General features: G+C 43.0%; 1 protein-coding gene and 1 long non-coding RNA gene across 8 annotated transcripts in view; both read right to left on the bottom strand.

Annotated features, from left to right (window-relative positions):
- Positions 1 to 474, bottom strand: part of LOC307134263 — a 61,485-nt gene extending 61,011 nt beyond the window's left edge. Inside the window, exon 1 of the long non-coding RNA XR_013817536.1 lies at positions 422 to 474. This is a non-coding gene — a long non-coding RNA (uncharacterized lncRNA). The remainder of the gene's footprint in view (positions 1 to 421) is intronic.
- A 19,806-nt stretch (positions 475 to 20,280) lies between these two features.
- On the bottom strand, positions 20,281 to 63,165 carry LOC307134261 (CD209 antigen-like protein C). 7 transcript variants are annotated; one of them, XM_079829853.1, is made up of 8 exons: positions 62,996 to 63,129; positions 60,232 to 60,360; positions 59,816 to 59,905; positions 59,640 to 59,711; positions 23,695 to 23,766; positions 23,304 to 23,455; positions 22,679 to 22,791; positions 20,287 to 21,577 (listed from the first exon to the last, which is right to left on the bottom strand). In XM_079829853.1, the coding sequence occupies exons 1-8, from the start codon at positions 63,042 to 63,044 to the stop codon at positions 21,415 to 21,417; spliced, it is 840 nt and encodes a 279-aa protein (XP_079685979.1). In that variant the 5' UTR covers positions 63,045 to 63,129; the 3' UTR covers positions 20,287 to 21,414. The 7 variants fall into 7 exon arrangements, with proteins under 7 accessions (XP_079685985.1, XP_079685979.1, XP_079685981.1 ...); XM_079829855.1 differs by lacking the exons at positions 20,287 to 21,577; positions 22,679 to 22,791; positions 23,304 to 23,455; positions 23,695 to 23,766 and adding exons at positions 57,460 to 58,407; positions 58,517 to 58,629; positions 58,720 to 58,871; positions 59,460 to 59,531 and having other exon boundaries at positions 60,232 to 60,345; positions 62,996 to 63,165; XM_079829854.1 differs by lacking the exons at positions 20,287 to 21,577; positions 22,679 to 22,791; positions 23,304 to 23,455; positions 23,695 to 23,766 and adding exons at positions 57,460 to 58,407; positions 58,517 to 58,629; positions 58,720 to 58,871; positions 59,460 to 59,531.
- Between the last annotated feature and the right edge of the window lie 8,924 nt (positions 63,166 to 72,089).

The raw sequence follows: 72,089 nt of genomic DNA, 5'->3' as shown, positions 1-72,089 counted from the left end.
GGAAGTTTGTTTGACAATACTTGCCTGATAAAACAGCTTTACTAGTATGATTTTTCATATAAAATGCTACTAAAAATTGCACTGCGAGTTCTGATGCTACTGTCCTACACTGTAAAATCCAACAGTTGTTCTTACTAAGACTTTTTTAGTAAACTTTACTTAATGTCCAATAATTTGTTGAACTTACTTAAAACAATTAAGTAATCTGAACTATTTGCATGCTATGCCTTCGTTACTTAGAAAACTCAAGTAAACATTACTTGACTGGTTTGAGTACCATTTTGCCAAAGCAAAAAAACAAGCAGGCGGGCGGGCAAAGTGTTTTTGAGGTGGTGCAATTTTGAGGTCAAGCAGAAGTACTTACAGTAACTCAGTCCATCCACACTGAACAGAGCAAATATCTAGTATCAGATATACTCACAAATCATCCAGAGAGCGCAGAGACCTCCGAGAGCAAAAACAAGAGAGAAACCCAGAAGAGTCAGAAGAACTTTAGTCCACTTAGGAGAAGTGACCTCTTTCTCTTGCTCTTCAGTGGAGTTACCTGGGGTTAGAAATTTGATTAGATAAATATTTATTTCTGAACCCTTCAATCATTGCAGCATTGTTGTCTGGAATCCTGAAATTGCAGATGACTCCTGAAAAGAGATACATTTTCAGTTAAAATGTATTTTCATCATACTCTTGTCTGAATGTTTGCCAGGGTTTTTTTGTTATTCAAAAAATAAGATAAAATGTAAAAGAAAATGTGGATCTGTACAATAACATACTTAGAAATAAAGACCTAGGCTGCTTTCCAGTTAATTTTTATTATGCCCTTCACTCGCTAACCTATGCCCTCCGTCTCGTTCACTCGGATGTGTGTCATTGCTTACGTTGCATGAGTGTCCACTACTGATGAACCTTTGCTATGGACTGAACTGGAAGGTCCTAATCCCTTGATCACTAGAAATCCACTATGAAGTTTATTTATTTATTTTTTCTTTTATGAAATTGTTTAATGCAGCATTCTATATGCATATAGGTATGTTTGGGTTGTTTTAAATAGAGGGAGCAAGGGAGAATCGAGGGAGCGAGGGTCTGTCCATAAAAACTTCCCTTGTCCAATTCATGAAGTGGAACGCACTTCAAGATGACAGCAGGGATTCCCCAGAGAGGAAGTGCTAAGTGAAGTTTGCAAGTGCATGTCTAAAAGTGGAGTGGAATGCAGCCCAGGGTGATTTTTAAAATGAATTTGAAAAAATTATTTAATAAAGAAAAATGTTGCGTGTGACATGTTTACTGGTACACAGTAAAATCCTCAGTGTAAAACAAACGCTGCTCAGATTTCATATGGTCCCAATTTATAGAGAGTAAAAGTAACACTTCAAGCAGTGTTGCAATTAGTGAAATAAAGTAGATTAACACTAAAGAGCAGGGCCGGATAAATCCATAGATCCCTGGGGCACCAAGTGAATAAGATAATGACTAGACCTTTAAAATATTTTTCATGTTTTGTATATATATATATATATATATATATATATATATATATATATATATATATATATATATATATATATATATATATATATATATATATATATATATATATATATATAATTTTGCTGGAGGAGATACAAATACAAAATACAAAATGAACAGTTAATGATACAATATATACAACGAGAATATAAAATATATGCATATAAAGAATTTCGATTGGGTCAACCGAAGCTATCTTTTCTGCTGTTGGCACTGCGGAAATTAAGAAAATTTACTTACTATTTATTATTGCTATATAGACGTTATCTTGCAATATTAAATTTTTGCCAGTTTCAATATGAGATAAAATTAAACCATTTGTCTGTGATGCATTTTTGCTAGTCGCAATCCAGACGAGAAAGAGATGCACAACACGACATTCCTGCTTTATGAGTGACGATGGCCAGAGAACTAAACTAAAGTTTTGTCTGGTTACACTTTAGGGCTGTGATATAAATCTTAATTTATTTCACTTCAAATGTGGTCACCCTAGGGAACTAAAGACGATTGAACATTAGACAATTGTGGTTAACAAGAAGAATCACTGAAGATAAGAGGAACAAGAACAGAACAAAGGGAAGAGATGAGCAAAAACACGACAACTACAACTGACTTACACCCACAAAGATGATGAAATCAACTGCAAAAAAATAATTAATAAATCAATCTCTCACCAGGGGATGATAAAACAATTCCAAAAACAGCATTACCATATTCACTTATTACAAACCAGTTTGGCTTTATTTCATTTATATGGTATGTCAAGGTAGTTGAAATCCTTTATTTGGGCGCTTGGCTGTTGACTTCAGTTGAACTAATTCTCTTTCTGCAATTGTAGAAAGTGCATGCTATCCCTATTGTCAACGATATTTCATGCTCCTGACTGCACTGACCCTTTTACTATGTGCAATTTTTGGAACTTTTTTTTGTGACCGACAGTTGGATTTTGACACGTAATTTCTCAAATGGGTCTTTAGTAGGGTGGCCATACGTCCGGATTTTGGCCGGACAGTCCGGATTTTAAGCCCCCTGTCCGGCGTCTGGCGCAGCCTCAAGGCGGACATACATTTTTCCTCCTTTTTGGAGTTGCGCTGAAAAGTTGCAAAAAAAAAAGCAGACCTCTTTTAAAGCTACACTGTGTAACTTTTTTAGTCTATTCTTAGCTAAAAACACTTAGTTCTTTCAAAAATATATGTGCTCATTAATGTATATTTACTTCTTTCAAGTAATAAAGTATTCTTGTAAGTTTATAATATGCCATTGAAAATACATAAGGTAATGGGATCTAACGGTGGTCGCCATGTTGCCCCTCCATCTTGAAAGTACATTAGCCAAAGAGGGACATACCCGTAAATTCAAGCTTCGCCTTTGGCGTTTTAACCGGTTTTAACACTGTGCGCGTCAACTTGTTCAGACTTGTCTGGTGCATGCGCAGAGAGTTTTCATCTCAGCAGCTCCAGTAACAGAGTTATACGGAGTTTTCCTGGCTTGTTTATTCCTCAAAAGTCTGTTTTTCCTTGTGTGGTATTTCTGTGCGTTAATAACTCCGTAAGTAATAATAGTTATTGTCATTGTGGATGTGTTTCAGAGTGTGTCATCATGTAATTCAGTTGATGTTACCTCAGAAGTATTTTTGTGTCAACATACAATAGCGTAATGCTCACCTATATTTGAATAGTCATTCAGTTATTAACAATGTTTATTCGTTTATAGAAAATATTTGCTTGTAATGTATGTTGATGGAAATATGTATCAGGTCTGATCGGCATATTAACACTTGTTATACAGAGCTAAACCTGCGCACACACTTTTGTAACCGGACACCGCTTGTTAGCAGCGGCAGCTCCGCTCCTTTTAATGCAGCTGCATTTAGCGCCTATATGTGGTACAATAAGCTCTGGTTTACGGTTACATTATACAAATGTAACTTATAAGTATAGTTATACAGTTCTTAACTTTGTATATTCTGTCATGTCATTATCATGTATATTTACCATCCTAATTTGTTCTCTCACAGAAACCACATTTATGTACATATCCACGCAAACCTGTTTATGCCTTGCAATTGGATGACTGAATAAACATTACTATCATCAAAGTTCACTCTGGATTAGCTGCAGTTCTTTCTAGCCGAATAATTAGGCCAGTTGAGTTCCAACCATCCCACTGCGCACAGAATATCCCACAGGCACCGTGTCGAATGTGGACGAGGTCGAACTGGAAGCCATATTAATCTTGGACTAAATCGGCCACCGTAGGAGTTAAAACGAAATCGGAATTGAACAGAACAGAAACTAAAATTCACTGGATGGTCATATACAAGTTCACCACTAGATGGGGGAAAATATCACACAGTGTAGCTTTAATCCGGAATGGACAAAAGAGCACAAATTTATTTAAAAAAAGCAGTAGAGACGCTTTTCATGGATTTGGCACTGTGCCAGATTATTTGTTTATTTATGTATTTCTTTTATTTCCAGAAGTCTAGAAATGTTATGTTTTCAGGCACTGTGCACTTTGTAAAATAGGTTCATCTCAGTGGTCAGTTTTTGTATTTTGAATAAATACAAATACTGTGAACAAACACTTTTTTGCCTCCTACACATAGGTCTACTTCAAGATATCGTAGATCAAATGGTCTGGTAATGAACAGAGTAGACTGTTTCAGAATCTCAGTATCATGATACCATCGATATGATGGACTAAATTGTATTGTAGTTGCGAGTACACCAGAGTCCTATGCAATTATTCTTGCTTCACTAAATGCTGCAAAGTGTCCTCCTTTTTGGTGTTATGGAAATGGCCACCATAGTGACTTAGAAACAGTATTACAAATATTATTCAGGTTATTAACTGTCTCATTGAAAGAACTCTTCTCATAACCCCTGTTATTTTTTGTGTGAAAATGGTTACAAGTTCCTGAAACTATGGCTCTTTTTCTTAAAACTCACACAAAACCACAAAACCACAAAACACGCACACAAGTTGCAAAACGTCTCTTGCAAAAGCAAACACTACATTCAAAACTATTTTAAAATTGTATTTTTTTGCGCAGGAACTCTACACACAAACATAAAATGATTGGATACACTTGACGCCATACTACACACAGATGTGAAAAATGTAAAACACTACTATCTTGTGTCTTTTGCTTGTTCAGTGTGCAGAGTGTACATGAGTTTGTCACATCACTCACTATGTATGCACAAAGGATGGATTTTACACAGTTATGGAACTGAACTGAATCAATACTGAACTGACTTCAGCTGAATAATGACACTTGTTGACTTGTTTACAGCAGATTTTTTTACGATTGTGAAGCTGCTGTGAAACAATCTCTACTGTATAGCGCTTTAGCATTAACTAGCATAAACCAGCACTATACTAGCACTAACCAGCCTGGACCAGCACTAACCAGCATAAACCAGCTTAGACCAGCATAAACCAGCACTATACCAGCACTAAACAGCATAAACCAGCACTAACCAGCAATATAGCAGCAACATCCAGCATTATACCAGCACTAACCAGCAATATCAGCAAAATCCAGCCTGGATAAGCACTAACCAACACAAACAAGCACTATATAAGCACTAACATAAACCAGCCTGGGCCAGCACTAACCACCATAAACCAACCTGAAACAGCATTATAACAGCATAAACCAGCACTATATCAGCACTAACCACCATAAACCAGCACTAACCAGAATAAACCACCCTGGACCAGCACTAACCAGCATAAACCAGCACTATACCAGCACTAACCAGCATAAACCAGCCTGGACCAGCACACTAACCAATATAAACCAGCACTAACCCGCCTGGACCAGCACTAACCAGCATAAACCAGCACTAACCAGAATTAACCAGCACTATACCAGAACTAACCAGCACTATACCAGCACTAACCAGCATAAACCAGCTTGGACCAGTACACTAACCAGCATAAACCAGCTTGGACCAGCACACTAACCAGCATAAACCAGCACTATACCAGCACTAACCAGCATAAACCAGCCTGGACCAGCACACTAACCAATATAAACCAGCACTAACCCGCCTGGACCAGCACTAACCAGCATAAACCAGCATTAACCAGCATTAACCAGCACTATACCAGAACTAACCAGCACTATACCAGCACTAACCAGCATAAACCAGCTTGGACCAGTACACTAACCAGCATAAACCAGCACAAACCAGCATAAACCAGTACAAACCAGCATAAACCAGCACTAACCAGCATAAGCCAGCCTGGACCAGCACTAACCAGCATAAACCAGCACAAACCAGCATAAACCAGCACTAACCAGCACTGACCAGCACTATACCAGCATAAACCAGCCTCGACCAGCACACTAACCAGCATAAACCAGCACTAACCAGCATAAACCAGCACAAACCAGCATAAACCAGCACTGACCAGCACTAACCAGTATAAACCAGCCTGGACCAGCACTAACCAGTATAAACAAGCCTGGACCAACATGGAATCAATAGCCCCTTTCACACAGCATTACCAGTAAATTACCGTAAAATTAACAGAATGGCTTTACAGGTAAATGCACAAATATGATGTTCACAGAAGCAATGGCGCGATAGCTTTTTACCGGTAAGAGACCATTGACACATCAGCAGCAAAACACCGGTAAATTCTGTAATTTCAGTCATTGGAAATAATCTTTAAACGCTGCACCGTTGTCTTCATCCGCCCGCATGAGGAGAAACGATCTGTTCAATTTTGCCAACATCTTTTTGACGTCTGAGTGACAGGCATAACAGATGATCTAACGGAACGCTTGTTTTCTCTTAAAAACACGTCACGCATTATAGCATCCACCTGCAGAGCAGCAACACTGTAAATAAAGCATCTGCCAAATGTGTAATTGTTGAAAGAACATACTAAAGAAAACTATACACACCATTGCCACAGACAGTGCTAAATCATTCAAATAGAAATGAATGCATACTGATAACATCCCGGCCTTACCTTTGTGTTGAGAGCCGTTTTTACCTGAAGCAATTTTTGAAAATATGAAATCAGAATTTTCATAGATTGGATCCATTTCATGAGCCTGACAAAAGACACGTCCGTTGAGATTTGAGTGCTGCTGGAGTTTGTTCAGAGTTAGGAAGTAAACTTGTAATAAGGATGACATTTTTTCTGAATTGCTAAATCACATTTCTCAAAACCATTACCCACTTTCTGAAATCCTTAAACACAAAACCAAATCTTCAAACTACATTCAGTGAACCTCTGGCCAAATCAAAAGCATTTTATCTTTTTATATTTACAATAAATATATATATATATATATATATATATATATATATATATATATATATATATATATATATATATATATATATATATATATATATATATATATATATATATATATTGTAAACCAGTAAATACATTTTGCAATTACATTAAAAAAAGTATAGTAATCACAACTTACAGTAGTAAGGTGAATAAATTGTATACTGTATGCACTGCAAGTATGTCTATGTGGTGTTTTTAATATGCTTTATGACAAACCATATGCAAATTCATAAGTCAACCCCATCGTTGAGCATTTCTCAAAAACGCTGGTGTTTCTGATGTCACAAACTACCTTTTAACCAATCACGTCAACAAGTGTTGCCCTAATCTCAACAGCAATGGCTCTCCTTCCTTCTCTTCTTTGCTCTCCTCCTCCTCTTCCAACTCTTCTTCTTTGAATTTGTCCTCGTTGTTGTCCCCTACCTCTCCCTCCTACTGCTCTTGCTCTCTATACGTTGATAGCATCCATTGTTCAAAACAGGTAATCTGACCTTTGACCTATACAACAGTAAAGCAGTGATTGGTTAGTGATTAGTTAAGCAATTAGTGTTTGCACATGTGAGGAGTGTGTGTGACCTGGTGAATAAGTGTAGTATTTTGGTTGGTTGTGTTTGGAAAAGGAAAGCAAGTCACTTTCTGTTCGATTTTTGTGTTTTAGTTTTGAAAAAAGTGTTTTCCGTTGACCGATCGCAAAGACCCGCCCCCTTTAGTTACTGTTGCTATGTCCGACAAGCCATGGCGCTCTCACACCACACACGTTCTCACGTAGATGAAAATACATGGCGGAGCAAAGAGGACACTGACAACACGCTCGCTGACAGACAGGACAGAGCGAGTTACTTTTGATATGAAACAAAGTCTCAACTTTGAAATTGTAATTTTTTTAAGAAATTTAAACAATACATACCGTTTTGTGGCTCTTTAATGTGTCGGGATCGCTGTAGCGCCTCAGTTAAAGCTGCTCGTGAACCGATTATCTCTTCCTTCTAGTTCATTGATACGCATGAAATAAACATGAATTAACACTAAAAGAAACACTAACGTGGAAAGACTTCAGTACACACCGTTTTTCCAAGTTCAAGTCCACCGACGTTAAAGGATTAGTTCACTTTTAAATAAACTTTTGCTAATAATTTACTCACCTCCATTTCATCCAAGATGTACATGTCTTTCTTTTTGCAGTCAAAAAGAAATTAAGGTTCAAAGGGCTTTAAACGATACCAAACAATACCAGACAACGAATAAGGATCTTATCTAGCAAAACGATCAGTTTCTGCGAGAAACCTAGCAGTATTTATGCTATTATTTGACCTCTTATCAGACGAACGTGATCATCTCTGAGCTCCGCCATAACTTCCACTAAGTGAGGTCAAAATACGCACGTGGTCATAGATATATCGATCGTAGATGCCTCATTCTACTGATCCGTGCAGGCGCTAATGAGGCATCTACGTATACATCTATGACCACGCTCTTATTTTGACCTCACTTAGCGGAAGTTATGGTGGAGCTCAGAGATCACGTTTGTCTGATAAGAGGTAAAAAAATAGCATAAATACTGCTAGTTCCCCTTCGAGGGAACTCGCACTGCGTCGTCGAGTGACAACACTCTGGGAACGCCCACAGCGTTACGCATCTGAAATATGAATGAAATCAAGCCAATCTGATTGGTGGTGCGTCGTGACGTAGTAGATGACGGCATACCCGGAAGATACAAAAAGGAAGCTGATGCAAACACACACTACCTTTTTTGCTCTTCAGCGAAGCGCTCTATGTGAAATTGTCTGTCTATTTGGTGTTGTTTTGTCTATATATATATCAAAAAAAAGAAAAGAAAAAAAGATGGCTAGTGAGCAACAGTTCACGAGGTGTGTGCACCCGTGTCTGCGATTCCTTTCGGGCACGGACACACACGTTTTGTGTGTGCAATGTCTGGGCGTGCAGCACGCTAGGGCGGCTCTCGAGGGAGCCGCCTGTAGCGAGTGTGATAAGCTGCCGCTCAAGGTATTGCGCTCACGGCTGGTCGTGTTCAATGAGGCCAGCCCAGCCTGCGAGCCCCAGGGTTCTGGGCCCGCTGTTGCTGAGGCACAGCGGCGCCGCAGATCATGGGGCTCGCAGCGGGACCTCGCGACAGGATATGGGACTGCTGAGGCACTTTCCCTATCCTCGTCCGAGGAGTCCAATGTTCTCCCGCCCCGTGTGGAAGCCCGCGATGCGGCTTCTTCCCGCGGGGCGGAGAACCCGATGCTTCAGCTGTCTGGCTCCGAGGAGTCGGATGTGCTGAGCGTCGAGGCGGGTGCGGTGGAGCCTGAGCCATTGCTTCACGCACCCGCTGCAGAGGAGCTAGTGGAGGTTTTGACCCGCGCCGTGGCCAAGTTAAACATCGATTGGCCACAGGAAGAACCGGAAATCCAGCCGCCTAGTAAGCTGAATGAACGGTTCTTCAGGCGCAGGCCTCAACCTCCACGCCGGGGTCTGCCTTTTTTCCCGGACCTACACAATGAGTTGTGTAGGTCCTGGGATAAATCCTATTCGGCCAGACTCACCAGCCCTCCAGTACTCGACTTCGGGAACGTTCTGGGGGCGGCCGAACAGGGTTATGGGACACTGCCGAGGGTGGAGGAAGGTCTCGCGAGCTACCTCTCTCCCGAGGCCGCTTCGTCCCTTAAGGCCCCGGTATTGCCCACCAAGCCAACGCGCGATAAATCAGCGCTGGTAGGTAGGGCATATATGGCGGCTGGGCGGGCTGGTAGTTGCCTGCACACTATGGCGGTGTTGCAGGCCTACCAGGCCGACCTCCTCAAGGAGCTTGACGAGGGCGGGGGCCCGTCTCCGGACGATGTCCTCGAGCTTAGGAAGGCCACCGATTTGTCTCTCCGCATCGCCAAGGAGACAGCCTGTTCCATCAACCGCTCCATGGCGGGCATGGTGTGTGTGGAGAGACATTTGTGGTTAAACCTGTCGGGGATGAAGGAGAGAGAGAAACACTTTCTCCTAGATTCCCCGGTCTCGCCTTCTGGGCTTTTCGGCGGCGCGGTTAACACCGTCGTCGAGAGGTTCCAGGAGGTGAGAAAGCAGGCAGCGGCCTTCCAGCAGTATCTCCCTCGTCGGTCCAGCTCCTCAGGGAAGGCTGTCTCAAAGGGACTCCCGCACACGCGTGCTGTCTTCGTCGCCTCCAACAGGACTTGCGGCTGGACAGCAAACGTGTGCACCCACCGAAAATCGTTCCCGATTTCTCCCTGCCGGTCAGCTGCTTCAGGGGGTCGGGAACGAGGCTCGGTTGACACCCGAGGCCAGCCTCGAGAGGCTGGTTCCCTTAGTAGATTATCTTGGCGCATGGACATGCCTTCCGAGTGTATCTACATGGGTCCTGCAGACTGTAGAGCTGGGTTACAGACTGCAGTTCAGTTCTCCTCCCCCGAAGTTCAACGGGGTGGTCCGGACTGTGGTCGGCCCAGAGCAGGTTCGGGTTATGGAACAAGAAGTACAGGCCCTGTTAGCCAAGGAAGCCATAGAGCGGGTTCCTTTGGCGGACAGGGACTCCGGGTTCTACAGCCGGTACTTCATAGTTCCCAAGAAGGATGGTTGGTTGCGTCCGATAATAGATCTCAGGCTCCTGAATCGGTCTCTGAGGAGATTCAGGTTCAGGATGCTCACAATTCCAGCCATCGTGAGTCAGATCCAGTCCGAGGACTGGTTCGTCACGATAGATCTAAAGGACGCATAATTCCATATTTCCATCCTTCCAACCCACAGGAAGTTCCTGAGGTTCGCTTTCGGGGGCGAAGCGTACCAATATCGGGTTCTTCCCTTCGGCTTGGCACTCTCCCCTCGCACCTTCACCAAGTGTATGGATGCAGCACTGGCTCCGCTGAGACTCCAGGGCATCCGTATACTAAATTACATTGACGACTGGCTCATTTTGGCCAGGTCGCGCGAGGTGGCGGTTAGGCATCGAGATGTCGTTCTGGCCCACATAAGGTGCTTGGGGCTGAGACTCAACACGAAGAAGAGCGTGTTGACGCCCTCCCAGAGGACCACGTTCCTGGGAGTCGTATGGGATTCCACGTCGATGGGGGCACGTATGTCTCCCGCGCGCATGGAATCCATACTGGCGACGGTCTCCAGAGTGAAGCCAGGCCGCAGCCTCACTGTGAAGCAGTTCCAGAGACTGCTGGGGCTCATGGCAGCAGCGTCCAACGTGATACCTTTTGGCCTGCTGCACATGAGACCCCTACAGTGGTGGCTGAGAGCCAAGGGGTTTTCCCCGCGGGGAAATCCGTTTCGTATGATCAGGGTAACGCACAAATGCCTTCGTTCCCTCGTCATATGGCGGAAACCTTGGTTCCTGTCCCAGGGACCAGTGCTGGGAGCATCATGTTGCCGGAGAGCCGTTTCAACAGATGCTTCCCTCACTGGTTGGGGCGCGGTCATGGAAGGCCGCTTTGCGAGAGGTCTGTGGGAGACCCGGCATTCTTCATGGCACATCAACTGCCTGGAGAGGCTGGCGGTCTACAAAGCTCTGAGGAGCTTTTACCCGGACCTCCGCGGCCACCATGTCCTGATACGCTCAGACAACACCTCGGTTGTCGCGTATCTCAATCACCAGGGGGGTTTGAGGTCGCGGCCTCTGTGCAGACTGGCGCATCAAATCCTCCTGTGGTCCCAGGGGAAGTTATCGTCCCTCAGGGCGATGTACATTCCCGGGGACCAAAATCAGGGAGCAGACATCCTGTCGAGGCAGGGGCTGAGGCCCGGGGAGTGGCGACTACACCCAGAGGTGGTGGAGGCCATGTGCGAGAGATTCGGCCCAGTGGAAGTGGACCTGTTCGCGTCTCGAGAGACGTCCCACTGTCCACTGTGGTTCTCTCTCAGGCATCCAGCTCCGTTAGGGCTGGACGCCATGATGCAGACGTGGCCGAGGCTGCGTCTGTACGCATTTCCCCCGATCGCTCTGCTCCCGGGAGTTCTGGAGCGGGTCCGCCGGGAGGGCATCAGCCTGCTCTTAGTAGCACCCCGGTGGCCCACTCGAGTATGGTTCTCGGACATCATAGCTCTGCTAGACGGCTCTCCGTGGCAGGTTCCTCTGAGGAGGGATCTGCTCTTTCAGGCAGGGGGCACAATATTTCACCCTCGGCCAGAGTTTTGGAGCCTCTGGGTCTGGCCCCTGAGGGGGCTCGGTACCTAGAGGCGGGCCTGTCAGCAGAGGTGGTCGAGACCTTACTCAGCTCCAGGGCTCCTTCTACCAGGAGACTGTACAGCCTCAAGTGGAATGTATTTTCCACTTGGTGTAGAGAGCATGAGGTGGATCCAGTTAACTGCCCAGTGGCTTCAGTGCTGGAGTTCCTCCAAGATCGCTTCTCCGCTGGTCTTACCCCGTCCACCCTGAAGGTGTACGTGGCTGCCCTTGGGGCTTTCCACGCACCTCTAGGTGATGGACCTTTGGGGAAGCACCACCTGGTTGTACAGTTCCTCCGTGGGGCTCGGAGGATGAGGCCGGTAGCTCGCTCCAGAGTCCCAACCTGGGACCTGGCGGTGGTTCTGGAAGGGCTGGCTGAGGCCCCCTTCGAGCCACTGGAGCTGGCTGAGCCTAAGAACCTGACCCTGAAGGTGGCCTTTCTCCTCGCCATTAACTCTCTGAGGAGAGTGGGAGATCTCTAGGCCTTGGCGTTCACGCCAACCTGCCTGGAGTTTGCCCCCGGCAGAGTAAGGGCCATCCTTCACCCTAGACCGGGTTACATTCCCAAGGTTCCATCTCAGGGAGCCCGGTCTCTGGTTCTTCAGGCTCCCCCCCCGCCCCCCACCCCCACCCCCACCCCCCCACCTGATGGCGGAAGAGGGGAGACTTCATCTGCTCTGCCCGGTCAGAGCTCTGAGTATTTATTTAGAGAAGTCTTCCCATTGGAGAAGGTCAGACCAATTGTTGGTGTGCTTTGGCTCACCCAAGAAGGGGCTGCCTGCGTCAACTCAGACGATCAGTAACTGGATCGTCCAGGCTATAGCCACGGCTTATAAGGTGCGCAATTTGCCTTCACCCATGGCCGTGAGGGCCCATTCCACCAGGAGCATGGCTTCCTCAGTGGCCCTCCTTTCTGGTGTCTCGCTTCAAGAAGTATGCGAGGCGGCCGGGTGGGCCACCCCGCACACCTTCATAAGATTCTACAGTCTGCACCTTCCGGTGACGCCTGGTGCTCGAGTTCTTGCGTCCTAAGTGTGCCTGGGTCTCCAGCTTCACACTGGGACGTGGGGTGATTTCGGTGTGGCCTAGTGGGTATTAACGTTCCCAGAGTGTTGTCACTCGACGACACAGTGCGAGTTCCCTCGAAGGGGAACGTCTTGGGTTATGACTGTAACCCTTGTTCCCCGAGAAGGGAACGAGACACTGCGTCTCGTCACCACACCTATCACGGCTAGAGCGCTTGCTTCATCGCAAAAGAGCTAGTGTGTGTTTGCATCAGCTTCCTTTTTGTATCTTCCGGGTATGCCGTCATCTACTAATTCACGACGCACCACCAATCAGATTGGCTTGATTTCATTCATACTTCAGATGCGTAACGCAGTGGGCGTTCCCAGAGTGTTGTCACTCGACGACGCAGTGTCTCGTTCCCTTCTCGGGGAACAAGGGTTACAGTCATAACCCGAGGCGGTTTCTCGCAGAAACTGATCGTTGCGCTAGATAAGACCCTTATTCATTGTCCATTGGTATCGTTTGGTATCGTTTAAAGCCCTTTGAAGCTGTACTGAAACTGTAATTTGGACCTTGAACCGTTTGGAGCCCATTGAAGTCCATTATATGGAGAAAAATCCTGGAATATTTTCATCAAAAACCTTAATTTCTTTTTGGACATCTTGGATGACATGGGGTAAATTATCAGCAAAAGTTTATTTAAAAGTGAACTAATCCTTTAACCTACTAACTCTCCTTAGTGCTTTGTCGGACAAAACGGCAGATTCTGCAATGTGATTGGTCAGATCGCCTGTCAATCAAGGGTGAGAAATAGCTAATGGTTTTGGAGATTTGGTGTGTAGTTTAGCATTTTGAGTGAGGGGTTTCAAAAATCGTGTGACATTATTTTGTGTGTAAGCAGTTGGAAAAGACTTGTTCAATTTGAACGAATCTTTAATATGACTCGAGAACAACGGGTTGTCTCAGAGAACGATTCGTTAATTTTGTGTTGACTGCGTATGCGCAACATCCCATATGTTCTGTACAGGAAACAGAAAAGATTATTTCATCTCTCGAGTCGGGTGTGAGTCATTCGTTCATCAAGTCCCAGCCCCATAGGCAAGGCTATGCAGTCACCGGAAACAGAAAAGATTAGTTAATCTCTCGAGTCTTCTCGTTCAAATCATTCGTTCAAGTCCCCATATGCTGAATGCAGAAACAGTTCATCTCTCGAGTCTCGTTCTTTTGTCACGTGATGTGACAGCCGCATTGGACACAGAAATTAGTTAAATCCTTACAAACAAGTGAGTAGTTTTTTTTATGTTAGTTTAGTTCAGTTTTTAGCTACTATAATTGATTTTCAAATGAAGCCTGGACACATTGGGTTGTTCAGAACGGATAGGCATAAATGTTTATTGCACACATCTTCTGATGATTTTATAATAATAAATATATTACAACATGCAGTCAATAATACGACTGTAAATGTATATGTTGCGCAAGACACTGGACAGGGAAGCGGTCACGTGAAAAAAGAACGAACTCGAACGAGAAGACTCGTGAGATGAACTAATCTTTTCTGTTTCCGGTGACTGCATAGCCTTTCCTGTGGGGCTGGGACTTGATGAACGAATGACTCAAACCCGAAGACTTGAGAGATGAACTAATCAATTCTGTTTCCGGAAGCATGTAATGCATATGAGGCTGTCACGGCCCAGATTAGACATGGTCACAGAACTAACGGCTCATACCCAAGACATGAGAGGTGAACAAAACTTCCCAGGGAACAGACGTGTTTAAATGTGAAGTGACAAAAGAAAGAGCGATTTGGATCGTGAGGTGAGCTGAACTAACAGACAGCATACAAAGCCTGAAGACCCAGCTTAAGAAATTAATTATTATTTTCTTTTCTCAAAGTTTGGCCATGGCTGCATTAGCTTATAGCTTATTTTTTATTCCAAAAGTACTAAATGTGTTGAAAAATGTAGCATGTAACATTTGAATTAGATTCTGCTGAAATGAACGAAAGGACTTGAAAGATTTGTTAATTTTGCTGAACGAGATTCAAAGATCCGACATTCACGGTGGCTATACTAAATGAAGCAAGGGTGTAGGGTTACATTCAAACTATTTTAAGACACAAAAAGAAAATTCACAGGGAAAAAAAAAGTTTAAATATGGTGTCGAACTGCCTGAAATTGTTTAAGGATTAATTAAGGTGATGTATGTGACAAATTGGTTGTCAGGTCTCAAACTGGTGCGAGGACTCGAGTGCGGATAAATGAATATTTATTTAACAAAATAAACAAACACAAAACCCACAATGGGGCAAAACACAATCAGAAAACCCACTCAAAACATACCAAATACGGAGAAAACAGGAATCACGGGGAAACAGGAGACGTAGACAATACAACGTACCGACAAAGACTGTGAACACATGGGAACTATATAAAGGGGAAGAAATCAGGAGGGAACAGGTGGGAAAAATCAAACACTAATCAGATAACAAAGGGGAGGGATCAGACAGGGACACGAGAATACAAAACACCACATGTGCTACATGAGACAGGACAGGCATGTGACATTACCCCCTCCTTAAGGAGCGGCTACTAGACGCTCCACTAGGGACAGACCAGGGCGGGACAGACCAGGGAGGAACAGGGGAAACAAAGTTCAGGCGGCCAGGGCGGCCCGCGGAGTTCAGGCGGCATGCGGAGTTCAGGCGGCCAGGGCGGCGTTCAGGCGGCCAGGGCGGCGTTCAGGCGGCCAGGGCGGCGCGGGCAGAGCAGGGTGTCTGGGCGGCGCAGTCAGAGCAGTGCGCCTGGCTGGCGCAGGCAGAGCAGGGCGCCTGGGCGGCGCAGGCAGAGCAGGATGCCTGGGTGGCTTGGACAGAGCAGGACACCTGGGTGGCTTGGGCGGAACACGGACCACCGGAACAGCCTCTCTCCTCCTCCTCCGTTTCGGAACAGGGACCACCGGAACAAGGTCCACCGGAACAGGGACCACGGACCACCGGAACAGGGACCACCGGAACAGGGACCACCGGAACAGGGACCACCGGAACAGGGACCACCGGAACACGATCCACTGGAATAGGGACCACCAGAGCAGGCGTGGAGGGAGCCTTTCGCCTCCTCCTCCGTTTCAGAACAGAGATCACCGGAACTGGGTCCATCGGAACAGGGACCACCGGAACACGATCCACCGGAACTGGGACCACCGGAACACGATCCACCGGAACTGGGACCACCGGAGCGCTCTCCCCAGCAGCCTTCTCCTGCTGGCAAGCAAGAAACTCCACCATAGCCTCAATTCCCAGCTCGGCCTCATGAAAACCCAGTCCACAGGCTCGTCAAGGGCATAGTTTAAAAGATCCTTTCGAGCCGCTTGGCTAAGCTCCAACCCTTCTTCAGCGCTACTGAACCTCAGGGCAAACTCTCTAATAACTGTCCCCTGCTGTCAGAGAGAGGCCAAAACCTCGAATTTGAGCATACGCTCAAAAAGAGGACAGGTGAGAGTTTGCCCTGAGTTCTTCCTCCGCTGAGTCCTCATGTTGGTCGGTACATTCTGTCACGTCTCAAACAAGGAAACTGGTGCGAGGACTCAAGTGCGGATAAATGAATATTTATTTAACAAAATAAAACATAAACACAAAACAAAACCCACAATGGGGCAAAACACATAATCAGAAAACACAAACTCAAAACATACCACATACGGCGAAACCAGGAATCACAGGGAAACAGGAGACGTAGACAATACAACGAACCGACAAATACTATGAACACATGGGAACTATATAAAGGGGAAGAAATCAGGAGGGAACAGGTGGGAAAAATCAAACACTAATCAGATAACAAGGGGGAGGGATCAGACAGGGACACGAGAATACAAAACACCACATGTGCTACACGAGACAGGACAGGCATGTGACATTGGTTTAGGCTATTGAGAATTTGGTTCAGAGAACGGGGTGTGTTAGCAATTCAGAAAAACTGTAATACAGACTGGAAGTAATGAAGTTACAAATTTCGGGAGAAGCACATTCAGAAAATTAAAACTAATTAAACACAAGTGGAGCACCCTCAGATAATTATACCTAATTAAACACATGTGGAGCACGTCAAGCTAATTGCTTTAATCAACGATAAGAGGTGTATATATATAAACAGCATATTTACCTTCTTTCGTTGACCGTTTTTATTTTAGCATGGACGGCTTTTCCGGCAGGTCGCTCCACCCGCCCACGCTGTATAGCCTACATAGCTCAAACAGCTTGAAGCAATTCTACATGCTAAAATCTTTTCCTTACAGATTTCTAAACCATTTCGGCCGCTTCCATCAGCATTCACGGTAAAATAAATCCTGCATTTCTCGGATGTAATTGTGTTTGCCACAATTCACAATTGTGATTCTAAATTCTAATCGTTGTTCTAAATGCATGTTAATAGCGTGTTGTTTTAGAAAAATGATGACAGTCACGAAGTGCTCGGACAGTGTAAAGAGTGCACACCGCAGACTTGCAACAGGGGAAACTAGAACAGAAATAGAAAATGATCTTAATTTGTTACAGGCACACATCAAGCTTTTCTTGCGATCTTGCCGCCTCTGTGTACTACAGACATCATTTTCACACACGAGAAGTGCGTTCATCATAGACACGCACGCGATAATGAACTATAAATATACTTGTGGGTAAAGCTAAATCACTAAAATGATGACCGTACAAAACCGCATATTATGCCAAACAATCAGCCACTTGTTGGAACCAGCTGATAATCACTGCCTTTGATTCAAAACTACTCAACTTGACGTTCACATAAGCTCGGTCACACAGGGCTCGACAGTGCGACTATAGGCTACTCACATTTGCGACAAATAATAGACGTATGCGAACTGTACAATGTATTTTGGAGCACCCATTTCATTGAATGTAGCATCAATACCTTACAGTAGGCTATGTATACCATGCTATTAACGATTATTTTAAGGCATCTTATATTTTGGGGATAGAAAAACATATCACGATACTGCAAACTTAAAAGGCTATTTCATTAAATAAATGTGAAACTCACGTTTCAGATTCTGAGCGTTGTACGGGCTTGCACAACAATGCTTCAGTTCAGAGCAGTTCACAATCAATGAATGGTGCACATTTATGCCAAGCGAATATTTATGAACAAACGACAATGTTTTCTCTGTTGTCATTTAATATTGTATGTTGTATACAGGCATAGCGCTTCACACAGAGAGGCCGGAGAGCTGGCCTGAATGGTCCTTGCCAAGTGTAAGCAATCTCACATATCTGACATTCCATGGGGTTTATTATCCGCGTCGATCCAACGCACACATGGGGCAGTTTGCATACACTGCTGACAACTGCGTTACTGAACAGAAAAAATAAACGGCAAAGAGCAACGGGAATTTAGAACGCATGCAACGTTCACAGCTCGCACTCCATCTTCGGACTGCCCACTCATCAGCGAGTGAGTGAGAGAGAATGTGTTCCGCCTTAAAGGAGCAGTATTCAGCGAGGTAAAGTATCCGCCGCCTAGGCTGCTTTAGGGACCGTCTGCAAATTCACCACACAGTGCAAATCGAATCTCAATAAACCATTCAAATTAATTTTACAGGGCCATGGTAAATGCCTAGCGGGCAAAATTATTTGCCTTTCATGATCCAAAGGTTGTACATTCTTACTGGCCAGACTGACCTACCACAGGTGAAATTAACTGGAGTTAAATTAAAGCTGGCTAAATTGGTGATTTAATTCCATTCTGTTTCTCACACAAACCTCAAAAGACTTGAAATAGCTGTAGCACACATTTAAAAGGTTAATTTTTTTTTTTTTACCATTTCGTTATTTTGGCTTGGAATTTCATTTGTTGAAAATTTGAACTGATTTTAGAATAAAAAAAAAAAAAAAAAAAAGTTTGCGTTTAATAAACGTACATAAAAAAAAAAAAAAAAAAAAAATAATATATATATATATATATATATATATATATATATATATATATATATATATATATATATATATATATAATTTTTTTTTACGAATACAGCGTTTGGAGTGGAGTGCATGCAAAATTATATGTTCCCTGAATCCACGGTCTTTGTTGTTATTGTGAGTTTACACAAATAAAAGTAGACCGTTTATAGTTTATAATTATGTCTTGAACTTATCTATATGGCTAAAAATTCCTATTAAAAAGCCTATTATATAATTTTTTTAATTTCAATTGTTGATTATGAAAAGTGAGCAGCATGAGTAAGACGCGCAATATGTCTGGAGACAAGGAGTGGGGTCCGACATGGTTTTGACCACAGTTTTGTTTTGTAGAAAGTCTTTGTTTAAAGTGAATTTAGTTTTCTATAAATTGTATTTTAATTTTGATCAAGGTTTCATCAACTAATTGCCTGTATATTTAATAAATAAGAAGCAAACCAAGATCGTCAGGAAATAGATTGACGTGTGTACGAACCCACTGGCCATGTTTCCGCGGCCTTTGAGTAGCCTAAGGCTGAAACTATAGCGTATTTCTGTTTTTAATATGTTTCTTGAATATATGTCTTAGTTACAGTAGGCCTATTATAGATAGGCTAGTTATGATATTTGTGGCTGCACCAGGGTCCGTCATTACTAGGTTAAAGTTACGCCACTGAGGCTAATCATGAGAGGTCCATGGCACCTTCTACCTTTGGCTATCTGTTAAGAACTATAGGCTACATCAATAAATTACAACAATTTCGTGCTATGGGAACTGCCACTGATTCAGGCAACGGAAGAACCTATTTTACGCTGAGCTTGCTTCTGCTTTTCAAACATGGAAGTGTGACAAAGGCACATAGGCTATATACATTCTCTAATTTGGATACAGGCATATTTTGTACACATCACTATACAATACATGTCCTTATAAGGAGAAAATATATGTTGTTTTAATGAGAGAATTTTTCGTTTTAACAACAAATACAACAAAAATATGTTGTTTTAACGACATAACATCGTTATTACGAGAAAAATATGTTGTTTTAACGACATCTCGTTATTGCGGGAAAATGTGTTGTTTTAACGACATAAGATCTCGTTATTACGACATAATTAAGTGGAAAAATTATATGTATGTGGCAGCAATGCGTCACAGTAACTTCACACATGCTCTGTTCAGTCCTTATTCCACATGTGAGAAATGTAGAGCCTTGTGGCAGACAGATCAAAATTTAGACTAGAAAAAACAATTTTGATGTAAGAAAATAACTTTTCTACTTCCTTTATTTTTGTTATGGCAATTCCTGCTTTGTAATTAAATTCATCAAAGTTAAATTATGTTTATTGTGTGTCTGTGTAGATATTTTTCAAGCAGTTTTTTTTTTTTTTTTAATAGCATGGTCTTCCATGATTGACGTTGGTTCAGCACACTACGGAAAGCATGAAGTGTCCAACCTGTCCTGATGGCTGTCTCTGTCTCTGTACTCCTCCCCCGCCTGCAACTGGCAGATCTCACCAGCCGGTGGTAGGCTAGTGTAGTTCATCTCGAACAAGCCTTTTGTGTGTATCTATATAGCCCTCATGTTACCATTGTCTCTTGTCTAGCTTTGATGTTGTAACCTGCTGTTGGTGAGTTTGTCATGTTCACGTTTATGCTTAATAAAGAAACTTCACATGGGTTCAAATCAACATGCCTTCAGTGGACCTATGTTACAACTCTCTTGGCAGAACAGACAAAAATGGCAGCGGCTATTTACACTAAGTGAAAACAGTGATATATTCTATTTACACCATGTAAATATAGCAGTTCTTTGCAATATGTGTAAATAGTAATTAGAAGCTCCTTTATTTTAGCAGATACATACCATTTGCACCTCAGTATTGTTGTACATTAACAGGATGCAATAACAACATAGAGTGCAAATTATTATATTTATTAAATGGATGCCGCCTTAATGGGGCAATAAAAGCCCTCCCTACACGGTACCCAATAAACGCTTTTATTATTATTAATAAACATTTTGTTAGGCACTTTATTTTCACTTTTAGAATATTTTCTGAAATATACCTTTCCGATGTGATATGTGATGGGAAAAGGAGAAGAGCAAGCTCTGCAAAAGGCGGATTCGAACCCGGGTCGATCGTGTCAAAACCTAGATTTCATGAGCCTTGAGACAAGAAAAGATCTTGTCCATATATTTTAGTTGTAGGCTACTTAGCAAGCACTTGTTATTTCCAAGAACTTCTCAGAAGTTCAGTTCTGCATTTCACTGGCCATAGTAAGCAAATCCAAAAGTTTCCCTCCAAAATATAGACAAATATCTGGCAAAATTAGCTGACATTAGATTTTGTGCATGTATATGACCTTTCACTAACATTTTATATCACTGATAGCAGTATATTAATATTCCTTTTCACAGATAAACGTTTTCTCTGTTTTACAAGAAGCATCAAACCAAGATTGAAAGTTGCCATTCCCATCTCCCAGACTAGCACAGTTCTCTCCAGACGGATCCTGTACTCTCCAGTTATCAGGTTCACTCGGCCCTCCATTGAACCAGAACCTTTAACACACAAACAAACTATAATTCATTTGGTCTGTGGTTGAACCAAGAAAAAAAAAAGGTTAGTTTTGCAATACCGATACAATTAGGAAAATTAAAAATGATCAAGCAACCGAGTTTACAATTTTTGGACCATTGAGATGAAATGACCCCGCTAGATATTTTACGTTCCCAGAACGTTCTCAGAACATCCCCGCTGGTGTCAAAGACATCACCTGGTAACGTTCCCAGAATATTCTGAGACGGTCACGATGTGGCGTTTTTTTAAGGGTTGGGGCTGTTATTTGGTGGACCTTCAGGGAACATTCAGGACATTCTGGGAATGTTTAAGGGACCATTACTATAGGACATTCCCTCTGCACTACATTCCCATAACGTTTGCAGGACCTTTAGGGGACTAGAATGTTATTTTTTGGTCCTATTTAGGTCCTTCCATAACGTTTACTGAATGTTTTCAGAACATGTTTGTGTGACTCTATGTACACTGGGCTGCTTTGCAAATGAGGGTCAGTAAAACGCAGGATTTGCACAAAAGTTGCTTCTCAAAGTTGGATTCAAAACCAACCCTTTGTGACCAACTTCATATCCAAAACATGCAAGTACTGCACATTATAATGTGTGTGTGTTTGTAAATCGCCTATCTGAATGTGGCTAAAGTTACCATTGTCTCTTACTGTATTCACAGAGACTATATTTTTAGCCCAAAAATGCTGTACAATTCAGAAGCGCACTTTTATTACTTCTTTAAACTAAAACTAATGACATAGCTCTGATCTCTGTGAATACAGTCAGAAGCAATGGTAACTTTAGCCACATTAGCTGCCAGCGTGCTAACAAGCACAGTCACAAAGTCAACATTTGCATACATTCTCAAAATATAATAGCCTACAGGGCGCCATATGGGAATGTTCTGTTAATGTCCCAAATATCCTCTTTATAACATTGCTATGTGACCATAGAATAACCAAAATGGAATGTAACCCTAAAGTCATACGGGAACGTTATCATATGACCAACAGTGGACCATGTGGGGATCCATTGCTATTTGAGAAGACAAAATAAATAAATAGCTTAAAAAAAAGATCACACATGAGTTCTTACTGTACTCCAGTTTCAGTGAGAGTTTGGTTGTTCACCCAAACCCAGTGTCCTTCAGTGTCCAGATCATTGAGACCAATCCAGTGAGTCTCTTTAATTTTAGAGACCAGGAAAGCCTAATGGAGAAAATATACATAGGTGATAGTGTCAAATAATTGTCTGGTATATAGGTAAAGTAAACTTTAAAATAAATAATCTGTGTGATCAAATCTTGACTTTCAGCTGACGTGATTTAAGTTACGTTTTCAGTACACTTGCATAAAGTATCAATTAATGCTGCGTTCCGGGCAGGTTTTTGAGCCTGTAAGTTATGACTTCAAACCACGACTCGCGACTTTCTAGCGTACCAGGCAAAGTCACGCCAAACTGCCTGAGTGGTGCTAGATGTAAACAAAGCATGGCGGACCGTACGGGGCTTATGCTCATTTACAACCATTTCTATTGTCAAAGGTGCTTACTCCTTGCTTATTTGAGGGAAACGGAGGAGAAAAATGGTGCATAAGGAAAGAGAAGCTCTTATACCTTTTATTTTATGTTATTTGTATATTTGGAAATGTATTTGGTATTCATTTATTCTTGCACTCAATGGACTGAAAACATGGCATAATTCCTAATTGATCTGACTCGCCTGTTCTGATTGGCTGGTTATGGTCACCAGATTGGCTCCTTCTGAAACACAGACATCTCGACTGCTCCACCAGTTCAGTTCATCAGAGCTGAAGAAATACAGCTTTCCACGACAAGCTATACAGCCGTCCACAGAGATATTACAAGACTGAGCTGTGAATGAGGATTAATAATAAAAAATATGTAATTAAACTCTTTTTAACTTTTTATTGTTTGGATTAGATGCACATTCAATTCAATTCAATTCACATTTATTTGTATAGCGCTTTTCACAATACACATTGTTTCAAAGCAGCTTTACAGAAAGAGCATTTCATAAATGTACATTGAAAAATTACCATGTGCAAAAATATTCACACTTTGTGTCACACTAAGCACCAACGAACACTCACCATCGTAAAAGGACAGCCGTTCTCTAAGTGTGTTGTATCTGGCTGTAAGATCATTAAACTCTTTCTTCATCGCTGGTGAAAAGAAAATTAAAAAGTGAAACAAGCAGCCATTTAGAAAATTCAGGGAAAAAAAAGTCAGAACAGAAGACTGTGGCATTTTTAAATGAATGAAAATGTCAAATCAAAAGCCAACTCACCAACATGAAGCAGAAGCTGTTTTCTAACTCTGGTGTAGTTGGTTTTAATTTCCTCTAGTTCTCTTATCATGACTTAGCAGATAAAGCAGTTTCTCACACGGTCAGTTCAATGAACACTCAACACTGTTAATGAAACATGTCTGTGCTCTACCGTTTATGAAATATAGTTCCCTTTCGAGGGAACTTCACACTGCGTCCACTAGGGACAGCTTTGGGAACGCCCACAGCGTGATAGCGTCTGATGCACGTATGTCAACTCAGCCAATGGCGAGAGTGAGCGTCACGGGCGGGTGACGTCACGTCCAGGAAAGGATAAATATACATCCGGTCCGATCGCACTTCAGCTTTTCTGCCTCAGCTAAGCGATCTGTGTGAAAACTGTCTCTGTCTATTTATTGTTGTCCGTCAAAAGCACAATAATTATCAGTTTAAAAATGGCGAATGCATCAGTATTCAAACAGTGTACTCCTCCATGTCCCCGTTTCCTTACGGGTGGAGATACACATGATTTGTGTGTGATGTGTTTGGGAGTGGAGCATGCTCTGTCAGCATTAGAGGGGGCTGACTGTCAGCATTGTGAGAAGCTGCCGCTTCGCATGCTCCGCTCCCGCCTGTCACTCTTCGAGAAGGGTGATCAGGATCGCGTTCCCCCTGGTTCTGGACCTGCTGCTGCTGAGGCACAGCGGAGAAGGACATCATGGGGATCGCAGATGGATCTCTCGGCGGGGTTTGAGACGAGCGCGAGCGCTCTTTCTCTGCCTTCACCCGGGAGATCTGTCGCTCAATCTCTGGTGTCGGAAGCCCGCGCTGCGGCTTCTTCCGCCCAGAGTGAGAGCCCGTCGCTTCAACACTCCAGCTCTGAGGAGGTGGATGTGTTGAGCGTCGGACTGGGGGAAGATGATTCGCCATCTCTTTCCCCCGCACACGAAGAGCTGGTGGAGGTGATTACTCGCGCTGTGGCGAAGTTAAATATTGATTGGCCAGCCGAGAAACAAGGCGCTCGTCCGAAAAGCAAATTAGACGAGCGCTTTTTGACGTCAAATGTGTCACCTTCACCACGGGGTCTTCCTTTCTTTCCTGATTTACACAGTGAGCTGTGTAGATCATGGAAGAAACCATATTCATCACGTCTTTTCAGCCCTCAAGTAAAAACATACAGTGATATAAGGGGGCTGAAAGAATATGGTTATGGGGCGATGCCTAAAGTGGATCAGACGCTTGCGAGTTATCTGTCCCCTGCGACGGCATCGTCCCTGAAGGCCCCCACGCTCCCCACTAAACCATTAAAAACAACATCAGGTCTAGTGGGAAAAGCGTACACGGCAGCAGGGCAGGCTGGTGCGTGTTTGCATACAATGAGTATTTTGCAAGCGTACCAGGCTGAACTGCTGGGGGATTTGAATGGCGGTGAAACGGTGAGCCCTGAGGCAGTGCGCAAACTGCGTCGGGCCACAGATTTATCTCTGAGAGCCACCAAGGAGACCGCTAGAGCTATTGGGCGGTCTATGGCAGCCTTGGTGGCGACAGAGAGACATCTGTGGCTCAATTTGTCTGACATTAAAGACAAAGACAGGGCTTTTCTCCTTGATGCGCCAGTTGAACCCGCTGGTCTGTTCGGCGACGCTGTAAATGAAGTCGTCGACAGGTTTCAGGAGAATAAAAAACAAGCGGAGGCTTTTAAAAAATATCTCCCGCGCCGCCACCAACCCTCTGGGGCTGCTGGGCGTGAGCAGCCCCAGCCGTCTAGCTCTTCGTACAGGCAGCAGCAAAAAGAGAGTGTCGCATCTCGTGCTCCACCTCAGAGATACGGTGGGCCAGGTCGGCACTCTCAGCCGAAGCCTTCTAAGCCGAAGACCGACCTGAGGGTCGTGCTTCAGGCGAAGAAGGCTTCAGGCCAAAAGAGGTCCTGATGCCAGCAGCGTCAGTTCTCCGAGGGCGCCCCCCCGCGGGGTGGATTGGTGTTCACCTCAGTATACGGTGCCCACTCCACTTCGTGGAGGACCACTCAGGGGACCGTTCTGCCAACCCCGCCACCCTTGGTGCTTTGGGGCGCAGCGGTTTCCAGCGAGCTCGTGACTCGGCGTCCACAGGACAAGGTGTCACACTCGCAGCCTCCAAGGAGGTTAGAAACGCAGCCAGATCGGTTAGGTGCTGCCAGTACGCTTCAGGCCGCCGAGATGGTTGCAGTGGAAATATCAGAGACCAGCCTCGAGAGGCTGGTTCCCTTAGTAGATTTTCTGGCAGAAGGGAAACGTCTACCAAATATATCGCTATGGGTCCTGCAGACGGTAGAAAAGGGGTACAGAATTCAGTTTGGGTTCCACCCACCTCGTTTCAACGGAGTGCTGGTAACATCAGTACGTCCCGAGCAGGCTCTGATAATGGAACAGGAAGTAGAAACCTTGTTAAAAAAGGAGGCTATAGAACAGGTCCCTGTATAGAACAGAGAGTCGGGTTTTTACAGCCGGTACTTCTTAGTTCCAAAAAAGGATGGAGGGTTGCGCCCCATATTAGATCTTCGTCGCCTGAATTGTACGGTCAGAAAACTAAAATTCAAGATGCTGACGCTAAGTCAGATTGTGACACAAATCAGATCCGAGGATTGGTTTGTCACAATGGATCTGAAGGACGCACACTTCCATGTCTCCATCCTTCCACAACACAGGAAGTTCCTGAGGTTCGCTTTCGGGGGCAAAGCGTACCAGTATCGGGTTCTTCCATTTGGTCTAGCTCTCTCACCCCGCACGTTCACGAAATGCGTAGATGCAGCGCTGGCCCCGCTCAGGCTGCAGGGCATACGCATTCTGAACTATATAGACGACTGGCTGATTCTGGCACAGTCGCAGGAGATGGCGGTTTGGCATCGAGATGTCGTCCTCGCGCATATTCAAAAGTTGGGGTTGAGGCTGAACGCGAAGAAGAGTGTGCTTTCTCCAGTACAGAGGACCACTTTTCTAGGCGTGGTTTGGGATTCCGTAGCAATGCGGGCAGTGCTTTCACCCACGCGCATTGCTGCGATTCTGTCAGCTGTAAAGAGAGTCAAACTAGGCCAGTCATTCACTGTCAAGCAGTTTCAAAAGTTGCTGGGGTTAATGGCAGCGGCGTCCAACATGATTCCTTTTGGCCTGCTGTACATGAGGCCCTTACAGTGGTGGCTCAGGACCAGAGGGTTTTCCCCGAGGGGGAACCCTTTTCGTATGATCAAGATCACGCGGCGGTGTCTCCGCGCCTTGGTCATATGGAAGAAGGCCTGGTTCCTGTCCCAGGGTCCGGTGTTGGGGGCACTATGTCGTCGAGTCACCCTGACGACAGATGCCTCTCTCACGGGCTGGGGAGCGGTAATGGAAGGCCGCTCAGCTCAGGGTCCGTGGGGGGACCATCATCTTTCGTGGCACATCAACTGCCTGGAGATGATGGCAGTCTTCAATGCATTGAAGTTCTTCCTCCCGGACCTGAGGGGCCATCATGTGTTGGTCCGTATGGACAACACATCGGTGGTTGCCTATGTAAATCGTCAGGGGGGTCTGCGTTCGCGCCCACTGTGCAAGCTAGCGCACCAGATCGTCCTGTGGTCTCTGGGGAAGTTACTCTCCTTGAGAGCAATCTTTATCCCGGGGGCCCAGAATATAGGAGCGGACATCCTGTCGAGACAGGGGCTGAGGCCAGGGGAATGGAGACTTCACCCCGAGGTGGTGAAGCTCATTTGGGAGATTTACGGCCAGGCGGAAGTGGATCTGTTTGCATCTCAGAATACGACGCACTGTCCACTCTGGTTCTCTTTGACTCATCCAGCTCCTCTGGGACTGGATGCCATGGTACAGACGTGGCCGAGGCGGCATCTGTACGCATTTCCCCCAGTTGTTCTGCTCCAGGGAGTTCTGGAGAAAGTTCGCCGGGAGGGGATAAGTCTACTGCTAGTAGCTCCTTACTGGCCGAGCCGGATTTGGTTCTCGAACCTTGTAACACTGCTCGATGGCTCACCTTGGAAGATTCCGATAAGGAGGGATCTTCTATCTCAGGCGGAGGGCTCAATATTTCACCCCCGCCCAGAAATGTGGAACCTATGGGTTTGGCCGCTGAGGGGGCCGAGCTCATAGAGTCTGGTCTCTCTACCGAGGTAGTGGAGACCATTCTTAGCTCCAGAGCTCCATCCACGAGGAGACTATATGCCCTGAAGTGGAGGTTGTTCACTTCTTGGTGTCAAGAACGACAGTTAGATCCAGTCAACTGCCCTGTTGGTTCAGTGCTAGATTTTTTACAAGAGCGATTCCCTTCTGGGTTGACCCCTGCTACACTAAAGGTGTATGTTTCATCTATTTCTGCTTACCATGCCCATGTGGATGGTATTACTGTGGGAGGGACCCGTTGGTAACTCGTTTCCTTCGTGGCACTAAGAGGCTGAGGCCTGCGGTGCGCACTAGAGTTCCTACTTGGGATTTGGCTATAGTGTTGGAAGGTTTATCTGCGGCTCCGTTCGAGCCACTTGACATCATCTCAGAAAAGTTACTGACTCTGAAAACCATCTTCCTTCTTGCCATCTCTTCTATTAAGAGAGTAGGAGACCTTCAGGCCTTATCAATATCCCCTTCGTGCTTGGAGTTTGCACCAGGGATGGTTAAAGCTTTCCTTTACCCTAGATTAGGGTATGTTCCGAAGGTGTTAACCAATGTTCCACGGCCTATAGTGCTGCAGGCTCTTTGTCCTCCTCCATTTGTTAATCCAGACCAGGAAAGATTGAACCTTATATGTCCAGTGCGAGCACTGGATGCTTACGTCCACAGAGCTGCCCTGTGGAGGAAAGCGGATCAATTGTTTGTTTGTTTTGGACCTCAGAACAGGGGTCTCCCTGCGTCCAAACATACAATGAGCAAGTGGATAGTCGAGGCTATCTCACTGGCTTATGGGTCTTCTGATCAGCAGTGTCCCTTAGCTGTCAAAGCCCACTCTACTAGGAGTATGGCGGCCTCTAAGGCCTTGGTATCAGGGGTTTCCCTCAAAGAAGTCTGCGATGCGGCTGGTTGGTCCTCGCCTCTTACGTTTGTGAGATACTATGATCTTGACTTGTAATGGGCTCCAGGTTCTTCAGTGCTCCTGTCTTGAATGTGCCACAGTTTCACACGACAGGCATTTGTTATTATGGCGTTTTGATATTTCGTTCCCAAAGCTGTCCCTAGTGGACGCAGTGTGAAGTTCCCTCGAAAGGGAACGTCTCAGGTTATGACTATAACCATAGTTCCCTGAGAAGGGAACGAAACACTGCGTCCCTTTGCCATACTCCCTGCATCCCTGTGATCCCTTGCTTCGGCAGTTTAGCTGAAGTGCGATCGGACCGGATGTATATTTATCCTTTCCTGGACGTGACGTCACCCGCCCGTGACGCTCACTCTCGCCATTGGCTGAGTTGACATACGTGCATCAGACGCTATCACGCTGTGGGCGTTCCCAAAGCTGTCCCTAGTGGACGCAGTGTTTCGTTCCCTTCTCAGGGAACTATGGTTATAGTCATAACCTGAGACGTTTTCTCACCTGTGCTGTTGATCTCTTGAGCTGCCAGTTGCTCTGAAACCATGATGTGCTGCTCATTCAGTGATTCAAAATCAGCAAGCTTATGATTATCTGATTAAGACAAAAGCAGCAGTGGAAAATATGTGTTTTAGAGGAAAGTCACACACATGCACACTTAAGACTGAAATGATATACAAAACCAAGTTTTGTTTGTTAATGGCCGTTTACACCTTCAATATGGAGGTTTGTTTGACAACACTTGCCTGATAAAACAGCTTTACTGAAAAGTGCGATTTTACAAATAAAAAGCTGCTAAATATTGCATTTTGTGATGATGCTACTGTCCCACACTGAGGGCAAGCAGAAGTTCTTACAGTAACTCAGTCCATCCACACTGAACAGAGCAAAGATCTAGTATCAGATATACTCACAAATCATCCAGATAGCGCAGAGACCTCCGAGAGCAAAAACAAGAGAGAAACCCAGAAGAGTCAGAAGAACTTTAGTCCACTTAGAGGAACTGACTTTTCTCTCACTTTCTTGTTCTTCAGTGGAGTTACCTGGGGTTAGAAATTTGATGAGCTAAAGGAAATTATTTCTGAACCCTTGAATCATTGCAGCATTTCTGTCTGGAACCATTCCTGAATTTAAACTGGGTTTATTTCAGTAATGTTTAACAGAACACATTTTCAACACATTGACCCAACCTGACATTTTATTAATTGTACTCTATTCCTGAGAACTCAACCTTTCAGTTCAAATCTACTTTCATCATATGGTTGACTCTTGTCTGAATGTTTACGGTGGGGTTTTATTGTGATCATTGTACCCAAACAATATGAAAAAATATATATATTAATGTATTGAAATGTAAGATTGACGGATAGAATTCACAAATACTGTTTTAAGTTTCATACTGAATGTTTTAAAAAACATACAAAACCACTTCTAGAGAAAACAAGCATCTGTGTAATTAAATATCTGACTCAAAACCAAATACAGTTTTAAGTGAAATAAAGATTTCGTGAAAACTACATCCATATGACAGTTTTCTATCGTGACACATTAGAACAAATATAACACTGTTCTTAAATAGGTTTCAACACTTCTAGCCCACTCACAGGAAGTCCAGTGGTAAACATCACAGTTCACACATCACTGTTATTTTAGGCACTTTTCAAACTCTATTTTTATGCTTTAAAAATAAAAAATAAAAAGCTGCTGATGCTTTTATTCAAATATTATATTACATTTAATACTGTATGTGAACTTTTTTCTGCTTTCTGAACCCATGATGTTATGAGTTATAGGATCAGCATGATCTACTGTCTACTGGAGCTTTTTTATTTATTTAATTGTTTGATTCTCAGGGAACACATGAATGGATAATATGTATACCTTGAATGCAATATAAGCCGCTTTGGACAAAAGCATCTGCTAAATATGTAGGGGAGCGCGGGGCACAACCTAAAGCGGGGTTAGTTGTAACACGCATGTTTTAACCCTTTCCACACATGCCAGGATGACAAAACTTAGTGTATTTACTAGTTGCCATATCAATATTATTTAGAGAAAAACAAAATGCCAAAATTAATAAATCTTTGGAAGATATTACTGAACATTTATTTAACCATAGCAAAAGTAAATTTCTTAAGTTTATTTTTCATTTCTGTTTTTTGTATTTCTTTAAAATAAGACAAATCTGATATTATTATGATATTGTATATCTGTTATTTAACAGTTGATATAGTTCTTTAATGCTGATCTAACAGCAGAAGACACAAGCTGCGGTTTAAAATTGTGCAGATGGGGTGCGTTACTGCGTTACAATGAGCCCCTATTAGAAATATGGCATTATATATACTTTTATTAATTCTTTTGAGAAACCATGAGGTGAATAATGACTGAGAGTCAATGTTAAGAAATTATTAATTAATTATTATGTTTTGAACTATGCTGTTTAGCTGTATTTAGCTATGTGTATTTTATTTTAAAAAGTTAATAATTGTACTTTGTTGACAAAATATTTTAGTTTGTCCCACTCTCCCCTGCTTGTTGAATGAACATACGAAAACCTTACACAGTTACTGCAGTGCTAAATCTTAGAAATAGCCAATATAATACAAATACTGATGACATCCCATCCTTACCTTTGTGTTGAGAGCAGTTTTCATCTGAAAAAACTGTTGAAAATATGAAATCAGGATTTTCATAGATTGGATCCATTTCATGAGACTTGAGTGCTGCTGGAGTTTGTTCAGAATAAGGAAGTCACATAAAATCTCTTCAATACAGACAGGAAATGATGAAGTTATGAGTCTGAAGAACAAAGCTAGCAACTAATATTACATGGTTGATATACACTGATGAGCCAAAATATTATGACCAGTCACAGGTAAAGTGAATATTGTTGATCACCTAACAAGGCCACATCTTAAGGTCTGGGAGGATTAGATGTTGAGCAAACAATCCGTTCTCATGATAAACGTGTTGGATTCAGGAGAAATGGGCAGGAATAATGATCTGAGTGACATTGACAAAGGCCAAATGTTTTGGCAAGACGACTGGGTCAGAGTATCTCTGAAACGGGAAGGCTTGTGTGTTGCTCCCGGTCAGCAGTGATGAGAATTTAATGTCCGAGGAGGGACAAACCACAAACTGGCAACAGGGTGTTGGGCGCCCAAGGCTCATCGATGCACAAGGCAATGAAGGATATCATCTTGATCAATTATGATCAATTATCATCACCAATTGATCATCTGTGGGATGTGGTGGACCAACAAGTTCAATCCACAGTGGCTTCACCTCACAACCTACCCCAGACAGCAACATAGTGTCGGCCCAGATCCTACGCGTTGAATCCACATGTACCAGATGTGGCCCGGATCTGTTTCTGGGACAGGACTTGGAGGATCTGCTACTAACATCTTGGTGACAGATACCACAGGACACCATCAGAGGTCTTGTAGAGTCCATGCCTCGGCTGGTCGGTGCTGTTTTGGCAGCATATGAAAGACCAGTAGCATATTAGGCATATGCAACCCAGTCTCATATAAAAACGTACCCTGACTACGTTGGTCCAAAGTGCAAAACGTAGAGGGGTTACAATAATGGCCCTTGAATTGTATGACTGTTACATTTTTTTGCCTATTCTTTTCCTATTCTTTTGCGTCCAAGTCACGTGACTTTCAAGATTCCGGCCGTGAGAACAAAAAACATGGCGGACATTTCTCTCATTTTTAGTGGAAAAAATCAATATATTGAGCTAGTTTCTGCATTAAAATAAGTTTTGATTACATTTCTAGCGCGAAATATATATTATATTTTCATAATATTCACTCAGTGAATGTGCATAATCACTCGCTTGCTAGTTGTTGCGAAGATTTTTCAGATCTCGGCAGAATAATGTGAAACTGTAACATTTTGGTTGCTATGGACGCTGCTCCGTCTGACGGATCAAAACCCCGCCAACTATATGCGTTGCGTCTGAGGTTTTATTTGCTGATCAACACATTAATTCGTGGCAGCTGGAGAAACTAAAGTGACGAGTTACGATCGGTCCGCTGTGTTTTTTTATTATTTTGAAATCTACCGGGACCTCTGTGCATTTAACTTCCTGTGTGGTGCGATCTCATTGATGGGTGTTGACTATGGTGTTGACGCGTCAAGGCCAAAGGTCAAGGCCCCACAAAGAAGAAGAAGAAAAAGAAGAAGAAGAAGAAGAAGAAGAAGAAGAAGAAGAAGAAGAAGAAGAAGAAGAAGAAGAAGAAGGAAAGAAACGAAGGGAAAAAAGCTGAACAAATGAATCACCTTGACCCCGAAGATGCCATATTCCTGGTTGATGCGTTCCTGGATGAGTGCAAGGTAAATAACATTATCTTAGTGGTGAAAAAAGCATTCTAATTACATGCTAATTACAAGGTCTAAGATCATAATAGACTCTGAGGTATAGCAAGGTGCACAACTGAAAACACTGTGCAACTATACAGTACCTGGTTGAATGTCTTTATTCAAATGCAAGCTATATTGCTGAGCTCAGGTGAGTTCACAGGTTAGAGCCAGTCAGATTTTAATTCAATATTCTGTCAAATCGTTTCACTTTTTTTTTCTTTTTTAATGTAGAAAAGGTTATATAGATCTGTCAGTACAGTACAGGACCACAACCGTTAGACTGAATTTTTTACAATGTAATATTAACATTGGTTTTATAATGAGATTTTATAGTTTATAGGTTTATAGGTGGCGATAACCATGGTGGGTGGTGGTTTATTCTGTTGCTCAATTGTTTATTTAGGTGGATCAGCATGGACACACTAAAGGAGGGTCAAAACAGTCCACAAAGCTGTGTGTTTGGCTTGATGAGGACAAAGATGGTCAACCTCTGCCAAAAAGATGTAGAGCTGGGGAGAAACGAAAGCGAGATTCAGCTACTGGTTGTTTTTTTTTTTTTGTTGATTTTTTTTTTCATCATTAGTTGCATTCATTGAGCAAGTTCTAATTGGATATTCATATTTTTGCAGTTTCTTCAGCTAGCATTAAAAGGGTGTCCTGTGCTCCATCTACCTGCACAACTGAAGACGCTGTGACCATCGAAAATTTTGGTTTTTTTCCCTCAATACTTCTTTCCTCATTTGTTATGTGGTCATTGCCCAGATTTACCATTGCCTTCTTCCCTTTCCATTTTCAGACTCCCTCATTCAAGATGTCCGAGACCTCTTGGGAAGTGGTGCTGAACAACCTCTCCCCTCACACTGGAGGAACAGGCAAACTTCCTCTCTGGAGAATTGGACTGTAATGAGGCCCTTCATGGTGAACAATATGTTGTCATCTGAGAAGCCCAAGGAGGGGCTTTGCCATCATTGTGGACACAAGGCTGCAGTAGTGATGTGTAGGGACTGTTTACCGCGATCACTGTACTGTACAGCCTGTGACCTTTCCACACATGAGGCCCTGACAGAGCATAACAGATATCCATGGTGGATATCTGATTCATAACAGAGCATCCATGGTGGAGGGGTTTTTCAGACACCTGCCGCCATCCACTTTTGTTCAGCAGCATGAGGGAGGGAAATTCTCCTATCATGAAAAAAGTAGTTTTTAAGTCTCAGGTTATATAGACTGTTTTACATTTTACACAAATCCTTGTTTACTCCAACAAACATGCTGGATGAAGTTTTGTTTGATAGAAATAACACCCTCCCTGTTGAGTTTTTGGTTTCATTTACTCTAATATGTAAACTATTTTTGCTTTTTAGATTGCATGTTACCAATCGTTCCTCCCTGCTGTGACTGCTCCACTGGGCAAACAAGCTTTTCCAAGGGAAAGCCAGTTATTTTAATTGGAATGAATGGTAACTTTTTTTTTATTTCTTCATTTTGTGTTTTTTTTTGTGAACAAAAGATAATAATTTTCACTGAAATTTCAGGAAGATACAACCTCTTCCTTCCATCAGTAAACTGCTCCTGTGGAAAAACCTTGCCAGTGACCATAAGTGATCTGGTTGAAAGTGGTTACTGGCCAGCCACTGTCAATTTTGAGACCTTGTACATGGTGGACTTGTTCACCACGTATGAGGATCTAAAAATCACTGCCCCAGGGATGTCGAGACATGCTTTTGTCAGCATGCTCGAGTGTCGTACAAAACTCTTTGGGCGAGTGAGTATACTCATCATTTAATTTATCTTGTTTGGATCACCTTTTAAATAACTGATTCATTGTTAGGACTTGTTCTTACAATCCCCAAAGTTTCAGCACATATTTCTTGACCAAGCCTTTTCTTCGTCATGACCACGGTCTGAAGCCAACCTTCGAAACAGTTACTTATTGTTTTGTTTTTTTCACTTTTGCTCTCAGAGTGGTAAGATATGTGGGGACACAATGCACAGGGCCTTCCTCGAATGGGCCTATGCCAAATTTGAGGTTGACAAGCTGTCTCAGGTCCAGCATTTTCAGTGCCCTGCATGCACACCCTCCATGTTGGCAGTTGCAGTGGATGGGAACCGAAAATTATATCGTTTCAAAAGCCAACCAGGGTGTATAACATTCATGTACAATGAAATGCCAGTGAGCCACACACTTTTATACAGTAAATTTAACCCAAACCTATATATTTCTTCCAAGACCTGATGGGTTTTTTGATGGAGTCTTTTTGGCCAGTGATGCTGAGGTGTCCTCCTTTGTTGATTACATTCATAGAACAACTGGACATGTAAGCTAAATTTATATTTCTTCATGTGTAACACCACAATTTAACATTTTTATGAATGCTTGCCAGTTTTCCCACCCAAAATTTAAACATTATTTGGTTTGCATCAAATGCCATAATACCATGATTTACAGCTTTTTTTGTAAAATGTAACTGTGAATTTGCCCTCATCTGTTTAAGAATCCAGGGAAAGGGAGATGTGGTGCGGGTCAGTGGACTGCAGCACGAGAGTCCGCCAACAAGTCTGCAAACAAACTAGACGAGGAAGGTGTTGAAGTTGCTGTCTGCCGTCATGGGGTTTTGCTGAAGGGACTGAATATGTTCCGTGGAGAAATATTTGCGTACCCATTATATCTCCAGAAACAGCTAGCTTCACAAACCGTCCAGTTTTTTTGCTCTGATGTGGTCTGCAAATATTGGCCATATCTGCAGAGAGTTTTGGACCACTGTCCAGAGTTGGAGGACTTGCTGAATATGCGCCCATTTCTCTCCATCATGCATGCAAAAGCGCATTCATGGATGTGTGAGGTAATAATGACAATTAGATGTATTTCTTACCATTTGTACCACACATTATGATTGTCTGTCTTCTGCCCCACTTGTTGTTTTCCAAATTATAACATTCATGTAAATGTGTTACAGTTAAAATGGGGGGGGGGCGCAATCAAGAAGGAGCTGGAACAACAATCGGGGAGGAGGTTGAACAGGTTAACAGCTTCCTCTCCCGAGCAGCCATATGTTCCAAGTACATGTCAAAAGCCGGTAAGCATTTTTCACTTATAGTTGTGTCCAAATGGAGACCAAGGGGTTTGAACACTGATGCTTGGTCTTTGCATTTTAGAGTTCCATGCAGAGGTGCTCCCCTAGAAAACAACTGTCTTGTCCAGTGCTTCTCAAACCTGTCCTGGGGACCCCCAACAATTGCACATTGTGGACGTCTCCCTCATTAGTAACACCTAATTCAATGTTGCAGTCTCTACTAATGAGCTGATGAGATAATCAGGTGTGTCAGATGAGGGAGACATGCAAAATGTGGAGTGGTGGGGGGTCCCCAGGACAGGTTTGAGAAGCACTGGTCTATTCAGCAACTTTACACTGATCAGGATTCTCTCTATAATAATTTAACTTCTGACACGTTAATTAAGTGGTGATGATTATTTCCAGGTTTATGTGACAATATTAGAGAATGATCAGTGTAGTATCTGACCTTTGGTCCTCACTGTGAACCTAAATTACTGCACCTACATTGTGTGTCAAGTTCGCACAGACATGCTAACAATCCAAGCAAGTGGCTGGAACAAGCGAAAGGCAGTAAACCTTGACCGGACACTGGCCAAAAGATACATCAAGGTACTAACTAGAAAATATGTATAATAACATTTTTGTTTTTAAATTGTGTCTCAGCATTTGTTAACATGGATATTTCTTTCGGACAGACTGTACAAAGGATTGCAGAGGCAACAAAGGACCTGGAGAAACTCACAGCTGAGTTTTCTCTACAGCAAGACACAGTCCAGCAGTGGGTGTCTGATGTTCAGCAGTGGACTTCAGGTACTTTAAAAAAAATGATTTGATATATTTTAAAGAATCATTGGCTCTGCTCTTGTACAGGGGATCTGAAAAGAGGCTGATTGTAAACTGAAATGGGCATTACTTAATTTGTTTGTTGTCATCCAAAGGAGAAACAATCCAAAATGACCTGCAGAGGACCATCGAGGGGCTATATTTGGGCATCAAACAGCGAAAATTTCAGCTGTATCGTCAGTCTGGTGAGAGCAGAAAAGGCCACTAGTAATTCAGATTTGTGAAAAAATACATAGTAAAAACAGCAACGCCATTTATTTGAATGGCAGCATGCTGAAAAAATTTATTCATAATAAGGTTGAGTGCAATATCCAAATATTTCCAATTAGGGATGTCACAGTACCAAAATTCCAGTAGTCATAAAAATTTGACAGTACTCGGTACCAATTTCGGTACCACAGCAAAATGCTATTTTTCAAAAAAGTAATTAAATTCAATGTGTTTATTATTTAAATGATAATCATTATAAGTAAATAATACATAAACATTTAAAGTCTGTATGCTGTTGAAAATTAAACATTGTTTATAAAAAAGATCAAGTGAAAAATAAACAACCATCTAGGCATAATTATTATTATTAGTAGAGACGTAATATTATACATAGAGACGTAACGTTAGTAGGCTACAGTAGTAGCCTAATATATTTAGTCAATTTCTTCATCTTACACCAAACTTTTATTCTGACGGGTTGCCGTGAAGACCTTTGAGTGTCTGTGTTCATGATATGGCAGTTTTCTCAATTAAACGGTAAATGCTCATGAAGTGATAGTTCATGCATTTGTGTCCTCATATAATGACCTGATAGTGACACACGGCAGTCAGCAGAGACTACAAACTAAGACAGCGAGCGAGTGTCGCATGCATGCCCACGCATCTGCGCCCGTCATTCACAAAGAGACGCAGAACATGCAGGACTAATATTTTAACAGTATTCTGCAGTTTAATATTGACATACTCTAGTATTTATTCGGCTACAGTCTGGAACCCTGCGCTTAGGTTAGCACGGAAGCGAATGAACGCAGCTGTGGGTACCAGATATACTCAGGAGGTGATACGTCTCGGTTACGGATGTAACCCTCGTTCCCTGAGGAGGGAACGGAGACGTAACGTTAGTGACTAACGAATGGGGGTTTCGCTTAGAAGCCTATCAACTTCGAGTTTTGAGAAAACGCCCAATGGCGTGCCAATGCCATGGGGCATGCGGAATTTGCATACGTAGCTCCGCCTCACTGCGTGAGTATATAAGGAAGTACGAGGCAATATCGCATTATGTTACCTGCTTGAGGAGCCAAGACTGAACTCCTGCGTTCCAGGCAACACAGCTCGATGTGGCAAGGGGACGTTACGTCTCCGTTCCCTCCTCAGGGAACGAGGGTTACATCCGTAACCGAGACGTTCCCTTTCGTTCAGTCACTACGACGTAACGTTAGTGACTAACGAATGGGGGTCCCAATATAATCCCGCCACTCAGCTGTCTTCCAGTGCCCTGCGTAAGTGTGAGTACCCTGTCGTAAGACTAGTACGGACGAAGGACTCCCACTTAACACAGGATTACCAAGGTACACTGGGAAGCATATCCCAGTGAGGGAATGCCAAAGATGCCTACCCGTGGGGAGGACTTAAGAGACACATATGACCCGGAGAGGGTTGCATATGGAAGATCTCTAGGGTACCAGCCGAAGGTGGATTTTTAACCCTAGGGGTGGCGGGGACACGCCAAGGGAAGAAACCCGCTCACTGCGGAGACTTACGGTGAAATACACATGTGGGGGTCGCCAGAGGGAACCATGCACATGGGGCACCTGGCCGGACATGAGGGTCTGGGCTCGAAAGGGCAGACTGAACTGATGTCGGCGTCGACAGTGCTGGAGGAGCTCAGGGCTCTCGGGGAACTCACCTGAGGAAATATCGCACGTATCCAGTCCGTGGAGTGGAGTGGCGAGCAAGCGAAGACACCTGAACCTGGTCCATCACCGGCCCCTCGGGGGGGCGAGTACATAGTCGGACACTGGCTCCACTCGGAGATTATAGAATCTGGCGAATGTGTTGGGTGTCGCCCAGCCTGCAGCTCTGCAGATGTCTGCTAGCGAGGCGCCATGCGCTAGAGCCCAAGAGGAAGCCACACTCCGGGTGGAGTGTGCCCTCACACCAAGGGGACATGGTCGGCCTTGCTGCTGGTAAGCCAAAGCAATGGTGTCCACTATCCAGTGAGACAGCCTTTGCTTTGAGAGAGCACTTCCCTTCCGCTCTCCACCATAACAGACAAAGAGCTGGTCTGAGGTCCTGAAACACTGCGTCATGTCTACGTAGGCGCGGAGGGCGCGTACTGGACAGAGCAATGCCAAGGCTGGGTCTGCCTCCTCCAAAGGCAGCGCTTGCAGGTTCACCACCTGGTCCTTAAACGGAGTGGTGGGAACCTTGGGCACATATCCAGGCCGGGGTCTCAGGATCACGTGAGAGTTAGCCAGCCCGAATTCCAGGCATACTTCGTCAACCGAAAAAGCCTGCAGGTCCCCGAAGCTCTTAAGAGAGGCCAATGCGGTCAGCAGAGCCGTCTTCATCGACAGGAACTTAATATCAACCGACCGCAAAGGCTCAAAGGGAGGCCTCTACAGAGCACTTAGAACTACTGAGAGGTCCCAAGAGGGTACGAGAGGAGAGCGAGGAGGATTCAGTCTCCTCGCCCCCCTCAGGAACCTGATGATCAGGTCGTGCTGACTTACCTTTTTGTTCTCCAAAAGATTGTGGCGGGCAGATATAGCGGCCACATAAACTTTGAGGGTGGAGGGAGACAGCCCACGCTTCAGCCCGTCTTGGAGAAACTCAAGCACGACCCGATCGGGCATTTCCAGGGGTCTTCTGGCTTTTTGGAAGAGCACCAGGTGACGAAGAGGTTCCACTTCAACGCATAGGCATGCCGAGTGGACTCTGCCCTAGCGGAAGTGATGGTGGCGACCACCGTAGGTGGCAGGCCACTCAAACCTGCCGCGTCCCGTCTAGGAGCCACACGTGGAGGTTCCAGAAGTTGGGACGCGGGTGCCATAGGGTGCCCCGTCTCTGAGTAAGGATTCTCAGAGGAATAGGCCAGGGAGGGGCTGTCGCAAGGAGTAAGAGTTCGGGGAACCAGGTCCGGTCGTGCCAGTACGGGGCGACCAAAAGGACCTGCTCCTTGTCCTCCCTGATCTTGCACAGGTGTTGTGCGAGTCGGCTCACTGGGGGGGAACGCATATTTGCGTAGGCCCCGCGGCCAGCTGTGCGCCAGTGCATCCGTGCCGAGCGTGCCCTCGGTCAGGGAAAAGAACAGGCTGCAGTGGGAAGAGTCGTGGGAGGCAAACAGATCAACCTGTGCGTCGCCGAACTGTTCCCAAATCAGCTGGACCGTCTGGGGATGGAGTCTCCATTCTGCCGGGAGAGGCTGAACCGCGAGAGCTCGTCGGCTGTGTGGTTCAGGACCCCCGGAATATGGACAGCACGAAGGGACCTCAGGCGCTTCTGACTCCATAAAACGAGATGGCGGGCGAGTTGAGACATACGGCGGGAGCGTAGACCGCCCTGGTGGTTGATGTACGCTACTACGGCCGTGTTGTCTGACCGGACAAGCACATGTTGACCCAGCAGCAGCGCTCGGAAGCGGTGCAGGGCGAACCGTACTGCCAGCAACTCGAGGCAATTGACATGCAGGAGGCGCTGGGGTCCTGTCCAGGAGCCCGCGGCTGCTTGTCCATTGCACATGGCACCCAGCCCGTGGCAGGGGCATCCGTCGATACGACAGCATGCCTGGAAACTCGTTCTAAGGGCACACAGGCCCGTAGAAAACTGAGGTTCGACCACGGGGTGAGCGTCTGTCAGCAGGGCCGAGTCACTTGGATCCGGAGCGTGCCAGACTGCCATGCCCATCTCGGGACTCGATCGCGAAGCCAGTGCTGAAGCGGTCTCATATGAAGCAATCCGAGCGGCGTTACCGCGGCTGCAGATGCCATATGCCCCAGGAGCCTCTGAAATAGTTTCAGTGGAACCGCACTCTTGCTCCCGAATTGACGGAGGCAAGTCAGCAGAGACTGCGCGCGCGCGCTCGCTCGTAAGCTGCGCGCACATGGCGACCGAGTCTAACTCCATACCGAGAAAAGAGATCCTCTGCACGGGGCAAAGTTGCTCCTTTCCCAGTTGACCCGAAGGCCCAGACGGGCTAAGTGGTGGAGAACCAGATCTCTGTGTCCGCAAACCTGCTCTCGAGAGTGGCCCAGTATGAGCCAGTCGTCGAGGTAGTTCAGGATGCGGACCCCGTGCTGCCGAAGGGGCGCAAGGGCTGCCTCGGCAATCTTCGTGAAGACGCGAGGGGACAGAGATAGCCCGAATGGGGGAACCGCGTACTGATATGCCCGCCCCTCGAAAACAAACCGTAGGAACGGTCTGTGTCGAGGGAGGATGGAGACATGGAAGTAGGCGTCCTTCAGGTCGATCGCTGCAACCAATCGTGAGGACGAACGCATTCGAAAAGGCGTTTCGCAGTCAACATCTTGAACGGAAGCCGGTGAAGGGATCGGTTCAAGATGCGAAGGTCCAGGATTGGTCGTAACCCACCGGTTTTCTTGGGTACAATGAAGTAGGGGCTGTAGGACCCCGACTTCATTTCGGCCGGAGGGACAGGCTCGATCGCACCCTTCGCCAGTAGGGTGGCAATCTCCGCACGCATGACGGGGGCATGGGCCCCGGTCACGGTATAGCGGACTCCCCTGTAACGGGGAGGAGCCTGCGCGAACTGAATCGCGTAGCCGAGCCTGATGGTCCGGCAACCCAGCGGGACAGCCCCGGAAGCTGAAGCCAGACTTCCAGAGACTGCACCAACGGGGTCATACGGACGACAGATGTACCCTGGGTGGGGCAGCGAGGCAGCGTTACCGGCGCGGACAGGGGAGGCTGTTGGGCGTCCCCGGGTCGGAGCACGGTTAACGGCTGCGCCCTGACAGAGGAGACCAGGGAAGGACTCGCGTTCCACTGGGGTCTGCTCTGCCAGGGGGCTGGCGACAGAGAGGGATGCGAGTGGCGAGACCCGAGGGTGGCGCGCACTGTCATCACCGGTCTCTGTGTCCTCAGAGACAGGAACATGAGTTCTTCCCAAGCGCTGCTAGCCCGGGGGCCAGCAGCGGAAGGATTTTTCCCCCGGCCCTCACCCGGGGGAAGGAGAGGCCCTGCTACCATCCCCTGAGAAGAACTGGAACCCATCTCTGAGTTGTCCACCTCCAGCCTGGCGTTTAACCAGTCTGGGGAGCGGACTGGGCGACATCCTCAACCACCTCCACGGCGCGGCCCAGGTGAAGGCTGCTGCTGGGGCCGGGCGGGAAGAGGGAGGGCGCCCCCAGCGGCGAGCGGACTGAGGCGACTGAGCCGGCGGCTGGTGCAGCAGCTGGCCGCCGGGGCAGTACGTGTTACAGCCTCAGTCTGCTCTGGGGCGGCCGAGAACTGTTGGGCGCAGTTCTCAGCCGCGCCGCCGAAAAGGCCAGCCTGGGATATGGGTGAGTTGAGGAGGCGGGCCCGCTCAACGTCCTCCACATCACCAGGTAAGGCCAGGTGTTCTCCCGGACCACAGCTGTGGACATCGCCCGACCCAGGGAGCGTGTGGCCACCTTCACCGCCCGGGGGCGGGGTCAGTTGCGGCACGCAGCTCAATGAAGAGCCCTGGGTCGGCTCCACCCTTGTGCATGTGCAAAGGGGCGGCGGCCTGCCCGTAGCTCTGCGGGACCACGCCACCGAAGTAGACGAGCCCACAGGCTTTGGGAGGGTGCTTAGGACAGCCACACCACGCCACGTCAAAGCCCTCTGTGGACACCGTAGTGCGCAACAGAGAGTTCAACAGTGGGGGTGAGGGGGCCCCAGTGTACCCTAGGCCGCGGCCCCATCAAGGGCAGAGAAGGCGGAGGAGGCCACCAAACGGTCGCGGGAAGCACGGGGACTTCCGGGACCGCGTGATCTCCTCATGCACCCCGGGAGCGAAAGGCATTGGGGGCGGGGCCCAACAGCTGTCGGGTGCCGCCCCCAAAAACCAATCGCGCAACCACGAGCACCCGCGACTGGGCGGAGTTCCACACCAGCGCGAGACTCGCGGCTGCCCGAGATAACATGGCTGTCAACTTTAGGTCAGACCAGGCAGTGCTGACACACCCGGGGGCGGAGCACAACCTAATCGTCATCCCCAAAAGGACTCCAGCCCACCTTGGGATGCGGCGATCGACATCTCACTGCTATCCGGAGCGTGAACTGAACGAACGGGCGTCAGAGACGGGCCGTAGATTCAATCCAACACTCGCGGGAGCGATGTATAAGAGGGGGGCGTGGCCCGAGGAATGAACGTCGGGGTTCTTAATACCACAGCACCGCCCTCAGGTCACCCTGGCCACCAGCCAAAGTACCATCTCACTCGGGGACGGTAGATTGGGGTGTGGCAGAGGGGACTCTCTCTCCCCAAACACGTTGAGCAGTGAATGCGCCCATAGACAGCAGCGGAAAATCGATCGCACCCGGAAGTGCACGGGCGAGCCGTCTTGAAAAAGACGTGCCACGCGCAAGCTCTTTTTGTGAGAGGAAAGCCTCGCAGTCGATGCCGAAGCGCCCAGGGAAACACACACCAGCTGTCAGGCGGACCACTGCACAGATCAGCATGCAGGAAGTATGCGATCACTGGAACGCGCCGTCACACCAACACCGACTGGAAAGCTGCTCGTCTCGAAGAAGCTGACAGAGTCTCAGAAGGCTGTAGGAGTGAAGAGGTAGGTACTCTTGGCTCCGAAAGCAGAAACATAATGCGATATTGCCTCGTACTTCCTTATATACTCACGCAGTGAGGCGGAGCTACGTATGCAAATTCCGCATGCCCCATGGCATTGGCACGCCATTGGGCGTTTTCTCAAAACTCGAAGTTGATAGGCTTCTAAGCGAAACCCCCATTCGTTAGTCACTAACGTTACGTCGTAGTGACTGAACGAAAGGGAACTACCGGTACTACAGAAATGCTGGTATCGTCACATTTTTTAAATTTCAGTACCGACTTGGTACCGAAGTACCGGTACTTGTGACATCCCTGTTTCCAATATTTCTGCAAAGTGCAGAGATGTCCTGACCTACCAATTTTGTCCTCTATTTTTTTTTTTTTTATGATTTTTTAAAAATAGATTCTGATACAAATGTCCCAAGTTTTTTCACAATTTTTCAAAAGATAATGAAACGTGATGCAAAAATGATCACACAACATCTGTCACAATAATCATAAAACATACATCTTATCTTACAAGTCTTATTTTAAATGGTGCTTTTGTGTAGTCATCGTGTGAATGCACACTCATTTTGTGTTTCTCATTGTAGGTGGGAACAAGCGAAGGCATCAACTGAGAAGAAAGATTGCTGTTGAGAAGAAAGCCTTGGAAGTTGCCATCAATGACCACAATGCTGCTGTGGAGGAAGTTGAAAAACTGCCTCCTACCAATGAACTCCTGGCTGTGGACAACTACTCCTGGCCATGGGAATGTAAGTAATTCCTCTGAAATGCACTGAATACAAATTTTTGATGCACACATCTTGATGTAAATATGGAATCTGATGTAAAAAAAATGTATGTGATCGAACCCCTTCGCGAAACGCTGATGTTCTATCTCATTCTGTCAGGGTTTATTTCTCTATTGTAGTAGTACAAGCATGCAAAATATCTTCTATCCCAATATTTTATAGGAGGTTGTAAGATAACACTTTGATGTAATGTATTGCAGGTCATGGGGATATGGAGCGGAAAAAAAGGTTTTTGACAAGGTAATGCTGCTGGCTAGACTGAAAGAAGAAGAAGTTAAGAAGAGAGTAAATAATGATCAAAATGAGGATTGTTTGAGACATTTTTTATCTTTATGATTTTGGACTGTTTTATGCCAGGATGACCTAACACAGATCATTCAATACCTGCCACAGCAAATAGCCACACAATGCATCTAATGTTATAATTAGATTTTAGTAGACAAAAAAGTGTGTGCAGTGCTTTATTGGATGGCATGGTTTACTAGTATATAACTCTCTCACACTTACACACAATCTCTCACACGCACGCACAAACACATGCACGCAAACCATTCGCACACACACGCGCACGCACACACATTAACAAACACATCCTCAAAAGGTAGGTGAATACATGTCGTGAAATCAACATACGCTAATGGAACCTGAATAATAAAGTTAGCTAGCGCTGTCTAAGCCATCACTCGTAATTATTTATCACTATGAATTTATAGGGATGTGTCCAATGACATATATGTCATTGGCAGGGGTTTATCCAGCATTATATTAGCCACCGCATATAGCGTTAGCTGCAGCTGGCGGCAATGTGCTAACCGAGGTCAGAATGATATAAGTTGAAAACCTTTTTGATTCCAAATTCACATGTTACTGCAGCATAATCAAAACGAGATAGGAGCTACAGTGAGTAAATCATACACACACACAAATATGTAAATCATACACACACACAAAATACAATACCTAGATGAAAACAGAAATCAACTTGGAGCAATATGAAATATGGATTATGGGTTTTTGTTGTATAGAATCTGTAGTAGGGCTGTGCGATATGGACTAAAAGTCATATCGATATTTTTTTCCGTGGCCGGATAATTGCCCGCGGTAAATCGCACTCCCACCACTCATTCATACTACAAATCCCACAATGCACTGCAACAGCTGGCACACAGTCATAAAACAAATAGGCTGCTCAAGGGCAGAAATGTAGTCATTTAAACGCAAAATAAACTACATCGATATTAACAATATCTCGTGCTGTTTCGCGTTTGAAAACAATTATATTATATAATATATTATTTACAATTATTTGTAATGTAACACTTAAATAAGGCAGTTCCTTTGTCTCTTTGGTTATTAAATGTTGATTGTTTTATATTCTAGTTTTAAGATGCCACGAGGATCTACTATAACAATCTGTGTTAGCTGCAAAGCAACTATTGGTGTGGCCACCAAGACCTGCAAATACTGCCAGTCAGTACAGCCACGGAAGCAGAGACTGGCAAAAAAACTTGAAAAATTTGAAGCCAGAAAGGAGACGTGGTTGAAAAAACAAAACAAAAACCAAACCGCCTCTCATGTTCTTGATAAGGCATCTGTCTTGGTATGTGTTTAACGTCTGTAGTTATTATTTACATAATTACAGGCCACAATCTTTAAGACATTTATAATTACTTATATTTCTGTATATATTATATAATGTATATCTTTATTTTCAGGTCGAAAAGTTAAACACGTTGGGATTCAAGGCCATAGTCTTCATTGGCAAGAGGACGAAGAAGCAGAAAGCCTGGTCCGCACAAGTCCTCCGGCCAAAATGGCAGCTGTCGGAGCATTCAGAAAAATACTTCGACAGAATGAAGGCGCTCTATGAACTATTAATTAATGGTAAATGTGCGATTATTTAAAATCTTACCCCACAGTCAACATAAAAATAAATGTGACACAGCAGTTACAGTTGGGAATTTTCTTGTCAGGGCAAACCACAGTGGGCCAAAAATAGCTATTCACCTGTTGCTTCATCAAATTTGGTCTTTGCTTTATCCAATAGGTGTTTCTTTTAGAGCTGCGACAATTAATTGATATTTGAGATTATTAATCAATTATACAATTAATCACCAACAATTTTGATAATTGTATAATAAAAACATTATCTGCTTTCTATATACATTCTCTGCTAGTCTATATACAAATGTACTGGACGTTTTCTTATGGAGCACAGTCACTGCTAGAAAAAAGGAGACATGTTTTTATTACAGGAGGTGTATAATTTTCTCTTTTTGTACCATTTAGATTGTACTAACCAGCAGCCAACCACCAGTCCTCCTCCCATCCAGCCCACCACCAGTCATCCTCCCATCCAGCCCACCACCAGTCCTCCACCCATCCAGCTCACCACTAATCCTCCACCCATCCAGCTCACCACTAATCCTCCACCCATCCAGCTCACCACCAGTCCTCCACCCATCCAGCTCACCACCAGTCATCCACCCATCCAGCCCACCACCAGTCATCCTCCCATCCAGCCCACCACCAGTCCTCCTCCCATCCAGCCCACCACCAGTCATCCTCCCATCCAGCCCACCACCAGTCCTCCACCCATCCATCTCACCACTAATCCTCCACCCATCCAGACCACCACTAATCCTCCACCCATCCAGCTCACCACCAGTCCTCCACCCATCCAGCTCACCACCAGTCCTCCACCCATCCAGCTCACCACCAGTCATCCACCCATCCAGCCCACCACCAGTCATCCACCCATTCAGACCACCACCAGTCCTCCACCCATCCAGCCCACCACCAGTCATCCTCCCATCCATCCCACCACCAGTCATCCACCCATCCAGACCACCACCAGTCATCCACCCATCCAGCCCACCACCAGTCATCCACCCATCCAGACCACCACCAGTCCTTCACCCATCCAGCTCACCACCAGTCCTCCACCCATCCAGCCCACCACCAGTCGCCCACCCATCCAGCCCACCACCAGTCATCCACCCATCCAGACCACCACCAGTCCTACACCCATCCAGCTCACCACCAGTCCTCCACCCATCCAGCTCACCACCAGTCCTCCACCCATCCAGCTCACCACCAGTCATCCACCCATCCATCCCACCACCAGTCATCCACCCATCCAGACCACCACCAGTCATCCACCCATCCAGCCCACCACCAGTCATCCACCCATCCAGACCACCACCAGTCCTCCACCCATCCAGCTCACCACCAGTCCTCCACCCATCCAGCCCACCACCAGTCGCCCACCCATCCAGCCCACCACCAGTCATCCACCCATCCAGACCACCACCAGTCCTCCACCCATCCAGCTCACCACCAGTCCTCCACCCATCAAGCTCACCACCAGTCCTCCACCCATCCAGACCACCACTAATCCTCCACCCATCCAGCTCACCACCAGTCCTCCACCCATCCAGCTCACCACCAGTCCTCCACCCATCCAGCTCACCACCAGTCCTCCACCCATCCAGCTCACCACCAGTCCTCCACCCATCCAGACCACCACTAATCCTCCACCCATCCAGCTCACCAGCAGTCCTCCCATCCTACCCATCACAGAATCACCTCAGCAGAAACGCAGTAAGTTTTGCTGATATTTTCAAATAACATAGAAATCATGATTCAATTGCTAGTCGTGTTTTTTTTTCATATGTTGTTTAATCGTGGTATACATGATAACCATGTTAAACCTTTAATCTGTCTCTCCTTCTTAAACCGAAATAATACTCTAAATGAAGAAATGTATTTAAATTTGAAAGTGACTGATTAGTGTGAGGTGACTTCTGAGGTGTTATACCAGTAACTACTGTAATATGTAGGTCTGGATAACTTGGTGTTTGGTTCCTCATTTTTAGCTGTACAGAATTCCCTCCAGTCTACTGTGTATATTGATAAGCTCAGTATGTGCACAAACACACACATCAAAATACAAGGCTGTAACAATTCACGTCCTATGCTGGTTTCTGTTATGTAATTGATAATGTAGAGCGAGGCGGTTATAGCTATAACAACCGCCTCGCCCTACATTATCCCGCTACATGGCTACCTACCAAAAAAATCAATAATTTGACACAAAATATTGATTTAAAAAGGAGTTTATTGATTTTAAAATGAATGTATTGCTTCCGTTAAAGAACACTGTGTCCATGGCAATGCTCTGTTTTTCTTGGCAACGGTGTGTTATACTTGGCATTATTCTGATTTTACATTAGAATTTAACCAAGGCATGTAATAATAAATGATAATGAACTCAAAATATGGTGTAACTTAGCAAGCTTTAATATTCTGTGGGGAGCGTGGATTTCTGTCATCATAATCAGTTTCTTATTTCTCAATTTGTTTTTGTGTTTATACATTTATAAATTAGGCCCCTGATGATCATACAAACCCGGTAACAGAAGTTCTTATATTAAATGCATATACAATGAAGACAAGATATTTAATGTTCAAACTGAAAAGCTTTATTGTTTGTTTTCAAAGATTCACTCATTTTGAATGTCATGGGGCATGGGTATGCCATGGACACGTAACAAACCCCCATGGCTTTTGAACTTAGTGCTGATAATATGACATCCATGATTTCCAAAAAAACAATTTTAAATGTGGACAGCAATCGTAGCACTTGTAGTAGTGACAAACTGTGTTAACTGACAATTGTTTTCCAAGGTGTTCCTGAGCCCACATAATTATTCTTTACAATAGTGATTCCCACTGACACATAGCATCCCCAGAAGGGTCAGTCATTCACAACCAAGGATGACTTGGTTGTGAATGAATTCTGGGATGCCCCTTTCATGCACAATCATGACACTCACATGTTTCCAATGAACCTGTTCACCTGTGGAATGTTCCAAACTTCCCAGTCTTGATCCTGTCCCAGGTTTTTAGGAGTATGTTGCAGGCCTCAAATTCAAAATATTAGCTAAAAAAAAAGGTTTTCAGTTTGAAGATTAAATGTCTTGTCTTTGTAAAGTATTACATTTAATATAGGTTGAAAATGATTTGCAAATTGTTGTATTATGTTTTTTATTTTCGTGTTAAAGTTGACCCAGCTTCATTGAAATTGGGGTTTGTAAAACCCATTGAATCAGATCGAAAGAATCTTCATACTTATTAAATCATTCTGTGAGATCATGTGCCCTGTGAATTAAAGCGTTATCAGTCTGGAAGACACATCTCCCATCAATATTGAGGTTATAGGATAAAGGTAATATGTGTAGGAGGACCTACATTCTTTGTTTTTCCCCTAATCTTCAAGGCTTTTCCTTCACTTGGTAACCTGTTTAGGTTTTTAACCTGTATAGATCTTGTAGTCTATAACCCTTGGTAGAGCGAAGAAGTGACCATACAGCATATGGTTAAACAATTTCCATTTATTTCAATGAGTGCCCTGCAAAATATTACAATCAATAGCTTTCCAATTGTAATGTGAGATTGTATATTTGTTATTGGAATAAAGGTATTTAGACAAGTATTCATTGTAATAACAGCTCTTCACAGATACATTTCCTTAATCTCAACAGATATGTCTGCAAACAAAAAGAAGCAGAAGAATGCTGCAGCCCCAGATAGGAAGAAACTGAGGGGGGGAAAAAAACCCAAAAGTTATTATTAAGCTTTCCTAGATTTACATTTCACCATTTCAAATCAGACTTCAAACACAGTGATTATTTTGCCTTAGCCAGATATACTTAAGTCATAAATATATCATGTGTTGCCTGTCAAAATCATTTTTTAATACATTGATGAAGATGTGAGGTCAAACTCATTTACTTTTTTTGCTCTTTCAGAATGTAACCATGGGATCCTAGAAGGGGAACCTTACTACCCCGTGAAGAGGGTGATCCGCTGCAAAATGCAGAAGGTTAGCTTTACAATAATTAAAAGTCTTAGATGTACTCAGTGGAATTGCAGCACCCCTTAACCCCCCACCCCCCTGTTTTTTCAGGGGATCCAAATGAAGTTGGTGGAGTGGGAGCCCTGTTCACTCTGGTATGTACAATTTATCATTAGCCTAATTCTTAGTACTTCAAAACTTAAAGTAACAGCCTTGGCTTGTATTTGTGGGCAGCTGTGGCTCAGTGTGTTGAAGTGTCCTTGGGCAAGACACTGAACCCACACTTTCCCCCCAGTGTGTCATTGGGTGTGTGAATACGTGGGAATCCAATCTCCAAAGCCTGTCTGCAAAGTTGTGCAAACAGTGCTGTATGAATGTGTCTGTAAAAGGGTGGTAGTGATGAACATTCTAAAAGTGCTTTGAGTGGTCCCAGAAAGTATAAAGGCACTATATAAGTGCAAGTCCATTTAACATCCATAATGGCTTCATCCACTTAACTGAAGGGGTTGTATTTGGGATAGCCATCTAGATGTGGCTTGACCTTAATTTATTTTGTTTAAAGCTCTTGCTCAAATCGAAATGAATTATAATTTGGTGCATGTGGGTACCATGAGATTAACTGGATGGATTAATTGTTTAGAATCAAAACTAAATAATGATATGTTGCATACTGCCTAAAGTTTAAACATAAACAGTAAGCAGTGTAAGGGAACAGAGATCTACTGCGCAAAGCAACTTTCTGAGATTGAGTTTCATTTTTCAAAATGTGCTATCACTTCAGGCCCGTAAGAGGGCAATTTTTGGCACTGAGCTTTTAGTCAAAGCTTTACTGTGTTTGTCTATTTTATCATTAGTGAGAGTGCAGAAATTGCGTTGCAATGATAAGATCTTCATTCATTCAATCATTAGACTGTCATCTGCTCAATGCTCATCACTGTAACCTTTTATGTGAAAGGAATAGATCTAAATACTTAAAAAAAAACTTCTCACGATTCTTTAATCTTGAGAGCTAGTAAAAATGTATAATAGCTATAGAAGTAAAAGATTTAGAGAGATTTGCACATCTAATGTTGGCTATTTCATATGCAAGAATGTCAGCCAATCACAGGAGTGGACGTTTACACTGAGGTCTCACAGCAGAGCTTTCAAATCAAAGGCTAAAATCAGGCTAGGAAAAATGACTTTTATTTCTAAATTATGACCATTTTTGAACTATAAACATACTAACATTATAAGGGCACCCCAGGAAACATTATATAATAATATAATCATCTATGCCATGGGACCTTTAAGGCAGAAAAACCTGACTGCCATAATTGAGAGACATATGTTGGACATAATCACCAATTTATTCTGAGCAAGGATTTCCTTTTTTTTTGAATTTTGATTAGATATTGACATTGTGATGCTAAAGTAACACACATTGGTTTTTTAGCAAATTGCAAAGGTCTTTTACAGTGGATATCTTCAGAGCAGAGGTATATGATTTCAAATAAATAGCTACACCGTAGGTGATGCATATTCAAACCTTAACCAAAATATTACCATAGGCAGATAATTCACTGTTATCAGGTTACTGTAAGTTTATAAACCTACTGAATGAAGGGGTGGCTTGCTGTTCCTCATTGCCCTTAACCTTGTCTTGTTTGTTTTGAATTTCATTCATGACTGAAGTAAAGACCTAAATTAATAAAAATCTCTTTTTATTACAGTGGGAAAACTTGGCCGCCACAGTGGGTGACGGAGGAAAACACAAAGAATTAAGAAAATGTTGAATGTTCAGTGTCCATTGTTTTGTTCCATAAGTTGTTGTTATACAGTATATTAAAAAAAAATTCAAAACCCTGCAAGACTCCCACTTTGTAGCAAACCAGAGAACACATGCTGTGTTTGCAAAAGCTTGATAGATCATCTCTCTCCTTCACACATGGATGGATGGATGGATAGATAGATATTGCATACTTCCAATAATATAAATACAATTAATTAACCTCCATGCAGAGAAAAACTTGATCATACACCAGAAATAAGTCAAGTCAAGTCATCTTTATTTATATAGTGCTTTTTACAATATAGATTATTTCAAAGCAGCTTCACAGTGTTAAGCAGGAAAATACTGTAACAGAATTTGATACGGCTGTACAGCCGCTCTGGAGAAAACAGTGATGTCATCAGCTAGTTTAATTTATCATCAGTGTTGGGTATACCTAGTTACAAAGTAATTAGTTACAGTAATTTAATTACTTTTCCCTTGAAGAAGTAAGGTAAGGGATTACTTGAAATTTAACAATTTATTGTGTATAGACTGCAGAACCTTAATATTATAATACAATAGTGGAGTTATAACCAATATTAAATTATAACATTAAAATGCGTGGTTTTATGAATCAATTTCACATTTTTAATGCTTTGTTCAGTTAATTAGAATAACGTTTGAAGTTTTATATTATTTATTTGAATGATTTTAAAAGCCATTTCATGTATATCCTTGAATCATTTAACTAGTCGAGGTTAATATAGGATTTTGAAAGTAATAAATAATGAAGTACTTTTTGGAGAGAGTTTGTACAGTAGTTTAATTATACTATTGAAGATGTAATTAGTAACTAGTAATTATTTACTTTTAGAGTAACTTACCTCACAGTGGGTATCATATAATATCAATGATATCAATGTGCGCCGATCTGTAATATAGTTGAAAAATGTAGGGTCCCCAACTGAGCAAACCAAAAAATAAGTTATTACTAAGACCAGACACGTGGTGGCAGCACTGACTATGTCATAAGAAACGTCATCAGTGGAACACTGCCTGGCTATTTATTGAAATATCGTTTTGGGGAGTAATACCACAAATTACACGCATGTTCATATTTTTGGACGAACAATGATTCCAAACTAAAAGTACTTCTTTTTCGTAACTCGTACCCTTTCGATGTCCCAATGAGCTCCCCAGTAGTCAGGGCACTGATCAGGGGGTTAGCCCATTGACTTGTGTCCTAATCAGTGCCCTGACTACTGAACGAGGGAGTGACGATTTCTTGGATTGAGACGCACAGATTCACATTCATATGTGTTGATCAACGCATATAGTTGGCGGGGTTTTGATCAGTCAGACGGAGCAGGGTCCATAGCAACCAAAACGTTACAGTTTCACATTATTCTGCAGAGATCTGAAAAATCTTGGCAAAATCTAGGCAAAAAAATGTAACAGTCATACAATTCAAGGGCCATTATTGTAACCCCTCTACGTTTTGCACTTTGGACCAACGTAGTCAGGGTACGTTTTTATATGAGACTGGGTTGGCATATGTCATAATGTTTTGACTCATCAATATACGTTGCACTGTCAATGGGGCAACAAATCAACCAGAATTTGATTATGATTGTTAATAATTCAAAGACAGTTTACTTTGTGGACGAGAAGCTGAAATCTTTATCTACGAGGGTCAAGACACGTGATAACAAGGTATCGCAGATACAGCCGTCTGGATGTGAGATCTGCAGTAGGAGATGGAATTTGATTCTGAATAATATCAAAGAAACAGAGAAAATATTAGAAGCAAGGTGTGTGAAATCTAATCTATGGGTGAACTAACCCTTTAACTAATGTTAACTTAAGAAACCTTATTGTGAAGTGTTACCATTCTTCAATATGTTTTGACAAAATATGACTTCTTTTCTGTCACAGGTTACATTTTTTTTAAAGAGCACTGGGTTTGTTTTTGTGTCCCTATCACAAAAGCCCCTTCACTAGCTCAAAGTGAATCATTTGCAGTGATTGAGTTGTGTTCTGTTAGCTTTATAATAATAAACTTGCAATAAGATATTGTAAATTGCACAATGGAGGACGTTGTCAATATCATTCAAAGAAACTCTTTTGGTGTTCTGAAAGACTAAATGCAAAATGACTGCAGCATCTAAGGTGCCTTCTGTGTGATTTGCTTGTCACGTGTGCAAGCTTGTTTTTCATCATTGTTTTAATGTTGATCATTTGCTTCTGACCTACAGGAAGACTGAAATGACTGAATGTCCCTCTTGCTAATACCAACAGCAACTTCTCTCATGCTCTGAACAGTGGGATTTTCTGTAATGTGGACTTCTAGTCAAAAGGTGCTTCTCAGGTCCTTATTTGTGCATCTCTAACCGGTCCTACTCAACCCACTCATGAGTCTTTCCATCAGTGTCCGACTCCAGTTCGAACATATAAGGCTGAACACTGTGACTGAAAATTTCTGACATTGTCTGCATGACATTCTCCGGTTTGGTTGTTGAGTATCCGAAGCATGTGTTGTAAAGGCTTCGCCCTCTTCTGGAAAGGAGGTGGGGAGCAGTAGTGCATTTGCATTTAAAGGGACACACACAAAACGGCACATTTTTGCTTACACCCAAATAGGGGCAAATTTGACAAGCTATAATAAAAAATCTGTGGGTATTTTGAGCTGAAACTTCAGAGATGCATTTTGGGGACACCAGAGACTTATATTACATCTTGTGAAAAGGGGCATAATAGGTCCGCTTTAAAGCGCTGTCCGTAACTTTTTTTGTGTTCAAGATTTACAAAAATTATATAATGAGAATGTACAACATGATTCCATTTTCCAAACCGTGTTTTTGTCTTTCCCTGAATCATTATGGTACACTTATAATAGGTGTTTATATTGGGACTATTTCAGACCGGTGTGGTAGGAAGCGCTGCAGAGGAGCACAGTCCCTGCGTGACTCGCCATAGACATAAACAGAATAAAGAAGTAGCTCCGGCTGCAAAGTTCTTCCACAAGATGCATGCAGTTCTGTTTGTTAACATTAATTTACATTTATAAAGGTAAAAATGCCCATAAAAGGTAAAAATCTATTTCAACTTTTTGGAAAAGATGATTTCTGTCACTGCTGTGAACTGACCCCCACACCGAATATCAGTCATATCAAATTCCACGGCAATCCTAAACCTACCAGGGTACCAGCACAATAACACACTCAGCAAAATGACGTTATCGAAAAAATCCCAGAAAATATCAAGATTTCCTTTTTTGTCAGTATCGCACACCTCTACAATCAGGTACCAGGTACGACACTTGCGGGACACTTGCCATAATACATTTATAACATTAATATCTTGGTCTAAACCTAAAAGTAATCTTGACAAACTACATAGCATTTGAAATCTTTTAGACTTTTAGTTTGGTACTGCGCACAAAAATATCTTACTGAAAGTTGTTACTCATCAACCTAAAATTTGAACTAGAACTTGTTCAGATATTTAGCTTTGATTTTCATGTTTTGTAAACATGTTTTGTAAAATGTATATTTTATCTAAAATATAAAAATATATATATATTTTACATTTTCATAAACTTAAACTTCTATAACTTTTTTAAACTTTACTTTTACAACTTGTTATACTTCTACAATAATGTGTAAAGTGTTCCCTTTAAAAAGATACCAAACTTAAGTCTGTGCTCTGAAGTATTCAAGATTTTTAACAATTTAAGTTGGAAAAGTCATATTCAAGTCTATGCTCAAAAAGTGGGGCAGGCAGTTAACAGGTAAAACAACTTTTTTATTTTCACAAACTTTGAAAATACAAGTTGTTAAACTCAGCAAGACACTGGCACTTCAGGACTAGAGTTAAAGAGCTCTGATATACAACAGAGTGTTTTGTATTTTGGTTTTTGTATGGTTTTGGTTTTCTATATGGGTCAAATTGACCCACGGACAGCAAGAGTGTATAACATTTCTGTATGCACTTTTCTCAACGCATCACATGTCGAAACTTTGCATAAATGTTCATGACCCTAAATGAGAAAAAGTCACAAAATTTCCAAAAAAAAACAATGTAGGTTAGATAGTATTTCAGATAGATAGATTGAAAAAATAAATTATAGCTATTTTTTTTTTTTACCATTTGTGACAAAAAAATATTTCTGTATTGAAATAAGTGGGGAAAAGCTAATTCATAGCTTCATAGGTTAGTAAAAAACAAAAATAACAAAATATGACCAAGAAATGTTATCATAGTTGCCTTAGAACATTAAAATATGCGGGTCAAATTGACTTGCGAACATCACGAAATTGTAGTAACAGTAATTTTGTGTGTATAAGTCAAAACACATCAAACTTTGCATGCATGTTCATGACCCTAAATGAGAAAGTCACAAAATTTCAAGAAAAACTGATATTTCTGACAACTTAAAAATCAAAACGGGTCAAATTGACCTGCAACATAACACAAGGGTTAAGGGAACATAGTGAGCATCGATGTACCCAGGGTTTTGCAGCCTAGCTGTCAATGGAGGGTCAGAACTGGCTCTGATTTTAATGAAATAGATCTTCATTTGTGTTCAGAAGATGAACCAAAGTCATACAGGTTTGGAACGATGTGAGGGTGAGTAAATGATGACAGAATTTTCATTTTTTTGGGTGAACTATCCCTTTAAACTTCACCAAATGTTTCCATTCTAACTTTAAAGGTGCAATATGTAAGATTTTTGCTGTTAAATATCCAAAAACCTACATATATTGTTCAGTTGAGTACTTACAATATCCCAAAATGTTTCCAACTATTTGTGAATTGTGAGAAAACTGCGATTTTGCGAAGGAACCAGGACGTGTAAGGGAGTCGCCTGTCAGTGGCGTCATATCCACGCTACCATCGGTTACTGCCATAGAAACCATGGCAACAGACGTGGACAACTGCGTAACGTCTCATGGCACACTTTTGTAGTTTCGTTCAAACATACTGGACCATGGCAAGCAGATTTTGGAACAAAATGAGAAATCAAAAGAGGACCTGTATCGACGTGCCGTTTTCAAGATGGCGAGGGCTTCGCAGCAAACTTCGACTTGACAGAGATGCTGTTATTGCATATGCTTTATTAGACAGGTGAGCAAATGTACATAAAACGAAGCAATGTTATGTAGTTCAACATGATGAAATATTACAATATCACCAGTATGATGTTGATGTACCTTACTGCTAGTCTCATACAGCCAACAAACTAACGCACAGAATAACATAACTTTCAACACACTCAAATGCAATTTAGATAGTGTAGACTGTAGACCAAGTGAAACAACATTGAGTTTCCTCACATTTTTAATTTGTCAAATAAACTGACCTGTATGCGTAGTAATTCAGCACTTGCGGGTAGTTTGGTAGAATGAAATGTCCTCATTTCTTTATATCCCCAGGACTCGCATGTGGCGCTGATATCTGTCTCTTATTAGTAATCACGCCCTACTTCATACCACAGTTAAAAAACATGAATGCATTCACTCATCCATAAACATTATTTCCCTTATAATTAGATCCATCGGTATGAGACAAGTTCCATGAATCCACGCTAATTTACTGCATCATTGATCTACACCTTTGTTATTGTTTTGAAGAGGTTAACGACCCCTAGCGGTGAAAAAACAAAACAAAAAACAGTGTAGCTTTAAAGTTTTTTTTTTTTTTTTTTTTTGCAAAAATATATTGACTTTTTGTAGGCTATTTACAGATAGTACTTGGTTATTCCAAGGGAAAAAATCTGTCTCAATCACACTGAAATGTCTGACATTTGCTGACAATATATATATATTTTTTTGCTATTTATATTATAGACCTCTTTAATATTGTAGAGTACCACTGATGGAGGTAAATTAATATTCCTTTTCACAGATAAATTTTTTCTGTGTTTTACAAGAAGTATCAAACCAAGAGTCTAAGTAGTTTTTCACATCTCCCAGACAAGCACAATTCTCTCCAGATGGATCATGATTTCTCCGGTTATTAGGTTGTTTCGGATCCCCGGTGAACCAGAACCTTTAGAGACAAACAAGCAATAATGCATTTGCAATAATACTTTTTTGAAACATCTGTATATTGGTACATTGATTAACATTCCTAGACATGATCACACATGAGTTCTTACTGTACTTCAGTTTCATTGAGAGTTTGGTTATTCACCCAAACCCAGTGTCCTTCAATGTCCAGATCATGGAGACCAATCCAGTGTGACTCATTAATTTTAGAGACCAGAAAATCCTAAAGGAGAAAATATACATAAGTGATAGTGTAAAATAACTGTTAATCTGTGTAAACAAAACTTATTAATTCCTAATTGATCTGACTCGCCTGTTCTGATTGGCTGGTTATGGTCACCAGATCGGCTCCTTTTGAAACACAGAGATCTCGACTGCTCCACCAGTTCAGTTCATCAGAGCTGAATAAATACAGCTTTCCGTGACAAACAATCCAGCTGTCCACAGAGAGTTTACAAGACTGAGCTGTGAACAATCAAGCGTAGCATCAGTTCTGACAGGTCACATTAGTCAAGCTCGCATCAGCTGACTGTCAGCTGATCACATCTACCTATAGGAATAGAATGTCTATCACAGTATACATAGCTCCTTCAGTATTATCAGCAGCTATCGCATTCCCCAAAGCTCATTTACCCTCCTCCATCCCCAGCTCCTCCTCTTGTCGAGTCAGGATTTGGTATTCTAATTCCCCCTGAATCAGACTAAATTCCTGAATTATTTTGTACATTTAATATCAACATTAATGATATCTGCAATACATTGTGTTGGTTCTGTTCTGTTTACCCTAAGGGGGGGTATTGCTGCTCTCCCTGCTCTTATCCATGCTAGGATACATGGATGCGCAGGGAGTTCTTGCCCAGAACAGAACCATACTGGCAATCCAAACAATATGCTAATAGTCAATCAATCATCTTTGAAGATAGTGGTCCTGACAGAAATTAATATAGTGTGATTAAACCTTCCATTATTTAGATCATGAAGTTAATCAAACTGGTTCCATGTGCAAAAATATTCACACTTTGTGTCACACTAAGCTTGTAAACTGACACTCACCATCGTAAAAGGACATCTGTTTTCTGAGTGTGGTGTATCTGGCTGTAAGATCATTAAACTCTTTCTTCATCTCTGGTGAAAAGAAAATTAAAAAGTAGCTGCTACTTCGAAAATTGAAGTCAGAACAGAAGACTGTGGCATTTTCAAATGAATGAAAATGTCAAATAAAAGCCAACTCACCAACATGAAGCAGAAGCTGTTCTCTAACTCTGGTGTAGTTGGTTTTAAGTTCCTCTAGTTCTCTCATCATGACTTAGCAGATAAAGCAGTTTCTCACAGGGTCAGTTCAATGAACACTCAACACTGTTAATGAAACATGTCTGTGCTCTACCGTTTATGAAATATAGTTTTCTCACCTGTGCTGTTGATCTCTTGAGCTGCCAGTTGCTCTGAAACCATGATGTGCTGCTCATTCAGTGATTCATAATCAGCAAGCTTATGATTATCTGATTAAGACAAAAGCAGCAGCGGAAAATATGTGTTTTAGAGGAAAGTCACACACATGCACACTTAAGACTGAAATGATCTACAAAACAAAGTTAGAATGAAGTTTGTTAATGGCCGTTTACACCTTCAATATGGAGGTTTGTTTGACAACACTTGCCTGATAAAACAGCTTTACTGAAAAGTGTGATTTTACAAATAAAGAGCTACTAAATATTGCATTTTGTGATGATGCTATTGTCCCACATTGAGGTCAAGTAGAAGTACTTACAGTAATTCAGTCCATCCACACTGAACAGAGCAAAGATCTAGTATCAGATATACTCACAAATCATCCAGATAGCGCAGAGACCTCCGACAGCAAAAACAAGAGAGAAACCCAGAAGAGTCAGAAGAACTTTAGTCCACTTAGAAGAACTGACTTTTCTCTCACTTTCTTGTTCTTCAGTGAAAAAAACTGTGGTTAGAAATTTGACGAGAGAAAGGAAATTATTTCTGAACCCTTGAATCATTGCAGCATATCTGTCTGGAACCATTCCTGAATTTACACTGGGTTACAGTAATGTTTAACAGAACACATTTTCAACACATTGACCCAACCTGACATTTTACTAATTGTACTCTATTCCTGAGAAATTCAACCTTTCATTTAAAATCTTCTGTCATCATATGGTTGACTCTTGTCTGAATGTTTACGGTGGGGTTTTATTGTGATCAATGTACCCAAACACTGCTAGAGAAAAAGTCTCTGGGTTACTTCACCGTAACCCTGTTCTCTGAAAAAATGGGAATGAGATGCTGCGTCTTTGTTTGACCGGTTGTTAAGCACTTGTGGCAAAAACGCCAGTAATTTGACTTAAATAATCTCTGCCGGTTACATCATTGGCATGTGAGAGGCTATAAATAGACGTAAAACAGGTGCGCATTCAGGTCACTTAAATTTGTCTGATGAGACGTCCTGAACATGCTCACAATACGGCAATGCAGCGCAGCACCTTGTGACAAGGCTAGGCAGAATGCAAGAACTTAGTTATTGGCTCATTCAATTCCTCTGTTTGTGTATGTAGGAATGACTGTTTTTTTATTTGACAAAATGTGTTCAGGTGGCAAACTTAGGAAAAGTAGTCAAGTCTTGTACCACTCAGATTAAGGAAACAAACAAAAAAAGCCCATATTTGTCCCGAAGGGTTACATGACAGAGTTGACAGTGTTTGATTCCCAGGGAACACATGAATGGATAATATGTATACCTTGAATGCAATATAAGTCACTTTGGACAAAAGCATCTGCCAAGTGTGTAATTGTTGAATGAACATAAGAAAAGGTAACTGCAGTGCTAAATATTAGAAATAGAAATTATAATGCATATACTGACAATATCCCAGGGCCGGCCCTGACCAATTTGCTGCCCTAGGCAAGATTTTACTTGGTGCCCCTTGTATCAAGGTTTAGCACTATGCTACACGTTATCAGTCTAAGTTGTGGAAACAATCGTATGAAAAATCGTGTTTTATTTTTGTAATGCATTGATGTTTTATTTTTATTGTTGTTGTTGTTTTATATGATGTCCAGTCCATTCTACCCCGTCATTATGTTCATGATATTATTATTATTTTTTAAAGGCTGATGATAGTAAAACTGTACAAATATTGCACCTATGCCACATTACAGCCTAAACACAAATAGCAAGAGTAATTGCATCTAACATTCATGCACAAACTATTCATTGAGAACTAGCAAAAGGGTTTGTTTTCTAGTAGATGGCAGCAATCTTCCACTAAACTATGAGCATTCATGTTTTCACCAGGAATTCAACTGAGAAATTTTGATATTTAATACGAATTTTACATAAATAGTTGTCATTTTAAATAAACCTGTATATAAATATCATTACTAATTTCGGCAACTACATTTTAAAATTGCTATACACCCCCTTAAAACTGCACAACTGCAGAGTAAAAACATAAGGCTATTAAAAAAGTGATATTACATGCGTTTAATATTTTTATATTATTTATTTTTTACAAAATCACACTGGCTGTGGCCTCTGGAGAACCCAGAACAGCTGCTTGCATAAAGTTTAAGGTAAAAATAACTGGAATTAATTAGCAAACATTAGTATTTTACTACTATGCAATTAAATAAACTGTTCATTAATTTGCCTACATCACTTTACTTCTGTCTTTACACGGCAAAAAATGCTCTTCTTATTTAGAATCTTTTTCTTGTTTCCAGTCCAAATATCAAAAAATTCTTAAATCAAGGTGCATTTACTAGATAAGTAAAATGACATACTTCATTTTGATTTTATTTTCAAGTAAACAAGAAAAATGTCTTGAGTTTTTGCTTAAAACAAGCAAAATTATCTGCCAATGGGGTGAGAAAAATTATCTTATTTCTGTTTGGGACAGAAACAAGATTTCAATCAGAAACAAGATTATTATTTTTCCACTCCATTGGCAAACAATTTTGCTTGTTTTAAGCAAAAACTCACTTCATTTTGATTTTATTTTCAAGAAAACAAGAAAACTATCTTCTGTCATTTAACTTATCTAGTAAATGCACCTTGATTTAGGAATTTTAGATATTTAGACTAGAAACAATACACAAATACTATGTAAGAAGAGCAGTGTATCCCTTATCTTCCCTGCATCAGAGGGCTTCTGTCTTTTTAGACACTTCAATTCGGCCATCCGTCATAAATAATCAGGCAACTTACACCGTGTCAACACCTGGCGCGAACGGCCAAGCACCCTAAAATATGAAAGCAATCCTGTCTGGCTGCGTTGGATGCGGCGAGAGGCGACGCAACACAACAAATTCCTCTAACGATAAACTGATCGCGCGTTGTATTTCTGACGCACTTCAAGTAGATCGGCGGGGGGAGATTGATGAGGCGGACCAGAAAGAGGCGGGGGACTTAATTACGTTTTCTTTGCGCTTTATGTGGTAATATTTCAGTAATAACATCAATAATATTAATAAAATAGTATCATTAATACATTTTGGCGCCCCTATGGACGAGTGGCGCCCCTAGCATTTGCCTATTCCGCCTATGCCACGGGCCGGCCCTGCAATATCCCCAGCCTTACCTTTATATTGAGAGCAGTTTCCATCAGAATTTTCCAAAAATGAATCCATTTCATGAGCCTGGAAGAAGACGAGTCCGCTGAGACTTCAGTGCTGCTTGAGTTTGTTCAGAATAATGAAGACACATAAAAGGAAGGACAAGAAATTTGCTTGGGAAAAAGCAGTTGAAAGTGAGAGGGCGTTTCTTATTTTGCTGAGTCTATATTATACTAAGTTCCTCCCACCCAAGTTGTACTTAAGGTTAAAGGAGTAACATTTAAGTTCAGTACTGGTGTTTTGACCCCCTTTTCTGACCCCCTGCCAGATTATTACCACCCTAGTATTGGTAGGTCATGAAACCTTAAACCAAATTTTCTGAGATTTTAACAGAGTTATGAGTGTTGAGCATCAAAGAAGTCAATGTTACCATCCATTCATTTTGATTGTTGGAGAAAACTAGTTCATTTTAAACATTTTTGCGCTTTATTCAACATCCGGGTTTAAATTCATCTTTGTATCAACGTCACAGAACGTTTTTTACTATAGTACGGCGATCACTCATCGGTGTCTCATAATTATTCATGAGCCTGTGTGTCCTTATCCAATGAGAAGAAGCCTTGCTTAATTATTCATGAGACTGCATGTCCTTATCCTATAAGAAGATGCCTCGCTTAACACAGCAGCACGCATTGATTGACAGACGCTTCAAAGAGTGAGATCACATTCAGTAAGTGATAGATGCATTAATGGATCAAAAACAAGCGTTTGTTTTTGCTTTGTAAGAGTTTCTGCATCGCATAAGTTCTCTTCAGTAGATCCTGAGTCTTCGAAAACAAACGTGATTCATCCACACTGTGAGTGTAACCACTCTTTACGGCCCATGTCAGTCAGTCTCCCCTCCCCTCCTTAACCACGCCCACTTTTATAGCATTTTTCAGAACTGAGGTGAGACCTGACGGCTGCTGAAACAGGGGGTTTCATGACCCTTTAAGAGTAAGTGTGGAGAAGGGGTTAAATGAGAAAAGGAGGTTAAGTGAAAACTCTGAGTATAGCCCTGTTTCCACCGAAATTACCCAGAACAATTTGTCCCAGGAACTTTTCTCCCATGAACTCTTTTTCCCCCAGACCTGCTGCTGTCTTTGACCCATTTCGGTCTAACTCTAAAGTACTGTAAAGATTAGTCCGGTGATGTAGGACTGTGCGCGACTTTCCAGTTCCCACTGGATTTCGTCCTTCGCATTTAAGCTTAATAAAGCATGAACCTCGTTGTTGGATAATCATATTTTTTAAACTCCGTTGTTGATTTGAATAGCAAACAACTCTTACTGCACGCACCGCAAGAGACTTTAGGTTGAAATAAAATGCTGCGTGAGCTCAACCAATCAGCATGTTCAGCTCCCAAGTCTCACCGCCGAAGGTTCCTGAAATTTGATAAAAGTACTTCCTCGCAAGCAAGGCCATTTTGAGGGGGACATTTTTACCCAGAACTTGATTTAGACCCCTGTTCTTGCCGTCGAAACACACCAAGTACAACCCCAAAGGCCCTAGTTCCTGGGAAAAGTTCCTGCGGTGGAGACACGGCTTTTGTTAACCCTAAAATTAGGGAAATTCTGGGTTTTCTGTTTCAGGATGGGAGGTATGTCAAACCCGAGAAAGCAGGGTAAGTCAAGCCAGTTTCTGAAAGAGAGGTATACTCCATGGTACTCAACTTATACTCCTTACTCTGTGAACCGTCTCAGGTTACGTATGTAACCATGGTTCCCTGAGAGGGAACGAGACGCTGCGTCAAAACGCTTTGAGAACGCTTCTGCGTGATTGCGTCTTGAAGCACTTGTGGAATCAGTCCAATGGACAGACGGAACGTCATAGACGGGTGACGTCATAGACCGGAAACTATAAAGTACCCGTGAACACAAACAGAAACTAGCTTCTGAAAAAGCCTGAAAGAAGTCGCTCACGGGCACACAGGGAATATGGCAGGGTGACGCAGCGTCTCGTTCCCTCTCAGGGAACCATGGTTACATACGTAACCTGAGACGTTCCCTTTCAAGGGAACTTGCGCTGCGTCAAAACGCTTTGAGAACGCAATACCAACGCCGCCATAAGAGCACGTGACCGTATGTGTGAAATCAAAAGTGCACACTACTACGATAGCACCTGCACCCCAGGAGTGGTCAAAGCAGATTAGTTTCCCTTGGTCTGACGCCGAGGAGGACAAAGGCCAGCAGTACTATAGGTATTTCAATGCTAGTAGAATTTTTTCCCAGCAACATAGCCTGGCCTAGGATGAAGAGAACTTTCCCTATGCCGGGTGCAAACCCTTGACTGCAGATCTAAGACTCAAAAAGCCACGAAGGAAACAAGTAACTAGCGGGTGTCTCCTCAAAGAAACCTCACCCAAAAGGAGCGTGGAAAGCAGCTAAGGCTGCCACATACACCTTCAATGTGGCTAGAATACAGTTTCCTTGTGGACGGAGCTCTGGAATGATATATGGTCTCAACAGCCTCGGCTGAGAGACCTGAACTTATGGGCTGGGCCCCCTCGGAGGCCAGGCCCAGTTTCACCCTCCTGGCAGGGGTGATGATCAAACCTCTCACTTGAGAGTGAAATTCCCTACTGAACGGAATCTCCAGCGGAGAGCCACTCCGCCACCTCAGTGTGGAGTCTAAATTTACCCGGGCCTCAGCCCCTGCCTCAGCAGGATCACTCATGATCGCTCCCCCAGCCCGCAAAGGAAGACTCTGTCGTTAGCGTAACGCGACGAACATGAGTCCCCAATACCGGCCTTTAGGATGTAAACCAAGGATCTTTCCACATAACTAGAGCACGAAGGCATTGCCGCGTGACTTCAATCATGTGGAGCAGGTATCCCCTCAGGGAAACCCCTTGGTTATGAGCCACCACTGTCATGGTCTCATGCTCAGCAGGCCAAAAAGGTATCCCCGTTGGACGCAACTGCGATGAAACCTAACAGATTCTGCCATGGTGCCAGTCCCTCAAGACTGACCTCTGACATACCGCGAACAGCAAGCACAGTGCCCTGAAGCACGAAGGCGCTGGGAACAATTGGCCTGACTGCTCTAGGACCCTCCTCGGAGGGGGCGCACATCCCAGGGCCACTACTTTTTCCGGGTGGAACCTGAGATATGTGCTCGTCAAGGACCACTGCGCCCTGAAACACACGAGGTGGCAGGGTTGGCAGAATGGTCCCCCTGAGGGCACCGAAGGGAGACGGGCACCATATAATGAGCTGGACACCGCCTTCCTACGGAAGGGACCCTCAGAGACATGATATTGATATCGTCAGAAATATTAGAGATACCAGTCTCTCAAGACTGGCCTCTGGTGTACCACGAGCAGCAAGCGCAGTGCCCTGAAGCACGAAGGCGCAGGGAACAACTGGCCTGACTGCTTTAGGACCCTCCTCGGAGGGGGCGTGCATTCCTGGACCACTACGTTTCCGGGTGGACCCTGAGCTATGTGTTCGCCAGAGACCACTGCGCCCCGAAACACACAAAATGGCGAGGTTGGCAGAATGGTCCCCTTGAGGGCCCCGAAGGGAGACGGGTAGCGTATAATGTGGTGAACACCGCCTTCCTACGGAGGGTTTCCCTCAGAAACCTGACATTGATGGCGTCAGGAGTTTTACTTTGACAAAGCCCTCTTTATGACAATAACTGTCTTTCAATACCGCCTTGCCTTAAGAGAACTTCACTCTGCTTCCACATTTTGGAATTAGAAAGGGCACGAAGCACTCAGCGCATGCTCTTACCATAACCATGGATTTTTAGAAATATGTATATATATTTTCCATATATAAAAAATTCTCAAGCCACAAAGAAATATGATTTAATTTGTCAAAATGAAATGCATTCAAAACCACTCAGATGTTCACTCTTTTGGATGAATATTCATTGGCATGAAAAATGCAAAGAGTCAAGGAACAGAGAAAAAGGGCTTCTCTTTTTCTTTTCCTCTTCCTTCTTTCCCCCATTTATAAATGCATTGTGGCAACATGATCTACGGGCTGTCTCGGCAAACACGAGATCCATCGATTTCTCTTATATTTCAAAATGTAATCTACGCGTTGCCTCGGCCAACACGAGATCCATTGATTTCTCTTATATTGCAGAATGTAATCTACGTGTTGCCTCTGCAAACATGAGCTCTGTCCATTATATTTTTAGCAGACCCCGATCTATGCGCTGCCTCTGCAAAACGCAAGATCAAACGCTACTATATTACAGACTGTGAGCTCTGCAAATCCGTTACATTCTTAGCAGACTGCATCTACACGCTGCCTCGGCAAAACGTGAGATGCAGTGTTTATATTGCAGACCAGTGTTGGGGGTAACGCATTACAAGTAACTTGAGTTACGTAATAATATTACTTTTTCAAGTAACTAGTAAAGTAACGCATTACTTTTCAAATTTACAACAAAATATCTGAGTTACTTTTTCAAAAAAGTAACGCAAGTTACTTTTTCACATTTATTTGTTTATTTGACTGACTCTCCTGTCCCCATGTTGAGAAAAATCGAGAGTAAGTGCAGAGGCATTGTGTGTAAATGTGTTATTGTAGTTCTAGACTAAATGTGAGCATTTATTTATCTCACTTGCACAATAAAGATTCAGTACTCCTCAAAATTAATAACATCAGTCAAATGCAAAATCAGAGTACTATGCAAACCTCAAATATATAAATGTTAAATAAAACAAATATTTTTATGCATTTAATCTACCTTTATTGACCAATGTCGTGCTGCTGATCTTTGATTCAGTTAAGCCATGAGCAAAAATTACAAGATTTTTTGTTTTTATTGGTAAAACGTTTTTCTCCTGCATCCTATTCTTCCATTATCCAGAATGGCAGCACAGCACGGCAGTATGGTTCATGCGTAAATTTGCATTTTTATCTCAGCCTGAGGCTTATTATTTCAATTTTGGTATGAAGAGGTCTTTACATTTGCACAAAAAAGGATTTTTTTTGCTATTAAAAAACGAAACAAAAAAGCAAGCCCAGCCCAGGTGAGAAAAAGTAACGCAAAAGTAACGCAGAAGTAACGTAACGCATTACTTTTCTTAAAAAGTAACTAAGTAACTCAATTAGTTACTTTTTAAGGGAGTAATGCAATATTGTAATGCATTACTTTTCAAAGTAACTTTCCCCAACACTGTTGCAGACTGTAAACTACATGTTGCCTCGGCAAATATGAGATCCGAGTCGTTATTTTCTCTTTTTCGCTACGTGCTTTTCTTACACATTTGAGAAATTTATCAATGAATGTCCGCCCACTCCTTTTTTATGAAAGCTGACGCACATACATATGTCTCTGCGCTTCACTCGGGGCGGAAGGAACCGCAAGCGTGCTTCCAACCCTGAGATGAAACACTGGACCCGGCAGGTGAAGGCAGAGAAAGGGCAATGCCCGTCTCTAACCCCTCTGCCGGACCTATGTGCGATCCCCATGACTGAAGCCGCCGCTCTGCCTCGGCAGAAGGGACCTGAGCCGCGGGGAACGCGAGCCGAAGCGCCCTCCTCGGAGAGCGCCCGGCGGCTTAACAAACAGTCAACACACATAGAATATGCATCCCCACCCGTAATGAAATGAGGGCAGGGATGAACACATCCGGTAAATTGCTGTCACATTTGTTTTACTTTTATGTTTTTCTTTTACAAGAACAAAGGTGGAAAACTCCTGCCTAACTTTTTCTAAAGACAGACAAAAAACACCAGTTTTTACAGACAAGATTCACACAGAGCGCTTCTTGAAGGCAAAGAAGCTAGTTTCTGTTTGTGTTCACGGGTGCTTTATAGTTTCCGGTCTATGACGTCACCCGTCTATGACGTTCCGTCTGTCCATTGGACTGATTCCACAAGTGCTTCAAGACGCAATCACGCAGAAGCGTTCTCAAACCGTTTTGACGCAGCGCGAGTTCCCTTGAAAGGGAACTAACCTGGTCGGGAGCAGGTTTTCTTCAGTTAACCCAGAGTTTCTTTCTGTCTTCTCCCCCTTTTTAAAGCATAAGCGATGTTTAAATATGTCATCTATTCATTTATGGTGGCATTTTTAAATGGTAGTTTCATTACTCTAATCAAGATAGGATTAGAGAACATGTAATTTTGTGAATAGAGGCTCAGACAATGTGGAAAAGCCTGATGCACATTGAAATAGACACTGAATGATATTTATTTAATATGTCAAATGTTTGTAAAGTCATGTAGTCTATACCCATGAACCTTTTGCTCCATTGTTCATGGCTTTTCATAGCCATTGTGTACGTGCTTAACTCAGAGTTGATTGAACTACCTCAATTCAGAGTTCAAGTTTTAACTGTTGGTTGAACTTCCATATTGAAACGGCTCCAGATGTAAGACACATACAGTTCAGATCAGAGAACTGTATACTATTTTAGGTCAACATAAAACATTAAGAAATAATCTCTTAAGAAATAGCTGAAGTCACACTTCTTCTATAGAAAACTAAATAAAACCATAAACAAACTTCCCCTTTTTTTCCCAATTAGTTTTCTGCATTTAACTTCTGCTTTAGGCAGGGCTGGGAAGGGGTGGAAAGAGAATGGATATAGAAAAAGCTTGAACCTACAACAGAGATAATTTGTTTGTCGAATTTCAGGCGGCTGTCAATTATCACACCCAGATTCCTCACTTGTGGAGATAAAAAAGAATTGAAGTGCTCAAGGTTAAATTGATTTTGTGTCCTGGAGTCAGAGGGACTAAAGACAATAATTTAAGTTTCATCTGAGTTCAGGAACAGAGCATTTTTGGAAAGCCATGTTTTGACATAACCCAGACACGCTGATAGAGTGTTAAGAGCACTATTAAAGATGGAACCCAATGGAAGTAAGTATAGAGAAAAAAAGGGTGGGTGCTAAAATAGAGCCCTGAGGTACACCACAAATTAGCTTGCCTGGAGAGGAAGTAAAATTACCTACTTTAACAGCAAAACTGTTAAAAAAAAATTTGATAAGTTAAAAAAAATAATTAACCAATTTGCCTCTCCCAAACCTACTCAGGATTCCAAGCGAGAAATAAGAATCTGTAAATTTCCATCCATTATCCCAAAAACCGGATACTGATGACTTGGTCAAAAGGAATTCTGCGTGTAAGCCTTTTCAGCATTTCGGTGAAGTTCTCTTAATTTATTGATATCTCATTTTAAATCTGACTCCATTAATAATTTTATCTGACTCCAATTCTATGTGACTCCATAAAGTGTGTTACGTTTACAGTTTATCCGCTGATTTTAAGATTAGTTGCGATTTAATTTAGATCGTTGATTTTCTTTGTATCTTCCTAGTTTTCATATTCGTTCATCGAGAGACCCAATATCGCAGAGAGACAGAAACGTCCGGACCGCTCGCTCACGGGCACAAAAGGTTACTTCTGTAATTAGTCAGAGGATGCAGAGTGAATATTTTACCTTTAAGTGGTTGCACATGCTCACTCAACAAAAAGTGTAATTTTAATTATATTTACGAACTGCAACTTGCCAATCCAGCGATAGTCAGGAATCGGAATATCGCGCACGCTGCGCCCCATGCTTCAGTCGTGGCATCATCGGTGTGATCTATCATAACCCTAGATTTTGCGGTAATAAAGGAGTATACATCGATCCATACTAGAATAATGATTTCGGAATCATACAAGATAAATCAAGATTAACATTTATTTTGGCCAGACAGGAAAAGTAAATAAGTAAACAAGATCCATGGTACACAACTGATCAGCGTAAAAACATAAAACACAATCGCAAAGCAATATGAAAATAATTTAAAAGAGTCATCATGTCTGGCACACTACATGCAGTTTGCACGGCACGGGGGGTCTGACTACAGAATATTCCCCCAGAGAGTTAGAACATCCAGCCTTAAATACTCCAACTAGAACAAAAGGGTTGTAAATATTTGCAACACCCCCACCTGGTTTTGGGGGAGTGGATCAGATATCTTTGAAGAAATTCCTCAAAAGGAGGACTGAATTCTCATTAGTTTTCCAATCTTTCTAATACTAACACTGACTGCAGTGAAACTGAGACCATTTTACCATTTGCACTGAGACCTTTAAAAAGACATCAAACATGAAAGGGATAAAACAATAGATTTACAAGATACATCATCACTGGTATATCTGCATTTGGTGACTTGGAAACAGGGCAAGGAGAGGGCAAAATGGGGAGGGGGGAGGAATGTTTGTCAGGGTGTTGTCACACAGTTTCTGTGAGATCTTTCTCTCAAGATTAGTGACTTTTATTGTTCAATTGCAGAGGTGTGTATCTCAGCTTTTGTCTTAGCACCAAAACCGATCCTTGCAAATCTCATGGTCAACAGTATCAAAGGCTGAGGACAGGTCAAGCATAACTAAAATTACAGAATCACCAGAATCGGTAGTCATAAAAATGTCATTGAGAACTCTTACTAGTGCGGTTTCGGTACTATGCAGCGATTTGAAGCCAGATTGAAATGTCTCATAGATGTGATTATTAGTTAAAAATGATTGAAGCGTAAGAACACGATTTTTTCCATAACCTTGCAGATGTATCCAGTGAAGGTTTCTTTAAAACTGGAGTGACAATAGCCTTTTTTAGACAATCAGGGATGGACCCTAATTGTAAACACTTGTTTAGCAATGACACAAGTCCCGGCCCTACAGTGTCTATTATTTGCCTCAGATAGCGAGGGTGAATTGTATCATGAGGACATGAAGATTTAAGTTTTGCAATAACTTCCTTGACTGATTGTAGCAATACAGGGTTAAAAGTCGTCCAAGAAGGTTCCTGGACGTTGATAATTTACAGTGAGCAACTTGTATCTGAGCCTTTTGATCAGGGGTGTCCAACCCAGCTCCTGGAGAGCTACCGTCCTGCAGATTTCAGTTCCAACCCTGCTCCACCAGACCTGTCTGTAATTATCTAGCACCCTGAACACCATGATTAGCTGGTTCAGGTGTGTTTGATTCAGGTTGGAGCTAAAATCTGCAGGATGGTAGCTCTCCAGGACCAGGGTTGGACACCCCTGCCTTAGGCCTAGTCCACACGTACACAGGTATTTTTAGGAGTTTTTCCTCCTCCGTTTTAAAAAACAATCATGCCCAC

Source organism: Gobio gobio (genome assembly GCF_949357685.1).
Source record: "Gobio gobio genome assembly, chromosome: 11".
Lineage (NCBI taxonomy): Eukaryota > Metazoa > Chordata > Actinopteri > Cypriniformes > Gobionidae > Gobio > Gobio gobio.
This window is presented reverse-complemented; position numbering and strand designations above follow the sequence as displayed.

What these genes read in the sequence shown, in the direction of transcription:
- LOC307134261 (XM_079829853.1), bottom strand. Translation starts at nt 63,044, where the DNA reads ATGGATTCATTTTTGGAAAATTCTGATGGAAACTGCTCTCAATATAAA. An exon ending in AAACTGCTCTCAATATAAAG is followed by an intron (nt 60,361 to 62,995) that starts GTAAGGCTGGGG and finishes TTCTAACCACAG; the next exon opens with TTTTTTTCACTGAAGAACAA. An exon ending in CTGCGCTATCTGGATGATTT is followed by an intron (nt 59,906 to 60,231) that starts GTGAGTATATCT and finishes TGTCTTAATCAG; the next exon opens with ATAATCATAAGCTTGCTGAT.